The sequence below is a fragment of the Pristiophorus japonicus genome, chromosome 1 (assembly GCF_044704955.1).
Source record: "Pristiophorus japonicus isolate sPriJap1 chromosome 1, sPriJap1.hap1, whole genome shotgun sequence".
In the NCBI taxonomy this organism is placed as follows: Eukaryota; Metazoa; Chordata; class Chondrichthyes; family Pristiophoridae; genus Pristiophorus; species Pristiophorus japonicus.
In genome coordinates, this window is record NC_091977.1 from 157195617 (window position 1) to 157267705 (window position 72089).

A 72089-nucleotide genomic window follows, 5' to 3' on the forward strand; every position below is an offset into this window, starting at 1 on the left:
CAAATTGCTTGTGTTGTATGATCCATGTAAGCGTTTGGTACTCGCATGTGATGCGTCGTCATATGGCGTCGGGTGTGCATTGCAACAAGCTAATGATTTTGGGAAATTGCAACTGGTTGCTTCTGCACCCAAGAGTCTGTCTAAGGCTGAGAGAGCCTTCAGCATGATTGAGAAGGAAGCATTAGCGTGTGTCTATAGGGTAACAAAACTGCATCAATACCTGGTTGGGCTAAAATTCGAATTGGAAACTGACCATAAGCCACTTATATCCCTCTTCTCCGAGAGTAAAGGGATAAATACCAAACGCATCGGCCCGCATCCAGAGATGGGCGCTCATGTTGTCTGCATACAACTACGCTATCCGCCACAGGCCAGGCACAGAAAACTGCGCCGATGCTCTCAGTAGGCTGCCATTGCCCACCACGGGGGTGGGAAGGGCACAGCCCACAGATCTAGCCATGGTAATGGAAGCATTTGAGAGTGAGCAATCACCCGTCACTGCCCAGCAGATCAAAACCTGGACAAGCCAGGACCCCTTATTATCTCTAGTCAAAAGCTGTGTGCTTCACGGGAGCTGGTCCAGTGACCCAGTGGAAATGTAGGAAGAGATAAAGCCGTTCCAGCAGCGCAAAGATGAAATGTCTATACAGGCAGACTGCCTTCTGTGGGGCAATCAAGTAGTGGTCCCCAAGAAGGGCAGAGACACCTTCATCAATGACCTCCACAGTACCCATCCAGGCATCGTAATGATGAAAGCGATAGCCAGATCCCATTTGTAGTAGCCCGGTATCAATGCGGACTTAGAGGCTTGCGTTCACAGATGTAATACATGCTCGCAGTTAAGTAACGCATCCATGAAGGGGCCGCTAAGGTTATGATCTTGGCCCTCCAAACCGTGGTCTAAGGTACACGTCGACTATGCAGTCCCGTTCTTGGGTAAAATGTTCCTTGTGGTTGTAGACACGTACTCCAAGTGGATTGAATATGAGATAATGTTGGCTAGCACGTCCGTTGCCACTACTGGAAGCCTGCGAGCCATGTTTGCCAGACACCTCCTACCCGATGTCCTGGTGAGCAACAACGGGCCATGTTTTACCATGCTGAGTCCAAAAAATTCATGACCCCTAACGGGATCAAACATGTCACATCTGCCCCGTTTAAACCAGCTTCCAATGGTCAGGCAGAGAGAGCAGTGCAAACCATCAAACAAGGCTTGAAGAGGGTAACTGAAGGCTCACTGCAGACTCGCCTATCCCAAGTCCTGTTTAGCTACCGCACGAGACCTCACTCACTCACTGGGATCCCACCTGCTGAACTGCTCATAAAAAGAGCACTTAAGACAAGGCTCTCGTTAGTTCACCCTGATCTACATGAACAGGTAGAGAGCAGGTGGCTTCAACAAAGTGCATACCATGATAGCGCAAATGTGTCACGCGAGATTGAAATCAATGATCCTGTATTTGTATTAAATTATGGACAAGGTCCCAAGTGACTTCCCGGCACTGTCGTGGCCAAAGAGGGAAGCAGGGTGTTTCGGGACAAACTTTCAAATGGACTCATTCACCGGAAACACTTGGACCAAATCAAACTCAGATTCACGGACTATCCTGAGCAACCCACCTTGGACCATACCTTTTTTGATCCCTCAACATACACACCAGTGGCAACCGGCACCACGGTTGACCACGGAGCAGAACCCATCATCCACAGCAGCCCAGCAGGGCCCAACACTCCAGACAGCCCAGCAAGGCCAGCTGCACAGCAGCCCAGCGAGGGCCCAACAAATGATTCAACAACACCAGCTTTCACACCAAGATGATCAACCAGGGCAAGAAGGGCCCCAGATCAACTCACATAGTAAATAGTTACACTATTGACTTTGGGGGGGGGGGGTAGTGTTGTTATATATGTAAACTTGTATTTACTCTGTACAGCCATCAGAAGGCTCATCCCCTGGAGTCCCAAGGGATCCTAGAATCCCTTGGGAGCACAGATATTTAAGGAGGCTTCACAGGTTGGAGGGGCACTCTGGAGACCTGCAATAAAAGACTAAGGTCACATTTTACTTTGAGCTCCCAGTGTTCAGTCTGACTCTTTCTCCATACACTATAACGGAGATATGCCATCTCTTGCAGGCAGACCTGCAGCTTCACATCAGCACCAGGACTGCGCTGCCCGTCGCAGTGAAGCTTATGGTGGCACTAACCTTCTATGCCCAAGGTACCTTCCAGGCTGCATCAGGGAACATATGCAGCATCTCACCATTTGCAGTACATTGCTGCATCCGTGATGTCACACAGGCTCTCTACACACGTAGAATGGACTTCATTGCCTTCCCAATCAGCAGGGAGAAACTGCATGAGCAGGCATGTGGGTTTGCCAGGATAGTAGCCTTCCCAAAGGTGCAAGGAACAATTGACTGCACACACATGGCCTGGCCACCTGGCTAATGACCCCTCTCTGCAACCCTACCACAGAGCCGGAGGAACGGTATAATGATAGCCATCCTGCCACATAAGCAACATCACAGAGCAGCTAATTGGGCTGCTGAAGCAGCGATTCTGATGCCTAGACCGCTTTGGAAGCAACCTTCAATACTCCCCTCAACAGGTCTCACCATTCACCTTGGTGTGCTGTATGCTGCACAACTTGGCCATCATGAGGGCCCAGGCCTTGCCAGAAGGGATCACAGGCCCACTTCAGGAGGGCGAGGATCAGGGGATGGGGGGGGTGGGGGGCGGTGGGGGGGTGTGTGAGGAAGATGACCAGGAGACTGCCGACTTCCTGAATGAACAGCAACACGACGAGGACCAGCAGCATCCACTGAAGAGGCAGTGTGCCAATATTGGCGATAGCAGGGCTATTCAGTGGCGGCTCATAAGGGAACGCTTCACTTAAATGGAGTGAGCTGAGGGATGCAGCTAATATTGTGGCATGATAATATGCATGTAGACCCCACCTCCTCAAATTAAGCAAAATGGAGCACCAACCCCTTCAAATAATATAACGGATGAATAACATTATCACCTTTTCTACATAGGACCCATGGGCACACCTTTCATCAGTGGGTCTTACTTAGGCATTTCCCACCCCTCTGCCTCACCCCCTCCCTTGCGTACTGCTCCTCCATAATGGGTCCTCAGTACCTGCAGCAAGGCTGCTTGAGGGCTGCTGTGTGTCTGAGTGGTGCTAAGTCAACACTTATAAATTGGGTGTAGCTCCGAAAAATATAAAAGTCAACAGTTTTCAGAACACAGAGCAGCCTCTGCACAGAGCGGTCATAAAGGCAGTGGACTTAAGCAGAGTGGTTTATTTGGGAATTTGGAAAGAGTAGAAATTTGGAGAAGAGGGAAAGGTTAAAATCAATTTTTTTAAAAGTAAACATTGAGAAGTGATAGTTCTAATCTAAAAAAACACGTTAATGAAATCAGCTGATTGCTGAGTATCTGCTGGGTGTGTTTTGCTAAGTTTTAGAGTTTATTTCTGCTCGATAGTTCTAAGTCTATTAACTAGAGGCATGGCAGGGCAGCTCAGTCCCGTGGAATGCACATCCTGTGACATGTGGGAAGTCCTGGACGCTTCGCACAGCCATTGGTGACCACGTGTGCAGGAGGTGTCTCCAGCTGCAGTAACTCGAGCTCTGCATTTCGAAGCTTGTGTTATATATGCAGACTATAAATATACTCTCTGTGTAGTCATTGTATAATTGCATAAGATGGAGACTTGTTACCTGATGTACTAACAATAAGGTTTACACTGTGTATATACTATGCTGGCACCACAAGAGGATGCAACTGGTGGAGACCGGGGTTTCCTGCCCCTATGGCAGAGGCTGTCCACCAGAGGGCACTGCGGTGGATGACCTGAGGGTCACCTGCATAGCTGTGGAGGGCCCAGTATAAAAGGCTGCCCACCATGCTTGTGCCTCACTCTGGAGTTACAAATAAAGGACCAAGGTCTCTACAGTTTGAGTACAACACATTGCCTTATGGAATTATTCATAAGTGCATTATAGACATAACAACTGGTGATGAGAATACGGACTTTCAAGCGATTGTTCACAATGTTCAGTCTGACTCTTTCTCCATACATAACAGTGGACACTTCAATGCAAGGAGTATAGGAAATAAGGCAGATGAGCTGAAAGCACAGATTGACACTTGGCGAGTATGATATTATAGCTTTTACTGAGACATGGCTGAAAGAAGGGCAGTTATGGCAGATAAACATTCCTGGTTACAGGGTTTTCAGATGGGATAGAGAGGGGGGTAAAAAAGGAGGTGGGGTCGCAGTATTGATTAAAGAAACAATTACAACTGTGAGAAGGGATGATATGTTAGAGGGATCATCAAATGAGGCCATTTGGGTTGAATTAAAGAACAAAAAAGGGGCAATCAAACCACTGGGAGTGTACTATAAATCCCCAAACTGTCAGAGGGAGATAGGAGAACAAATATGTGGGTAAATTGCAGTGACGTGCAAAAACTATAAAACTGTAATAGTGGTGGATTTCAACTACCCTCATAATAACTGGGAAAAAAGTAGTGTGAATGGTACAGACGGTGCGGAATTCCTAAAATGCATTCAGGAGAATTTCTTTAGCCAGTATGTAACAAGTACAACAAGGGAGGGGGCAGTTCTGGACTTGGTTTTGGGGAATGAAGAGGGACAGGTGGAAGGGGTATCAGTGGGATAGCATTTTGGTGCTCGTGATCATACTTCAGTAAGATATAGGGTAGTTATCGAAAAGGACAAAGGGGGACCAGGAATAAAAGTTCTCAATTGGGGTAAAGCCAATTTTGCCGAACTGAGATGGGATTTGGCCAAAGTGGACTGGAAACGGTTACTTGATGGTAAATCAGTGTCAGAGCAGTGGGAGACATTCAAGGAGGAGATCCTGAGGATACAGAGCAAGTATGTTCCCTTTGGTGGGGCTAACCAATCTAGAGCCTCCTGGATGTCAAGGGACATGCAGGGTAAGATAAAAAAACAAAAGGAAAGCTTAAGACAGATACCGGGAACTCAACACTGCAGATACTTAAAAAAGATATCAGCAAAGCAAAGAGAGAGCATGAAAGAATGTTGGCAAGTAAAGTCAGGGGAAATCCAAAGATGTTTTATAAATACATTAAGAGCAAGAGGATAACTAGAGAAAGAGTGGGGCCTATTAGAGACCACAAAGTAAATCTGTGTGTGGAGGCGGAAGACGTGGGTAGGATTCTTAATGAATACTTTCAGAAAAGAGAAGGGCGATGCAGACTTTGCAATGAGGGAGGAGGAGTGTGAAATAATATACGAGATAAACATAGTGAGAGAGGAAATATTAAGGGGCTTAGCAGCTTTGAAAGTGGATAAATCCCCAGGCCCGGATGAAATGTATCCCAGGCTGTTAAGAGAAGCAAAAGTGGAAATAGCAAAGGCTCTGACCATCATTTTCCAATCCTCTCTGGCTACAGATGTGGTCCCAGAGGACTGGAGGACTGCTGCTGTTGTACCTTTGTTTAAAAATGGAAAAAGGGATAGACCGATTAACTGCAGACCAGTCAACCTAACCTGGGAAAGTTATTGGAAAAAATCCTGAGGGACAGGATAAATCTTAATTTGGAAAAACATGGATTAATCAAGGACAGTCAGCATGGAGTTGTCAAGGGAAGGTCGTATATGACTAACTTGATTGAATTTTTCGAGGAGGTAACCAGGAGGGTCGATGAGGGCAGTGCATATGATGTAGTGTATATGCATTTTAGCTAAGCTTTTGATAAGATCCCACATGGCAGACTGGTCAGAAAAATAATAGCCCATGGGATCCAGGGCAAAGTGGCAAGTTGGATACAAAATTGGCTCAGAGGCAGGAAGCAAAGGATAATGGTTGATGGGTGATTTTGTGAATGGAAGGCTGTATCCATTGGGGTTCCACAGGGCTCAGTGCTGGGTCCCTTGCTTTTTGTGGTATATATCAATGACTTGGACTTAAATGTTGGGGGTATGATTAAGAAGTTTGAAGATGACACTAAAATAGGCTGTGTGGTTGATAATGAAGAAGAAAGCGGACTGCAGGAAGGTATCAATGTATTGGTCAGGTGGGCATAACAGTGGCAAATGGAATTCATCCAGATAAGTGTGAGGTAATGCATTTGGGGAGGTCTAACAAGGCAAGGGAATACACATTAAATGGTACGAAACTGAAAAATGTAGAGGAACAAAGGGACCTTGGAGTGCAGGTCCACAGATCCCTGAAAGTAGCAGGCTAGGTAGATAATGGGTTAAGAAGGCATATGGAACACTTGCCTTTATAATTCAAGGTATGGAATACAAGATCAAGGAGGTTATGCTTGAACTGTATAAAACACTAGTTAGGCCGCAGCTAGAGTACTGCGTGCACTTCTGGTCACCACATTACAGGAAAGATGTGATTGCACTGGAAAGGGTGCAGAGGAAAATGATGCCTGGACTGGAGAATTTTGGCTATGAGGAAAGATTGGAGATGCTGTGTCTGTTTTGTTTGGAACAGAGGAGGCTGAGGGGAGAGACCTGATTGTGGTGTATAAAATTGAGGGGTGTGGATAGAGTGGATAGGAAGGACCTGTTTCCCTTGGCAGAGGGGTCAACAACCAGGGGGCATAGATTTAAAGTAATTGGGAGGAGGTTTAGAGGAGATATGAGGGGAAATATCTTCACCCAGAGGATGGTGGGGGTCTGGAACTCATTGCCTGGAAAGGTGGTAGAGGAAGAAATCCTCATTACTTGAATAAAAATACTTGGATGTGCACTTAATGTGCCGTAACCTACAGGGCTACAGACCAAGAGCTGGAAAGTTGTATTAGGCTGGATAGCTTTTGGTCAGCTGACGTGGACACGATGGGCTGAAATTGCCTCCTTCCATGCTGTAAAATTCTATGATTCTCTGATTCTATGACAGGACAGATGGCCTAGCATGATGCTCTTGGCCTGGAAGGCCTGGCTGCTGACAGCGCTGCCTGAGAATGGGCAGCAGCAGTGTCGGATGGCTAGGGTGCAGACCACGGCAGGTGTAAAGGCAGAATGGCAGTGCTGGGAGACCGAACGATGTTTCTCCTGAGAGAGGACATCAGGATCCATCTCGACCAACGGACTGCCATTCACCCGGGGCAGAGCCTCAGCAGCCGGAGCAATCTGGTACATCACAGATTGCCGGCCTACTTCGGCACCGTTGATTCCCCATTGGACTGATGAGGCCCCAGACATGATGGCAGCAGTCAGTGTTTGCGTGACATCAATTTGAGTCTGCATCAGAGCACACAGCGCATTGATGCCAGCACGCACTGACGAATGGCAGAATGCAGGTGCAGAGTGGTCTCGGCCTGTTGCTCAATGGCTACTGCCATGTCAGCCATGGCCCGCACCTTTATGTCTGGGACCCCATGGTCACTGTGGTCTCCATCATCTATTGGTATCTACCAAGGATGGCTCCCGAAATGCAAATGCCAAGGTTGAGGCAGCCTCTACCACATTCTGCGAAGTGCACCTGCACGATCCTTGCCAATGCACCCATGAGCTCACCTGGACATAGCCTCCAAGTTAAGGTCCTCATCTGCCTGTCTGTGAGCATGACTCATGGGCCGACTTACCATCCAGGGAGCTGGCCTCCGTGCTTCCCCTCGCGCTGGGCCAGGAACATTGGCTTCATCCAACCCCGGGAAGACGGCCTCTTCCACTGAGGTGCTCTTCCCACTCAATGCAAATGTGGACGTCTCACCCTTTCGCGGCACACTGCTCTCTACCTTCTCCTCTTCGTCTTATCCGTCATCTGAAGACGTGGGCTGACAGGCAGGCTGGCACTGTTTTAGCTCATCAGCTGTAACCACAAAGCAACCGCAGTGTGGTTATCAGCTGGGGAGGGGGCAGGAAGGCAAGAAGTAGGGGGCATTGTTATTTTGGTTGCAACATCTTGCGAGGCATGTGGCCTCAAGGCTAAGGGGCTCACACAAAATTCCCATCTCATTCACATACCATCACTGTCAAGCGAGGGCTCTACCTCCCCGCCCTCCACCGCCATGAGGGCAGACACTCGCTCCTCCACATCGGTCAGGTCCTGGAGGTGGGGCTCACCTCCGCCCCAACGATGTAGTTCATGCATATTGTGCGCAAGTTTGATCTGCAATGACAAAAGCAAAAAGTTGTTAGTGACTGTGTAGGTGCTGGTGTGCCACATGTGTCTGCAGTAGGGTACTCGTGAGTAATATGGCGAAGTGTGCATATCTGCATTTCATGCTGCATGACATCACACAGTGGATGTGTGAACGGTGGGTCTCTGGCAAAAACAACTACCAGTACATATGAGGGTCAGGAGTGGGACCGCATATGAAGAGCTGAAGATGCTGGTAGGTGCGCTCGGGCTGAGTAAGGTGGTAGAAGGTGAGAGACGCTTGGATGGGAAACATTGGAAGGTGAATGGAAAGGGTACTCACGCTGACGACCCTAGTAAGGCCATTCAATCTATTGCAACATTGCGTCGCTGTTGTGGGCGCTGTGCTCCAGGCTGCAACATGCTCAGCCGCCTCCCTCCAGAGCCTTGTCAAATTCCGAGGCGCTGGCATTCATACCCATCCAGGGTGGAGGACTCTCCAGCGACGCTCCACTGTCTCCAGCATGGCATCAAGGGCAATGGGCGAGGAGTGGGGAGGTGGCTGGCATTCTCCTAGCTCCTCCATTTTCACGCTCTGTAGACAGTGTGGAACTGGAACTGCGCATGTGCAAACTTGAGTTGCCACGCCTTTAAGACTTAGTTGTTCCCGAGGTCTGACTCGGAGTTACCGGCCAAACTTTTGTTATTTCCACCCCCCGCCCCCCCCCCCCAGCTGTAGTATGCAATGGTTGATTTAGTGCCCCAGTCAGCTCTTCGACCGAATCTGATGAATTTCTTGGTGGAAGGCGCAAACTTTTTCAAGGCGCTAAATTGATTGCTCTGCCTGGGTTGCCACCCCAACTGAGGTGCGACTGGATTTCTCCCCTAGAGTCTATTTGGTTAGAATTAAGGAACAATAGACAAGCTATTATGCTACTGGTTGTGTACAATAGGCCCCCAATTAGTGGGAAGGAGATAGAGGAGCAAATTAAAGAAAGATGCAAAAACTTCAGAGTAGTGTTAATGGATAATTTCAATTATCTTAATATATACTGTAATAGTAACAGTATAAAGGGAAAAGAGGGGGAGGAATTCCTGAAATGTATACAAGAGCACTTTCTTGATCAGTGTTTCAGCCCAACAAGGAAGTATTGGATCTAATTCTTAATAATGAAGTGGAGCATGTTTCAGTGGGAAAGTATTTGAGGAACAGTGATGTTTAGAATAGTTATGGTAAAGGACAAGGAACAATCCAGTGTAATAAAAATTTAACTGGAGGAAGGCTAACTTCAGTGAGTTGAAAAAGGATCTGGACCAGGTAGATCAAAATCAAAAGTTGGCCCAGGTAGATCAAAAACAAAAGTTGGTAGGCAAAACAGTAATTTATCCACAAGAGGTGATGGTTTGGGTACAGAATGGACACATTCCAATGAGAAAGAAAGGAAATGCATCCAAAGCTAGAGCTTCCTGGATGACTAATGATATAGGGCTTAAAAATTGAATAGCTTAGCACCACCAGTTAGAGCTCGCGAGGGGTGCTACAGTGCTGTCACGGAAGCCAACTTGAATGTTTTCACCTGCCTTAGCATCTGCCGCTAATCTTGCCAGAAAAAGCAGGCGTGCAGAGCTGTCCAGGGGTGCTAATTAAAGGGATTAGTCTATCAGGTAAGTTTTAGAGATTTTACTTCAATTTATTTGCAATGATTCAAATTTATTTGGTGTCAAGGGACACTTTTTTTGCCTGTTTAATGCCCACTTAATGCCCATTTTACTGCTGAAATGCTGTATAACACCCACATATCACCCATTTTGGCACAGAATAGAAACTGGCGAGCATTTTTCGGAAACTTATTTTTCCCATGTGGTTAACGCCAAGAAAAAATATTATCGCCCGCCCACTTTTTTGGGGCGGAATCAGCAGAATGAGCGAATTCAACGCCCATCATATCACCCAGTGTTACTTTCTGCGCAGAATTAATGCCGAGATTGAATATTAATGCCTGGCGACTGTTTTTTGTCGTAAAGAGCATATTTACCCAAACTAGCGGCCGTGGAGATCGCCCATCGTCAATTTCACACATATCGCCCAAAAAAACGCCCACAAAAGGTGGAACTAACCAGAATGAATCACAGTGTTATGGACGCCATGTTGTAGATCACATGTCATGGCCTTTAAAAGGCTGCTGTGCTTCAACCTCGGCGGAGTTTGGATGTACTCTGCAGGTCATTGGAGTTGATGTGAACATCTCTAAAAACATCTTGACCACACTGTGATCGATTGGAATTGAAGAGGTGTGCTCGTCAGGACATTCCTTGTTTGTGAGCAATCGGTGGAAAACAGAGAGCTACTGCAATGGGACCTGTCCTTTCTCACCCTCTCTTGGTGACCAAATACATGCAGCAGACTCGACATCGCCGAAGAAACGCTCCACTGCATTATGTGCCCAATGTACGAAATGACAGACAGATGAGGAGGACCAGACGTTATACCCCCGCAAGTACAAGGAGAAGCATTCTTACCTCGACTTGCCAGACACCACCTGTCTTTGGAGACTGCGCTTCCACAAAAAGGTTATCACTGAGATATGCCAGCTGATAAGGGCAGACCTGCAGCCTGCCAGCACCATCCGACCTGCACTGTCCATCGAGGTCAAAGTCACCACAGCACTGTCGTTCTATGCCTCAGGTTCTTTTCAGGCCACAGTTGGCGACATTTGTGGACTTTCTCAGCATGCCACACATCGCTACATTAGACAGGTCACTGAAGCCCTGTACGCATGCAGGGGGATTTGATCAGCTTCCCTATGACCAGATAGGCACAGAGTGAGAGGGCTCTAGGTTTCTCCAGAATTGCAAACTTCCCCAAGGTGCAGGGAGCAATAGACTGTACGATGTGGGCACCTTTTCAGGATGCAGAGATTTTCAGGAACTGCAAGGGATTCCATTCCCTGAATGTCCAGTTGGTTGTCGACCACCAGCAAATTATACTGGCAGTGAATGCTCAATTTCCGGGCAGCATCCATGATGTGCACATCCTGCTTGAGAGCACTGTATCTGGCTTGTTTAACAGTGAACCACAAGGTCAATGCTGGATGCTTGGTGACAAAGGATATGGCCATGCCACTTGGTAATACAACGACCGCCACAGAGCAACTCGCAATATCGTGGAGAAAACCATTGGAGTGCTGAAGCAGCGCTTCAGATGCCTGGACCACTCAGGAGGCAAGCTCCAATACTACCCTGAGCAGGTAGCTCAATTCATGATGGTCTGCTCCATGCTACACAACTTGGCTATCAGGAGGGGACAAGAATTGCCTGATGGGTCTGACAGTCCACCTCAACAGAGAGAGGAAGAGGAGGACGAGGAGTCAGACACTGACATCGGACCAGACAATCAGGCTGATGCTGAAGCCATGCCCCTGCCCCCCCTGTAGACTGCATGAAAGGGCCCATGGTGGCATGATAGCTGCAAGAGCCTTACGTCAGGAGCTCATCAATGATCGCTTTGCCTGAAAGAACGCTGGTGTTATTTACAAGGCTGACACACTGCTGGGAGTGCAGGTCATACATCAATGGTGGGCATCACCTTGGTGACAGTTAAAGTTTAAGTTGATTGAAGTTAAGTGTGATTATATCCTTTGATGTTAAGAAATCACCAGCGTGTAATGGTGCAGCTATCTGAGCCAATGTGCTGCAAGGTTTTGTTAAATAAAAAACATTTAAACTGAACATTAGTCTGAAATCATCAATATTTCTGTACAAACCAACCCTTCCCCCCCTCTCCCCTGCTTCTCCTCCCCACCTCTACCCCTTACCCTTACCCTCCTGACTCCAAGCCGCCTGGCCGAAGAAGTCCTCAGGTGATGCTTCATTGTGGGGGGGGGGGGGGGTGGGTGGCGGTGTCGGCCGAAGCACTGCTTGAACAAATACGGGAGAGGGCGGTCCTGAGGTGGGAACTTGCTCCGAGCCATAAGCAAGATGTTTCTGCTGGCTCTCATGTGTGTTTGGCAATGGGCTGTGTCACCTCGGGGTGTAGTGCGGTGCTCCGGGACCACTGGGAGCCCTCTGCCACCAGTGTTTCTGGCTACCAGTTCTAGGGCCTCCTCCATTCCTTCCATGTTACATTTTATTTGTTGAACAAAAACTCGGTGCCAACTATGTTCTTGGTGCTTAGTAGGCTTTTTGCTGCTGGTGAATCTTTGTCGTTCCTCCCACAACAGCCAGACAAGCACACACCACAGCCACACCGCTTTCAGTGCCTCTGAGCTCTCTCTCTCTCTGTCTCCTCTTCTGCGCATGTCATGATGACCCTTGACCTCCTGATTTGTGGGAATCGAGCGTTGCCATGCCATTGCTAAGGACAGCCACACTTTACGGCAGAAGATCAGAAAGATTTAGCGCTACCGCCCATTTGATATCGTTCGCGGTAACACCCATTTTCAAAAATGTAAACTAGGTGTTTTGAGAATGGGTGAGAAGTCGGCGATCTGAAAACCCTTTTTTAATGCCCATGCCGGAAATAGTGCCCATTTTTGGGCGATAAGCTCAAAAGTGGGAGTTCTAGCCCCATAATGTTTGAATTGGTTGATTTGTAATTTTTTTTCCCAGTTTTTATGTTTTCCAGTGATCCCTCTCTTTGAGTGCTGTGATACCAGTTTTTAGCACCAGAATTTCAGTAGCACTATCGGCTTAGTGCCCTAAGAACACTTCCCTTAACTCTCTACTCCACCCTTAGGGCGCTAAAAATCAATTTTGCTATCGCCAATGCTAAAAATCTCCTCGTGCTAAACTTAGCAACCAGGCGATATTAGCACCTCAAACCTGGCTATAACCAATTTTCCCCATAGAGGTTAAAATGAGAGTAAGAGGCTAGATCTTACAAATGTACAATTCATAATACATTAGAGAACCATGCTGAATATAGAAATTACAGAGGAGATCTAAAAAAGGGAATGAGGGTCAAAGAGAGTATGAGAATAACTTAGCATCGAACATAAAAGGGAAACCAAAGGTCTTTTATAAACATGCGAAAAGTAAAAGGGTAGTCAAAGGAAGGGTCAGCCGATTAAGGACCTTCTTGTGGAGGCAGAGGTACTAAATAAGTACTTTGCATCTGTCTTCACTGGAGAAGAGAATGCTGCTATTGAGCAGCAAAGGAGGAGGCAATAGCAATATTGGATAAGATTAAAAATAGATAGAGGAGGTCATAAGAACATAAGAAATAGGAGCATGATCAGGAGTAGCCCATACAGCCCCTCGAGCCTGCTCTGCCATTCAATGAGATCATGGCTGAACTTCTTACATCCATTTTCTCAGCCAATCCCCATATCCCTTGATTCACTTAATATCCCAAAATTTATCGATCTCAGTCTTGAATATAGTCATCAACTGAGCCTCCAGGTAAAGATTTATAACCCTCTGAGTGAAGAAGTTTCTCCTCATCTCAGTCCTAAATGACCAACTCCCTTATCCTGAGATTATAATCCCTATTCTAGATTCTCCAGCCAGAGGTATTTAAAAGGCTGGCAGTCCTCAAAGTAGAAAAGTCACCCAATCTGGATGGGTTGCATCCTAGGTTACTGAGTGAAGTAAGGGTGAAAATTGCCAAGGCTCTGGCCACAATCTTCCAATCCTCCTTGGATATGGAGGATTGCAAATGTTGCGCTCCTGTTTTCTTTTTTAAATGGATAAACCCAGCAACTACAGGTCAGTCAGCCTAACAGTGCTGTGGAAACTTTTAGAAACAATAATTCGGGACAAAATTAATTGGCGTCTGTAAATGTATGGGCTAATAAATGAAAGTCAGCACAATTTGTTAAAAGCAAATTGTATTTTACTAACTTGATTGAGTTCTTTGAAATAAGGGAGTGGGTTCATGAGGGTAGTGCAATAGATGTTGTACATATATATTTTCAAAAGGCATTTGACAAAGAACCACATAATAAATTTGTTAGCAAAATTAAAGCCCATGGGATTAAAAAGACAGAGGCAGCATGGATGCAAAATTGACTAAGGGAAAAAAGCAGAGAGTAGTGGTGAATGGTTTCAATCTGCAGAGAAGTATACATGGATGTTACACTGGGGTCTGTATTAGGACTACTGTTCTTTTTGATATCAATTGATGACCTGAACTTGGGTATCCTAGGCATAATTTCAAACAACAACAGCAGCAACAACTTGTATTTATATAGCGCCTTTAAAGTAGTGAAACGTCCCAAGATGCTTCACAGGAGTATTATGCGATTAAAAATTTGACACCGAGCCACATAAGTAGGAATTAGCGCAGGTGACCAAAAATTTGGTCAAAGAGGTATGTTTTAAGGAGCGCCTTGAAGGAGGAAAGAGAGGTGGAGAGGTTTAGGCAGGGAGTTCCAGAGCTTGGGGCCTAGGCAACAGCAGGCACCACCACCAATGGTTGAGCGATTATATTCAGGGATTCTCAGGAAGGCAGAATTAGAGGAGCGGAGACATCTAGGGGGGTTGTGGGGCTGGAGGAGATTACAGAGATATTTATAGGGAGGGCCGAGGCCATGGAGGGAATTGAAAATAAAGATGAGAATTTTGAAATCAAGGTGTTGCTTAACCGGAAGCCAATGTAGGTCAGCGAGCCCAGGGGTGATGGGTGAGCAGGACTTGGTGCGAGTTAGGACATGGGCAGCCAAGTTTTGGATCACCTCTAGTTTACGTAGGGTAGAATGTGGGAAGTCAGTCAGGAGTGCGTTGGAAAAGTCAAGTCTAGAGGTAACAAAGGCATGGATGAGGGCTTCAGCAGCAGATGAGCTGAGGCAAGGGCAGAGATGGGTAATGTTGCAGAGGTGGACATAGGCAGTCGTAGTTATACTGTCGATATGTGGTCATAAGTTCATTTTGGGGTCAAATATGACACCAAGATTGCGAACAGTCTGGTTCAGCCTCAGACAGACGTTGGGGAGAGGGATGAAGTCAATGGCTCGGGAACTGAGTTTGTGACGGGGACTGAAAACAATGGCTTTGGTCTTCCCAATATTCAATTGGAGAAAATTTCTGCTCATCCAGAACTGGATGTTGAACAAGCAGTCTGACAATTTAGAGACCATGGAGGGGTTGAGAGAAGTGGTAGTGAGGTAGAGCTGGGTGTACATGTGGAAACTGACGCTGTGTTTCCAGATGATGTCACAAAGGGGCAACATGTAGATGAGAAATAGGAGGGGACCAAGTGTGTAAATGACGCAAAACTTGGAAATGTAGTAAACTATGAGGAGGATAGTAACAGACTGCCGGTGTACATAAACTGACTGGTGAAATGTGCATGTCACATGGCAGATGAAATTTAATGCAGAGAAGTGTGACGTGATATTTTTTGATAGGAAGAATGAGAGCCAATATGAATTAAATGGTTTGATTTTAAAGGAAGTACAGGAGCAGAGAGACCAGTGAATATAGTTACATACATTTTTGAAGGTGACAGGACAATTTGAGAAGGCTGTTAAAAAGCGTATGGAATCCGTGGCTTTATTAATAGAGGAATAGAGTACAAAAGCAAGGAAGTTACACTGAACTGGTTAGGCCTCAGCAGAGTATTGTGTTAAATTCTGGGTATCACACTTTAGGAAGAATGTCAAGGTCTTCGAGAAGGTGCAGAGGAGATTTACTAGAATGGTACCAGGGATGAGGGACTTCAGTTATGTGGAGAGACTGGAGAAGCTGGTGGTGTTCTCCTTAGGCATGAAAATGTTAAGAGGAGAGTTGATAGAGTTGTTCAAAATCATGATTGGTTTTGATCGAGTAAATAATCAGACAATGTTTCCAATGGGAGAAGGGTCTGTAACCAAAGGACACAGATTTAAGATGATTGGCAAAAGAACTAGAGACGACATGAAGAAATATTTTATTACACAGCGAGTTGCTATGACCTGGAATGCACTGCCTGAAAGGGTGATGGAAGCAGATTCAATCGTAACTTACAAAAGAGAATTGGATAAATACTTGAAGAGAAAACATTTACAGGGCTAGGGGAAAGGAATAGGGGAGTGGGTCTAATTGGTTACCACCACCAAAGAGCTGTCACAGGCACAATGGGCCGAATGTCTCCCTTCTGTGCTGTATGATTCTATGAAGCTACCTCCAGTGTCTTTCATTTACTTTCTATAACTTCCTGTCAGGGGTGTACAATTCTCAGTCTATCACACTATAGAAATATGATCATCATCTCTATTTATATTTGATTATTCAAAATGTAGCTGGTAGCCTGTGACCATGAGGACCGATATTTCCGAAGTACAGCAAAAAAATGAAATGTTATACTATGTATGTTGTATGTCTTTTCTTGACTATCTCTTTTTTATCTATAAACCTATTCACATTGCTGTTTGTGGGAGCTTGCTGTGTGCAAATTGGCTGCCACGTTTCCCAGATTACAACAGTGAATACACTTCAAAAGTCCTTAATTGGCTGTAAAGCGCTTTGAGATGTCTGGTGGTCATGAAAGGCACTATATAAATGTAAGTCTTTTTCTTTTTTACTTTTTATCATATATATATTACCTATATTTTTTATTATATCCAGTGAGCTGGACACAATAAAATAAAATGGTCTGGCCTACGTATTGGAGATATTGTAACGTAACTACCGCTATACATTTTGTATGGACTAGGACAATGTCACAAACAACAAGAAGAAAACTCAGCCTATTGGGCTCAAGTTTCGGACTCCCGCTAGAATGGTGCACATTGGAAAGGCCCGTCTAATTTATGGAACAGAAATTGCGCCAAATACTTACCTCGCGATTCTCTGGTATCTATAGGCCCGTTACCAGCTCGGCGTGGCACAGCAGGAGCTGCTGGGGGCGGAGCTACAGCCCTGCACCAAAAAGAGTGCCGGCAGCTGCGCGCATGCGCAGTGGAGGCTGTGCGCATGCACAGTGGCTCCGGGCCCTCTCAGCGCGTCCTGTCTCCGGGCGATGACCCTATCCCTGGCCGAAGGGACGTCAACCCTATCCTGGGCCGAGTGGCCTGACTGCCCTTACCTCTTCCGCTGCTGCATCTCCTGGGGGCGTGCCCCGCCCGAAGTCCTCGTCAGCGGCGGGACCCTCCCAACCGGCATCTCCTCGGGGGTGGGCCCCACCAAAGTCCTCATCGGCGGCGGGACCCTCCCAACCGGCATCTCCTCGGGGGTGGGCCCCACCCGAGCAACTCTTCAACAGGCTGTTGGAAGGCTGCAGTAGGTGAGTAGAAGCTTTAAATTTTTTATTTATTGATTGATTTATTATTTTTATTTTTAATTTTAAATTTTTTTTGAATGATTTATTGGTTGATTTATTGATTTATTGATTTATTTATCATTTATTATTGATGATGGCTCCTTATTGGTAAAAGTGAAGTGTTTAATGCTTTGTAAAATCTCCTAACTTCCCTCTAACTTCCTTTGCCGCCACCCCCCATCTCTCGCTCTCTGCGCCTAATTTATAAAGTGTAGGCAAGGTTTTTCTGAGTGTACAAAAATCTACACTTACTCCATTCTAAGTTAGTTTGGAGTAGGTTTTCGCTGCCTAAACTTGCAAAACAGGTGTAAGTGGCTGGGTAACGCGCCCTTTTGAAAAGAAAACTGTTCTAAAATGAAACTATTCTAACTCACTAGAATTGGAGCAAACTAAATGCTGAGAATTGCAATTTTTAAGATACTCCATTCTAAACAAGTTGCTCCAAAAAAATAGGAGCAACTTGAGCTGAAACTTGAGCCCATTGTATCAATGCTAAACTACCTCATGGAGCTGAGCTTTTCTTTTCCAGCACAGAGAAATGGTATTCTATAATTGTAAATGCAAATCCTCCAGTAGACCCACTGCCACATTTTAATTACTCCAGGCTGCTTCAGTTTTCATTTTGTTCATCCCTCTGGTCATCACGTTTAACCTTTAGATTATTTTTCTCCCCTGATGGAGTGAGCTGTTAAAAAGATGAAAAGAACCAAATAGCTTTGTTTTAAGCAAAGGAACAGTGGTATTGAAACTATTGTTAAGTAAAACAAATTAGCCTCAACACTATGTAGAGAAAGCTACTCATTTGTCAAGCGTGAGAAAGTTCACAGCAAAACACATGAATGTATTGTTCTTCCTCTATTTATGTGTTTGTTTGTACCCTCAATATTACGTGGAAGAGATATGATGGCAAGTGCCTTAATAACAGCTTCCATCCACGTCCAGTGTTGGTGCAGCTGAGATTATTCCATAAAAAATGAGTAATTCAGCCCACTAGTAGAACCCTTGATAAGAAATACCAATAAATCTCTTTCTTCAATGAATCATTTTGACATCTACAATAAAGAAGTTTTTGTTGTGTTATGTCTTGAATAAAGAGTCAGACTAGATACTGCAAGCTCAAAGTAACGTGTGAGCATAGATCTTTATTACAGATCTCAGAGTGTCTCTCCAGCCTGTGAGGCCTCCTTATATACAGGTGCTCCCAAGGGATTGGGATTCCAGCTGATAAGCCCGCTGGTGGTTAGACATGGTTTTACAGGTTTACGTACATAACAACACTCTCCCCCCCCCCCCCCCCCAAGTCAATACTGTAACTATTTACAATGTGAGTCGATCTGGGGTCTTCCTTTTCCTGGTTGATCGTCTTGGGGCAAATGCTGGTTTTGGTGAGTCGTTTGTTGGGCCTTGCTGGGCTGCTGGGGGTGGTGAGTCCTGCTGGGCTGCTGGGGGTGATGGGTTCTGCTTCGTGGTAAACCGCTGGGTCGGTTGCCACTTGTGTGTGTGTTGGAGGGTTGAAAAAGGTGGAGTCTATTGTGGGTTGTTCTGGATAGTCCGTAAATCTGAGTTTGGTTTGGTCCAAGTGTTTCCTGCAGGTGAGTCCATTTGAGAGTCTGACCACAAACACCCTACTCCCCTCTTTGGCCAAAACAGTGCCAGGAAGCCACTTGGGATCTTGTCCATAGTTCAACACAAATACAGGATCATTTATCTCAATTTCGAGTGACACATTTGCGCGATCATGATATGTAATCTGTTGAAGCCGCCTGCTCTCTTCCTGTTCGTGTAGATCAGGGTGTACTAACGAGAGCCTTGTCTTATGAGCAGTTCAGCGGGAGGGACCCCAGTGAGCGAGTGGAGTCTTGTGCGGTAACTAAACAGGACTAGGGATAAGTGAGTCTGCAGTGAGCCTTTAGTTACCCTTTTCAAGCTCTGCTTGATTGTTTGAACTGCTCGTTCTGCCTGACCATTGGATGCTGGTTTCAACAGGGCAGATGTGACATGTTTGATCCCATTGCAGGTCATGAACTCCTTGAACTCGGCACTAGTTAAGCACGGCCCATTGTCACTTCCAAGGACATCAGGCATGCCGTACGTGGCAAACATGGCCCGTAGGCTTTCAATGGTGACAGATGACGTGCTTGCCGACATTATCACAATTTAATCCATTTGGAGTACGCATCTACAACCACTAAGAACATTTTTCCCAAGAATGGGTCTGTGTGGTCGACATGGACCCTGGACCACGGTTTGGAGGGCCAGGACCATAAACTTAGTGGCACTTCCCTGGGTGCATTGCATAACTGTGAACATGTATTACATTTGTGCATGCAGGACTCTAAGTCTGCATCGATACCGGGCCACCACACGTGGGATCTGGCTATCGCTTTCATCATTGTGGGTGCTGTGGAGGTCACTAATGAAACTGTCCCTGCCCTTTTTTGGCACCACTACCCGATTACCCCACAGAAGGCAGTCTGCCTGTATGGACATTTCATCTTTGCGCCGCTGGTACGGCTTTATTTCTTCCTGCATCTCTAACGGGACACTAGACCAACTCCCGTGGAGCACACAGTTTTTTACTAAGGATAGTAAGGGGTCCTGGCTCATCCAAGTTCTGATCTGTTGGGCGGTAACAGGTGATTGCTCACTCTCGAATGCTTCCATTACCATGACTAAATCTGCAGGCTGTGCCATCTCCATCCCTGTGGTGGGCAATGGTAGCCTACTGAGACCATCAGCATAGTTTTCTGTGCCTGGCCTGTGGCGGATGGCGTAGTTGTATGCGGACAACGTGAGCACCCATCTCTGGATGCGGGCCGATGCATTCGTATTTATCCCCTTGCTTTCAGAAAAGAGGGAAATAAGTGACTTATGGTCGGTGTCCAATTCAAATTTGAGCCCGGACAGATATTGATGCATTTTCTTTACCCTGTAAACACACGCTAACGCTTCTTTTTCGATCATGCTGTAGGCCCTCTTGGCCTTAGCAGACTTCTGGATGCATCAGCAACTGATTGCAATTTCCCAAATTATTTAGCTTGTTGCAATACACACCCGATCCCGTACGCTGACGCATCACATGCTAGTACCAAACGCTTACATGGATCATACAACACAAGTAATTTGTTTGAACATAACAGCTTCCTAGCTTTCTCAAAGGCATTTTCTTGGCTTTTACCCCATACCCATTCATCTCCTTTACTCAGTAAAGAATGCAACATTTCTAACAATGTACTAAGACCCAGTAAGAAGTTACCAAAATAGTTCAGGAGTCCCAGAAACGACGGCAGCTCCGTCACATTCTGTGGTCTCGGTGCGTTGTTGATTGCATCCGTCTTCAAATCGGTGGGCCTGATGCTGTCTGCCACGATTCTTCTCCCCAGGAACTCCACTTCAGGCACCAGGAAAACGCACTTCAAGTGTTTTAGCCTGAGCCCCACACGATTAAGCCGACTAAGAACCTCCTCCAGGTTCTGCAGGTACTCGACAGTGTCCAGACCTATAACGAAGATGTCGTCCTGGAAGACCACGGTATGCGGGAGTGACTTCAGCAAGCTTTCCATGTTCCTCTGGAATATCGCTGGGGCTGATCGAATCCCAAACGGGCATCTGTTGTAAATGAAGAGACCTTTGTGCGTGTTGATGCAGGTGAGGCCTTTCGATGATTCCTCCAGCTCCTGCGTCATGTAGGCTGAGGTGAAGTCCAGCCTCGTGAACATTTTCCCTCCCGCCAGTGTCGCAACTAGGTCATCTGCCCTCGGTAGTGGGTATTGATCCTGCAGTGAGAAACGATTGATAGTTACTTTGTAATCACCACAGAATCTGATGGTGGATGTCTCCCTTGAGGACTGGAACAATTGGACTGGCCCACTCATTGAATTCAATTGGCGAAATGATGCCCTCTCGTTGCAGCCTGTCCAGTTCGATATCCACCCTCTCTCTCATCATGTAAGGTACCGCTCTTGCCTTGTGATGGATGGGTTGCGCCCCCGGAATCAAATGGATATGCACTTTTGCTCCTTGGAACTTCCTGATGCCTGATTCGAACAGCGAGGGGAACTTGCTTAAGACCTGGGCACATGAGGTGTCGTCGACGAACGAAAGTGCTCAGACGTCGTCCCAGTTCCAGCCTATCTTTCCCAGTCAGGTCCTGCCGAACAGCATGGGGCCATCGCTCGGTACCACCCAGAGTGGTAACTCGTGCACCACTCCATCGTAGGAGACCTTTATGGTAGCACTGCCGATTACGGGAATCAGTTCCTTTGTGTACGTTCTCAGTTTAGTACAAATGGGAGTCAGGACTGGCCTTGAGGCCTTACTGCACCACAATTTATCGAAAGTCGTTTTGCTCATTATGGACTGGCTTGCACCCGTGTCCAGCTCCATGGACACCGGGAGTCCATTTAATTCAACCTTCAGCATTATTGGGGAACACTTTGTGGTAAATGTGTGCACCCCATATACCTCTGCCTCCTCGGTCTGAGGCTCTGATTCATTGTGATCCACCGTGGATCTGTCGTCCTCTGCAACATGGTGGTTTGCAGGATTAGCAGGATTTGCAGCTCGCCTGCACATGCGTTGGAGGTGTCCCATTGTTCCACAGCCCTTGCAAACGTATCTGTTAAGTCCTGACTCTAATGTACTGACTTACACGAGACACATGCTGAAGTCAAGGTCACTCAGGACCTGCACCTTTAATTCCAGCTCTCCAGTGCTGCACTTGCCTGAGACCTCTCTTTATATACCTCAGTGGGACAGGTATGGAGTGTCTCCTGCAAGTGCACCCCTGGTGGTAAGGTATGCTTATTGTTACAGGTCATATCCAGTTACAGTCATGTATAGCATGGTAAGATACAGTTATATACAGTAATGTGAGATACATGACATCACCCTCCCTCAAGGTCTTATTGCCTTTATAGATTCAGTCTCTCAGGTGGTCTGCACTCTCGCGTGGAGCGTCTTAGTTGTGGTTCAGTTGTTTGCCTTGGTGCTGTTTTTCGTTCGGTGTGATTGCCGGGATCTCGCCTGGGCTGTCTGTTTCGTTCGGTGTGATTGCTGGTATCTCACTTGGGCTGTCTGTTGAGACTGCCCTTTCCTCAGGTTGTTCCACCTGTCTGTCCACCAGGTGTGGTGTGAGTTCCACATTGTAGTCTGCCTCTGGTTCTTCAGTGTTATCAGTGAATCTACTTTTTACTAGGTCTACAAACCCTGGCAGGTTTGGCCATTGTCTATTTGCACAACCAGTAGCCTGTTTCCCTCTTTGTCTGTTACTGTCCCTGCAAGCCATTTGGGACACAGGCCATAGTTTAGCACAAACACTTTGTCCCCTATCTCATTCCACCTCCCCCTCGAATTTCGGTCATGGTACTCAGCTAGCTTTTGACGCTTAGCCTCAACAATTTCATGCATGTCTGGGAGGATTAACGAGAGCCTGGTCTTTAAAGTTCATTTCATCAATAGTTGCGCGGGGGAAACCCCAATCAACGAATGCGGACGAGATCTGTATGCCAGCAGCAGTCGCGACAGGCGGCTCTGCAGCGTGCGATCTTGGATTCTGAGCATGCCTTGTTTAATGACCTGCACTGCTCGCTCTGCCTGGCCATTGGAGGCTGGCTTGAAAGGTGCCATCTTAACGTGATTTATACCGTGGTCAACTGTAAAATCGTGAAATTCTGCGCTGGTGAAGCATGGACCATTATCACTGACCAATATGTCAGGAATGCCATGCGTTGCAAACATGGTTCTAAGGCTCTCCACAGTGGTGGAGGTGGTGCTCGAGATTAAAATAGTGCACTCGATCCATTTTTAAAATGCATCAACGACTACGGGGAACATTTTGCCCATGAATGGGCCCACATAGTCTACATGCACCCGTGACCACGGTTTGGTGGGCCAGGGCCAGGGGCTTAGGAAGGCCTCCCTGGGGGCATTACTGAGTTGGGCACAAATGGTGCACCGACGGACACAGAGCTCCAAGTCTGCGTCAATGCCAGACCACCAGGCATGAGATCTGGCTATGGCCTTCATAAGGGTGCTCGCGATGGAGCTCCAGGACAAACGCCTCCCTGTCTCATAAGGGCATAACTACTCGGCTGCCCCACATCAGGCAGTCTGCCTGTAGTGATAGTTCATGAATGCGCCTATGGAAGGGTTTGACCTCCTCGGGGCAGGCATCGCGAGCCTCTGCCCAGTCACCGGTTGAAAAGCATCTTTTAAATAGAGATAACGTGGGGTCGCTGGTCATCCAGGCTCTGATTTGGCGAGCCGTCATGGGCGAACCTTTGGATTCAAAGGCATTGACTGCCATGACCATCTCACAATCCTGTTCGTCGGACCCTTCTGTGGTCGCCAGGGGTAGCCTGCTAAGCCTGTGCCTGGTCTGTGGTCAATCTCTAACGCAAACTTGGCCCCGAAAAGGTATTGGTGCATCTTTTTGACACCGTACACGCACGCGAGCGCCTGCTTCTCAACCATACCGTACCCGCGCTCCACCGGCGAAAGTGACCTGGAGGCATAAGCAACAGGCTACAATTTACCCGCATCATTGACATGCTGTAAAACGCACCCGACCCCGTACGCTGATGCATCACATGTAAGGACTAACTTTTTACCTGGGTCAAAAAAGGCTAAAACATTGTTGGAACATAGAAGGTTGCATGCCTTATTGAAGGCGCGTTCCTGGGTATCCCCCAAAAACCAATCGCACCCCTTTCTGAGTAGCACATGGAGAGGCTCCAGCAGCGTGCTCAAGTTCTGCATAAAGTTCCCAAAGTAATTGAGTATTCCGAGAAAGGCGCGCAGTTCCGAGACATTCCGGGGCCTGGGTGCCAGGCGAATCGCTTCGGTTTTGGATTCGGTTGGGCGGATTCCATCAGCGGCGATCCTTCTGCCCAAAATTTCAACCTCAGGCGAGAGAAACAGACACTTGGATTTCTTAACTCTTAGGCCTACCCGATCCAATCGACTTAGTGCTTCCTCAAGATTGCGGAGATGAGAGTCGGTGTCCCTGCCTGTGATGAGTATGCCATCTTGAAACACAACCGTCCCCGGGATGGACTTAGCAGACTCTCCATGTTGCGCTGGAATATAGCAGCTGCCAACCTGATGCCGAATGGGCATCGATTGTACATGAAAAGGCCTCGAGGTGTGTTGATGGTGGTGAGTAGCTTAGACTCTTCGGTCAGTTCTTGCATCATATACACAGATGTGAGGTCAAGTTTTGAGTAAAGTTTTCCTCCAGCCAACATGGCAAATAGGTCCTCCGCTCTGGGCAGCGGGTATTGGTCCTGTAGGGAGACTCTGTTTATGATAGGTAGACTTGTAATCCCCACAGATTCGCATGGATCCATCAGGCTTCATGACAGGGACGATGGGGCTTGCCCAGTCGCTGAATTCCACGGGAGAAATTATGCCTTCCCGCAGAAGACGGTCCAGTTCGTTTTCAATCTTTTCCCTCATCACATAAGGCACAGCTCTAGCCTTGTGATGGACTGGTCTGGCATTCTGTGTGATGTAGATTCTAACTTTAGCCCCTTTGAAGGTGCCCACACCTGGCTAAAAGAGATGCTCAAAATGGCTTAGAACTGTTGAACAGGAGGTCCGTTCCTCTGACGACATGGCGTGAACATCATCCCATTTCTAATTAAGTTCTGCTAGCCAGCTTCTTCCCAACAGGGCTGGGAGATTCCCAGGGACAATCCACAGGGAAAGTCGGTTCACCATTCCTTTGTGTGTGACTGAGAGCATGGCGCTGCCAAGGACTGGGATGATTTCTTTGTATAGGTCCTTAGTTTGGTGTCGATCTTTGTGAGTTTTGGTCTATTGCTTTTGTGCGGCCACAGCTGTTCAAATTGTTGAACGCTCATGAGGGATTGACTGGCCCCCATGTCCAGTTCCATGTTGACGGGTCTCCCGTTGAGTCGAACCCTCATCATAATTGGAGGCGTCTTGGTGTAACAACAGTGGACATTGATCGTGTTAACCCGCTGTACCTCAGCATCCCGTGCATTGTTCTAACCGTCTTCTGGTCCGCTTTCCAACCCTTCCGATTCGTATAACCAGCCGAGCTGCTGTTTTTCTGCACATGCGAGCCAGACGCCCTGTGTAGTTGCAGTTTCTGCAAACGGCATGCTGAAATCGACACACCCTGGTTGAGTGTCTTCCCCCAGATCTCCAACACAGACTGTTTCCATTGTTTCCGAAGGATGAGCTGCGTCTGGCTGATCTCCCTTGAACTTCTCTCAATCTGTTGTTGATTGCTCGCATTGTGGGTTGATGAGGTGTGATTGGCCGTTCATGTGGCCCTTGATTTTTATGGCCTCTGGCGCCACTGTCTGCTGTTGAAAGCCTGCTCTCCTGCCTTTGTCTATGTGTGGGGGTAGCAGTTTGTTTCACAATATGAACCCCTTGATCCGATGCCTCGTTGGTTGTCGTACCCGAAGTATAGATCAGCCTCGTTTCTTCTTCGCCTGCCAAGAACATCTGTGCGACCAGTGTTGCTGCCTCGAGAGTCAAGTTCTTAGTCTCTATAAGCTTTTGGAATATGCCTGCGTGGCCTATTCCTTCAATAAAAAAGTCTCTCAGTACTTCTCTCCTTAGTTCATCGGGGAACTCACATGAACTAGCCAGCCTCCGAAGTTCCGCCAGAAAGTCGGGTATGCTTTGGCCCACACAGCATCTGTAGTTGTAGAACCTGTGTCTGGTCATGTGTAGGCTGCTCGCTGGCTTCAGGTGGTCTCTCACCAGTGTGTTCAACTCCTCAAACAACTTGCTTGCTGGTTTCTCGGGTGCCAGCAGGTCTTTCATTAAAGCGTATGTTTTCGAGCCACAGCTGGTCAAGAGATGGGCTCTTCTCTTGTCTGCCTTATCGTCGCCCAGCCAGTCTTTGGTCACAAAGCTTTGCTGGAGCCTTTCTATAAAGTCATCGCATATTGTCTCCAGCATTGTATTTCTCATCTGAGCTGTTGGTAGCCATTCTGTGGATTCTGTGATCCCGTAACTCATTGCCACTGTTAAGTCCTGACTCTAATGTACTGACTTATGCGAGACACATGCCGAACTCAAGGTCACTCAGGACCTGCACCTTTAATTCCAGCTCTCCAGTGCTGCACTTGCCTGATGCCTCTCTTTATATACCTCAGTGGGACAGGTATTGAGTGTCTCCTGCAAGTGCACCCCTGGTGGTAAGGTATGTTTATTGTTACAGGTCATATCCAGTTACAGTCATGTATAGCCTGGTAAGATACAGTTATATACAGTAATGTGAGATACATGACAGTATCCTTTGAAGCAACATGAATGGAAATGATGATCACCCCCGCAGCACCAACAAGGTGTTAATGGCCTTGTATTCACCACCCTTGATGGTAGATTCTGAGACATCTGCGGACGTGCAGCTGCAGGCGTGTAGGTCCTGCCCTGTACATTTCGATTCGAAAACAACATCACTTTGTTCACAGTACTTGCAGCAGCACTCGTGTGCTGAGAGATTTGTTTGGTATTGTCACTGGTGGCGATAAACGCCTGGGCTATCGCTATGGCTTTACTCAAGGTTGGGGTCTCTACGGTCAAAAGTTTGCGAAGTATTACTTCATGGCCAGTGCCAAGTACAAAGAAGTCCCTGAGCTTGTGGTCCAAATGTCCTTCAAATTCGCAATGTCCTGCAAGACGCCTTAGCTTGGCGACGTAGCTCGCCACTTCCTGGCCTTCAGACCTCTTGTACATGTAGAACTGATACATCGCCATCAGAATGCTTTCTTTCGGGTTTTGATGCTCCCGGACCAGTGTGCACAACTCATCGTATGACTTGTCTGTAGGTTTCGCTGGAGCGAGCAGATTTTTCATGAGACCATACATTGGTGCCCCACAAATCGTGAGGAGGATTGCCCTTCATTTGACAATGTTCGCTTCTCCTTCCAGCTCGTTGGCCACGAAGTATTGGTCGACTTGCTCCACAAAGGTTTCCCAATCACCTCCCTCCGAAAATTTCTCCAGGATGCCCACGGTTCTCTGCATTGTTGCAGTGGGGTTCATCATTTGTATCTCATCGCCAGTTGTTATGTTTTGAATAAAGAGTCAGACTAGATACTGCAAGCTCAAAGTAAGGTGTGACCGTAGTCCTTTATTACAGATCTCAGAGTGCCTCTCCAGCTTATGAAGCCTCCTTATATACAGGTGCTCCCAAGAGATTGTGGGATCCCTTGGGACTCCAGGGGATAAGCCCTCTGGTGGTTAGAGATGGTATTTGCAGGTTTACATACATAACAGGTTGGTCGAGTCCATGAGTGAAATTTTGCAGCAAGCAATTGCTGTGTTCACTGGGTATGAATCTGCTTGCAATATTCCTAACAATGAGTTGTTTATCCACTCCTTAACCACTGGCTTTGGCTGTTACTATCTTCCACAAATCTAATGTAAAAGGTCTGTATCGATGCTTTAAAAATAGATAAAATTATGCCTGTTTTCAATGGTAGTGTAATGGTTGTTGCTGGACTAGTAATCCAGAGACCACAATATAGAAATTTCCCAGCCTGTCGTTATTTGATAAATAACGACAAAATAGTGAATAAATAAGAATAAAAATGTTGCCATTTTTTAAGGGGGTAAATTTGGCCACAAAATAAACCTGCTCTTAAAAAAACAGCGTTAGATGACAATTTGCGTTAAAAACCGCTATGTTGCCAACGTTAGCCCGAGGCCTATCAACATGAAAAATACAGGCCCTGGGAGGGGAGAAAATACAACAAAAAAATCAAAAATCACAAAACATTTACAAGATCTTTAACTAAGTAATTGCTGCAAAAGAATTAAAAAATATAAAACTTTAATTTGCATTTTTTGCAAGTCTTCCTACTTACCGGCGTTTCTGAGGCTGCAACACCTGTTTTTCGCTTGCATTTTTTTTCTTCCAAAAACGGGTTCGCTGAATGGCCAAACTTAAGTGGTGCCTTTTTTTTTCGTGTTGCACCAGTGCGATCAGCTTTTTGTCGATATTTTCAAAGTGCCATTCCTAAGGCTTGGGGAATTTTGTGCAATTCATTTTAAGGACAAAAAAGCACTTTTAATGCGAATAAATCAGTGAAGGTGTGGAGTGTACTGGTTGATGCAAATAAATCATGTTAAAACATGTGTTAGGCTGGCGAAATTCTAGCACCTGACTAATAAAAAGCAAAATACTGCAGATGCTGGAAATCTGAAATAAAAACAGAAACTACTGGAAATACTCAGCAGGTCAGGCAGCATCTGTGGTGAGACAGAATTTGGGGGTTATTTGGGGGAAAAGGGTGAAAACAGGTGCTAAGTCACACCTATTAAAAGTCTGGATTTAGTCCACAATTTTGGGGCTAATTGCTGATCACCATGATTTAAACGTGCCTGGAAGTGTTAAACTGGAGACCTGCATGTTTAGCAATCAACCGCTGATTAGGATCAATTTTCCTGAAGCGGTATATATAGCTTGTATGAACGCACTTCCACTGAAGGTGTGGAGTGTACTGCTTGACAGACAACGGCACATATCAGGATGGTTCATGGACCGAGGAACAGGACTCACCAGTTCTCTGAGGCGGCATTGGAGGTCCTGGTGGAGGTGGTATAGCAGAGGAGGGCTGTCTTGTACCCACAGGGGGAAAGGAAGCCACAAAGGCAACCAATGCGGTGGACATGGGAGGGGATTACTGAGGCGGTCACAGCTCAGAGCACTGCCCCCAGGAAATAGCTCCAGTGGTGAAAAAACATTAATGATTTGACATGCATGGTCAAGGTAAGATCCCATCTCACAAACACACTTCTCAATAACTGCACCAGCACTAGCATCACAGCCTCAACACACTAACTATACACAATAATGCATCCTTCACAGGCACTATTCACACCTCGGATCCATCTTACAACTCTTCATGTGAGGCATCAACCACACAAATACACTTGCCAATACATCTCGTTAAAAATTACCACTATTTTTCTTCCAGGAACATAGTACATAACAGGCTCCAGCAGGACCTGACCAGGGGAAGAGAAGCATGGGTCCATGAAATCACTCCCCTTGAGGAGGCAGTGTTGGCGGTAATTGGGAGGGGAGTGGCAAACGCCGTGGCCACAGGCAGAGCTGGGGACATATCGCCCAGAGGTATGTGCTCACTGCAGAACATTTGGAAAAGCAACATTCGGTCAGGCAGAGTCAGCATGGATTTATGAAGGGGAAGTCATGTTTGACAAATTTGCTGGAGTTCTTTAAGGATGTAACGAACAGGGTGGATAAAGGGGAACCAGTGGATGTGGTGTATTTAGACTTCCAGAAGGCATTTGACAAGGTGCCATATAAAAGGTTACTGCACAAGATAAAAGTTCACGGGGTTGGGGGTAATATATTAGCATGATAGAGGATTGGCTAACTAACCGAGAACAGATGGTTCATTCTCTGGTTGGCAATCAGTAACTAGTGGGGTGCCGTAAGGATCAGTACTGGGACCCCAACTATTTACAATCTATATTAACGACTTGGAAGAAGGGACTGAGTGTAACGTAACCAAGTTTGCTGGCTATACAAAGATGGGAGGAAAAGCAATGTGTTAGGCCGACACAAAAAATATGCAAAAGAACATAGACAGGCTAAGTGAGTGGGCAAAAATTTGGCAGATGGAGTATAATGTCGGAAAGTGTGAGGTCTTGTACTTTGGCAAAAAAAATCAAAGAGCAAGTTATTATTTAAATGGAGAAAGATTGCAAAGTGCCACAGTACAGCGGGACCTGGGGGTACTTGTGCAGGAAACACAAAAGGTTAGTATGCAGGTACAGCAAGTGATCAGGAAGGTCAATGGTATCTTGGCCTTTATTGCGAAGGGGATGGAGTATAAAAGCAGGAAGTCTTGCTTCAGCTATACGGGTATTGGTGAGGCCACCTGGAATACTGCGTGCAGTTTTGGTTTCCATATTTACGAAAGGATATACTTGCTTTGGAGGCAGTTCAAAGAAGGTTCACTAGATTGATTCCGGGGATGAGAGGGATGACTTATGAGGAAAGGTTGAGTAGGTTGGGCCTCTACTCATTGGAATTCAGAAGAATGAGAGGTGATCTTGTCAAAACATATAAGATTATGAAGGGGCTTGACAAGGCGGATGCAGAGAGGATGATGGGGGAGACTAGAACTAGAGGGCATGATCTTAGAATTAGGAGCCACCCATTTAAAACAGAGATGAGAAATTTCTTCTCTCAGAGGGTTTTAAATCTGTGGAATTTGCTGCCTCAGAGTGTTGTGAAAGCCGGGACATTGAATAACTTTAAGACAGAAATAGACAGTTTCTTAAACGATAAGGGAATAAGGGGTTATTGAGAGCGGACGGGGAAGTGGAGCTGAGTCCATGATCAGATCAGCCATGATCTTATTGAATGGCGGAGCAGGCTCGAGGGGCCGTATGGCCTACTCCTGTTCTTATTTCTTATGTTTTTATGTTCTTATTACATATCCACAACTATTCCTAATCCCTCAAACCTATCCACCCTCACAAGCTCCTTATGGTTTCATCACAAACATCCTCCAATAGTGGCCACGCATGCTGCACCCTAACACTTCTAACTTTATGGGCCCAAGTTTCCACATGATTCGCGCCTGATTTTTAGGAGCAACTGGTGGAGAACGGACTATTTTAGAAATCGCAATTCTCCACATTTTTTTTTCTGCAGTTCTAGTCAGGTAGAACAGTTCTAGTTTAGAACAGAATTTTTTCTTCAAAAGGGGGCGTGTCCGGCCACTGACGCCTGATTTGAAAGTTTCCACAGTGAAAATGTACTCCAAACTAAAGTAGAATGGGGCCAGTGAAGATTTTTGTAGAACTGAAAAAACCTGTTCCACACATTAAAAAATCAGGCGCAGGTTACAAATTAGGCGTCCAGAACGAGGTGGGGGGGAGGGGGGGGGAAGGGAACTCATTAAATTGGACAATAAATCCTTATTTATACTTCTACAAATATTATACAAATAAATCCAACCTGAATAAACATTTATAAGCCAAGAAAAGATTAAATAAACCATCTTCCTACCTGTGTGAAAGTGCTTCAGCCAGGGAGAATTCTGCAGCCGTTCGTGCCGCTGAGCGAGAGAGGGAGGGAGAGAGAGAGAGGGAAGGAGAGAGGGAGGGAGAGAGAGAAGAGGAGAGGGAGAGAGGGAGAGGGAGAGAGGGAGGGAGAGGAGAGGGAGAGAGGGAGGGAGAGGAGAGGGAGGGGGAGGGAGAGGGAGAGGGAGGGAAGGGAGGGAGGGGGAGGGGGAGGGAGGGAGAGGGAGGGAGGGGGAGAGAGGGGGGGGTCGGGAAAGAGGGTGGGGGTCGGGGAAGAGAGGGGGGGGTCGGGGAAGAGAGGGGGGGGTCGGGGCGGGGGGGGAGCAGGTGTCGGGTAGGGTCGGGAGCGGGGGCGGGGATCAAAATCAAAAATTCGAAAAGCATAGTGAGACTTGATCTCGGGAGTTGCAGAATCACTAAACACACTGAGCATGTCCAGGTCGGGGCGGGGGTGGGGGGGGAGCGGGTGTCGGGTCTTGGTCCGGGCAGGGGGGAGCAGGTCTCGGGTGTCGGGTCGGGGCGGGGGTCGGGTCGGGTCTGGTCGGCGGGGGGGGCGGGAGGGGGGCGGGAGCGAGTGTCGGGTCTGGTCGGGCGGGGAGCAGAAGCTGGCCGTGGGAGGAGCCTCATTCACGCAGCCCCAGTCAGGCCATTGGGCCAGGGCCAGGGGCTGCGTGCTTCGGGCCCCTCCCACACAGTTCGGCGCCTGGAGCTACTGCACTTGCGTGCCGACTGTAGCGCGCATGTGCAGAGGTCCCGGCACTGTTTTCAGCGCAGGGACCTGGCTCCGCCCCCCCCCACAGCTCGTGCTGGCTGCGCCGAGGGCCACAGGACCTGTAAGTCGGTGGAGAATACCGAGGATTTTTTTAGGCGCCGTTTTTTTTCTTGTGGAAACTTGGGCCCTATAATTCCAGGCTCTCAGGAGCAAACTCCACCTCGCCACCCCCTCACCTCCAGACCCCCCCGCCCCTGGAGGAATTGTGGAGGAGAAAGAGCCACCTCACTCCAGGAAGAGGAGGAGGAGTGCGAGGAAGAAAGCACTGCGTCAATCGCTACCACTGTTGCAGACATCAGCTTAGAGACCAGCACTCCACGTAACTTAGAAGCTAGGATAGAACCTGCAGGGGCACTAGTGGGTAGCAGCCATGCCAGGTGGAAGGGATACCACAGGTACCACCTTGCCAAAGGGAAAGGTGGCATACTAGTTCTGCTGCAGAGGAGTCAGATGAGGACCTCACAGGGCCAAGTTTCAGAAGACGGCTGATGGGTTTGACAAAGCAAATACTTGGTGCAATGGGCAGCCTGCTAGGGGGATGGAGGAGGCAATCTTCAGCTTGGCCCGTGGCTTGAGGCAGTGTGGAGGGGGTCACTTCCAGTCAGCGACCTGTAGAGCCCGACATCATGCAAAGTCTGACGACTGAGGTCGCAGCTTCCACTACAGTCAAAGCAGCATCCATGGAATGGCAAATGCTTCCATGGAATGACAAACAGCTTCCGTGGAATGACAAAGTGCTGAAATGGAAGCCCAACCAGCTTCCATTGCATTACTAGCATCTTCCATGGAATGGCAAAATGCCACAATGGAAGTTCAGGCAGCTGCTGTGTTGGCTCAGGGCTGCTTGGTTAAAAGGGGCTTGCAGAGTATCTCAGTTGCCCAGCGATCTGTCCTCCAGCAGATCGCTGGGCTGGATGAACAAATGCTCTGAGATAGTGGCGTGGGAATCATGGAGCAGGAACCCACTGGCCTCTCTCCAGAGGGCAGCATTCCTGCTCCTTCCCCTGCCTCTCTACCATTGTCCCTGCAGTTGCCTGTCAGTCAGGCGGCCCAGACTGCTCAAGCACATGCTGAGATGGTGCAGTGTAAAGCCGGTCTATTATGGATACTAGCCTGTCGAGTGTATCCCGGGAGGACGTCTGAACTGCCCTCTTCAGATTCAGAACAGGCATCTACCTCGCTTGCTGCTGTCACTTGAGTTGTACTTCGTAGAAGGACTAGAGTAGACAAGAGCACCTATAGTAGACAAGGATTGCCACTAAGGGTAAGCACCAGAGTGAATAGTTTAATATTTGTAGGTGCTGTTGGTTATTGTAATCGTTTCATTGTTTTTGGTATCATCATAGGCAATCCCTTGAATCAAGGATGACTTGCTTCCAGGGCAAAAAGTTCACAGGTGTTTCAATGAAGGACCTAATATTCCAGGTTCAGAACTAAATCTTGAAGGGTGGAAGATGCCTGTGCGTGGATTTTTTTAATGTGGGGTGGCCGTTGCACACCAGCCACCACACGGGCTTGACAGAGCTACGTCTTGGTCCAGTGGCTATCATTTTGGTATAGATAAAGAGTGATTATCGCAATCGGCCAGTGATGGAATTGGTGATCTTTTTATTGTGTTCTTTATCGGGAAGGGGTTGAAAGGATTGGACGCAGATGGTGAAACTTCTTGATGGATCCTCACTCATGGAAGGTAAGGCATGTGGCAACAGTGTTCCAAAGTCTGATGGTGGAGGATGTCTCTCAAAAGCAGTCTTCAATCAGTTGATGGCGAATGAACCTCCCACATGCGGGCCATCTACCTGGAACCCTCTGGTACTCCCCCTGGTCCCCTGGTCTCTCTCGTCTTTCTCCTCCTCCTACTCTTATGTCTCCTGAGCTTGATCTTCTGGCACAGTTGCTGGTGGCAATGGCTGATCTCTCATGACTGCCCAGATTGTGGAGCATGCAACAATTTACCCCGAATATGGAGCCCTCCTTGTTCTTCTGCCCCTCCTCTCCCTTTCTCCTCAAGCAGCTGTGCTGCTCTGCCTGGCTTCATCTCCTCCTCCCATTCCTACCAAGGGGGACCCCCCTAGCTAGACAAGGTTTTTGCAAGTTAAGAGTGTGATTAACTTCAACAACTCTCAATCTGCCTTTGTGCTCTGAATCATCTGGATTTACATTAAAGTGGATATGTTCTGTATCTCTCACTAGCCTCACAGCTGGAGAAGAGTCTGTAGTCCCTCTCTTCTGTTCACTCAGTTTATTATAATAGACATAAGACACTATTAAAGGAAACAGTTGAAACTTAGAAAAGAAGAAATAGGAAGTTAAAATTCACACTGAATAAATGGATTGGAAATGTCTCTATATAGCTCGACGTTAGTGTTAAATAGATATAAAAAACTTGTCATTTATCACATTTGCTGTGCACAAATTGATTGCTGCTTTTGCTTACATAACAACAGTGACTGCACTTCAAAAAAAAGTAATTCGTTGGTACAAAGAACTTTAGTACATCCGTGGATGTGAAAAGTGCTATAGAAATGTAAGTTCTTTTTAAAGCACCTTGGATTAGAGGTGCAGATTTGGAATGTAAATGTCTGACATTACATATCACAACATTGGAATATTCAACACTGCCACACACAATTGCAACTACATTATATGCCTGGATGAGTTTATTGTTCTATGCCTTACTTTCACCATCATTTTGCATTTTGAATGAAGTATCTATTTTTCTTATTATGAGTCTTACATCTGGCAGTGCCAGACATGTCTACATTATGCTAACTGGCCTGAATGTAACACTCACTGATCTGTGGTCTTTCAGTAGTGATGCATCCCGGATATTCGTTGAAGCCATCTTCTTCTACTCTGTAATTTAATTGAATTCTCTCTAGTGGTCAGACATCAAGGGACCGAAATTGTCCACCACTGCAAAACAAGGCGCGCCTACAGTTTTCGATGTGTTCTGGCCGCCACAATGCATGGGGCGGCCTAACTGTCGAAATTCAGCACTTTGGGGAGCCACTTTGGGGAGCCACCATGATGAGGTTACCTGACCTCATCATGGGGGCAGAAGTGGGGGCAGGGCGGAATAGCAGAGGCTGCCAGTCATCGGTGCCGTGCTGATGACACTAGTGCGCTGACACTTCACAATGTCTCTCCTCTTCTATTAAAGAGGAAGGCCGCTGCGAACTCAAGAGGGGGTGCCAGGCTGCCTTTTAGCGGCCCGGCCTAATCCGCAGCCATATTTGTTGGCCCGACCTGGCAGTCGGCCAACGAAAATAAAATAACATGGCAGCTGTGGCATTGCGCCCTCCCCTTTAAGTGCGGCCGCACCGCCATGGCACAGAGTGTACCGACAGCAAAAGTGTCATATATGTATACTCTGTGTATATACTATGCTGGTACCGCTAGAGGGTGCAACTGTGGGAGGCCCAGGAAGGAGCTGTATAAAAGGCTGATCACCACGCGGTAAAGGCAGTCGAGTTACAATAAAGAGACTAAGGTCACAGCAGTTCAAGCACAGCACTAGGCCTCGTGGAGTTATTCTACAGATTAGTAGAGACATATTAACTGTCGGCGGGTAAAGATCATGGACTTACATGCAGAGATGGCTGCTGTTGATAGTTTAGAAAAGTTTACAGAGGTTGAAGCCTTTACTCGGGTTTCATTGGACAGGTAGCGCGCTTGTACACACAACGCCGTATCGAGGGCCAGGACTTAACGAAATATGCCGCAGACCTACGAAGGCTCGCGGAACCATGCAAATTTGGCGAACTCCACAACAATGTGTTGCGGGACGTTTTTGAGACGGGACGGGACATGAAGCGGACCATCACCTTAAGCCAGGCGTTCATGACCTCAACGTTGAGATTCTCCCAGAATCAAAACTCACTGGCAAGTATTGTGCAGAAAATAACTGTTGATCAAAGAATTAGTCCAACTCAGAATCCGCCAAGGGGTGTAAATGTGAATCATTTAAATTGCTAGAGTAACCATCGGGCCCGTCTGTGTCGATTCAGACACTATGGGTGCATACGCTGCGGTCAAAAGGGCCACCCACAGTGAATGTGCAGAAGAACTGCGACTCAAAACAAGGCAGAGAAGTCGGCAGGAGGTTTCCGATCCAGCAAAGATCGTAAAGTACAAGCTAGAGAGGCGACTCAGCCTAGGAACAGCTTCACGACCAAAAGTCCCCCCATGATGATGAAAGTCAAGATAAATGGCATTCCTGTTTCCATGGAGTTGGACACGGGGTCGAGTCAGTCACTTATGAGCCACAAGGCATTTGAGAGGCTGTGGGGCAACAAAGAACAAAGACCCAAGCCGAGCCCGATTCAGACAAAGCTGTGCACTTACAGCAAGGAACTGATCCCAGTTATCGGCAGTGCGAACGTAAAAGTATCCTATGATGGGGAGATACACGAATTGCCACTGTGGGTTGTACCAGGCGACGGGCCAACGCTGCTTGGCAGAAGCTGGATGGGGAAGATTCGGTGGAACTGGGAAGACATCAAAGCACAATCTTCAGTGGACGATGCTTCCTGTGCTCAAGTGCTGAGCAAGTTCCCATCCTTATTTGAACCAGGCATCGGCAACTTCACAGGCGCTAAAGTGCAGATCCACTTGGTCCCTGAGGCACGGCCTGTTCATCACAAGGCTCGAGCGGTCCCTTACATGATGAGGGAAAAAGTGGAGATCGAATTGGACAGACTTCAACGCGAGGGAATGATATCACCAGTTGAGTTCAACGAGTGGGCCAGCCCGGTACTAAAGAGCGATGGCACGGTCAGAATCTGTGGCGACTACAAGGTAACGAGTTTCATTACAGGACCAGTACCCGCTACCTAAAGCTGATAATCTCGGGGGAAAGGCGTTCACCAAGCTGGATCTAACCTCTGCTTACATGACCCAGGAGCTGGCTGAGTCGTCGAAAAAATTAACATGCATTAACACACACAAGGGACTGTTTTTGTATCACAGGTGCCCGTTCGGGATCCGCTCGGCTGCAGCCATCTTCCAAAGGAACATGGAGAGTCTGTTGAAATCGGTTCCACGCACCGTTGTATTTCAGGATGGCATCCTAATCACTGGTCGCGATACCACCGAACACCTGCATAAACCTGCAAGAGGTTTTAAGTCGACTAAACAGAGTCTGACTCCGGCTGAAACGATCCAAGTGTGTCTTCCTGGCGCCAGAGGTAGAACTCCTGGGGAGGAAGATTGCGGCAGACAGCATCAGACCCATGGACTCGAAGACAGAGGCCATCAAGAATGCACCCACGAAATGTAACGGAGCTGTGCTCGTTCCTGGGACTCCTCAACTATTTCGGTAACTTTCTTTCAGAGTTGAGCACCTTGCTCGAACCGTTGCACAAGTTGCTACACAAGGGAGACGACTGGGTTTGGGGTCAAAATCAAGAGGCCGCCTTCAAAAAGGCCAGAAACTTGCTGTGTTCGAACAAGTTGCTTGTATTGTATGACCCAGGTAAACGTCTAGTTTTAACATGTGACACGTTGTCGTATGGTATCGGGTGTGTTTTACAGCAAGCAAATGTAGCGGACAAATTCCAACCGGTTGCATATGCATCTAGAAGCCTATCCAAGGCCGAAAGAGCCTACAGTATGGTCGAGAAGGAGGCTCTAACCTGTGTCTATGGGGTAAAAAAAATGCACCAGTATTTGTTCGGACTCAGGTTTGAGTTAGAAACTGAACACAAGCCCCTACTATCACTGTTTTTGGAAGGCAAAGGTATAAACACCAATGCTTCATTGCGAATCCAAAGATGGGCACTAACACTGTCGGCCTACAATTAGATGATCCGCCACAGGCCAGGCACTGAGAACTGCACCGATGCCCTCAGCCGGCTACCGTTGCCCACCATTGGGATGTAAATGGCGCAGCCCGCAGACCTGTGCCTGGTCATGGACGTCTTCGAAAGCAAAGGGTCACCCGTAACGGCCCGCCAGATCAGGACCTGGACCAATCAGGACCCTGTGTTATCTCTTGTAAAAAGTTGCGTCCTCAGCAGTCCCAAGAGAAATGCAAGACGAGATAAAGCCGTTTCACCATCGTAAAGACGAAATGTGCATTCAATCGGATTGCCTCTTATGGGGTAACCACGTCGTCCTGCCAAAAAAAGGCAGGGCAACCTTCATACGCGACCTACACAGTGCCCATCCAGGCATGGTCATGATGAAGGCTATAGCCAGGTCCCACGTGTGGTGGCCTGGCATTGACTCGGACCTGGAGTCATGTGTACACTTGCTCACAATTGAGAAATGCCCCCAGGGAGGCTCCACTTAGTCTGTGGTCCTGGCCCTCAAAACCATGGTCCAGGATCCACGTAGATTATGCGGGCCCCTTTCTAGCAAAAATGTTCTTCATTGTAGTGAACGCCTACTCTAAGTGGATCAAATGTGCAATAATGGCATCCAGCACATCCACGCCACCATTGAAAGCCTCAGGGCCATGTTCACCACCCATGGCTTGCCCGACATTCTGGTCAATGACAATGGTCCGTGTTTCACCAGCTCGGAATTCAATGAATTCATGACCCGCAATGGCATCAAGCATGTCAGGACTGCCCCGTTCAAGCCCGCATCCAACGGCCAAGCAGTGCAAGCAGTCCAAATCACAAAGCAGAGCTTGAAACATGTCATGGAAGGCTCCTTACAAAGCTGCCTATCCCGGGTGCTGATCAATTACAGGACACGACCCCACTCGCTTACCGGGGTCCCCCCCTGTGGAGTTACTAATGAAATGTGCACTCAAAACCAGGCTCTCCTTAGTCCACCCTGACCTCAACAATCAGGTGGAAACCAGGCGTTATCAGCAAAACATGTACCATGATCACGTGGCTGTATCATGCGACATCATTGTAAACGATCCAGTGTTTGTGCTGAATTATGGTAAGGGCCCCAAATGGGTCGCTGGCACTGTTTTAGCCAAGGAGGGGAATAGAATGTTTTTTTATCAAACTGCTTAACGGACAAACGTGCAGAAAGCATTTGGACAACTAAATTGCGATTTACAGGTAACCAGGAACTACCGGGAGAGGACCTTACCTTCAGCGATCCACTTACACACACCCAATCAGCAACTGACCTAGCTGCCAACCACGAGGATGATCCCACTATCTCCAACAGTCCAGTCAGACCAACAGCGCTGCAAGACAGCAGTGGCCCGACCAACTCACCCATGGCGGAAGTGACACTCAGACGATCAACCAGGGAGCGCAGAGTTCCGGATCGCCTCAACCTGTAACTAACTCACATCAAAGATTTTTGGGGGGGAATTTTGTCATATATGTATACTCTGTGATAAACTATGCTGGTACCACTAGAGGGTGCAACTGTGGGAGGTGCTGGCAGGAGCTGTATAAAAGGCTGGTCACCACACGGTGAAGGCACTCAAGTTACAATAAAGAGACTAAGGTCACAGCAGTTCAAGCACAGCACTAGGCCTTGTGGAGTTATTCTACAGATAAATAAAGACATATTAAAAAGCTGTCGGGGGCACCGATATGCGGCAGGGCCGCTCCTGCGGGGTAATTTTCCAAGGGGCAATTTCGCGAGGGAGTCTCCGCCAGTCGGTAAGGGGTCGGCGTGTGCATGCCGCGGCGGGAAACGGGTGGACCGATCCCGGACACCGCTCCAAACTCATGAAGGGCAATTTCCAAAAGGACGGCCCTTCTGTTGAGACTCGGCAGACCATTGCCAAATAAATAAGACATGGCCCAGAGTGCAGCAACACGCTTTGACACACTAAAACCTTGTAGGGAGGCACTCTCACAAGAGAAATGTACAGGAAGGCAGGCATTTCTACACCTTTTACTTTATATCCTTGAACAACACCATGGGAGATTAACTAGTATTATTAAAAGTGTCTCTTGGTCACTGTGTGCTTGTGAGAATCTTGCAGCATAGCATCATTGAATAGTTTGCAAATCACCATTGAATAGTTTATCAAAGACTATGACCTAAGAGCCTTTCTTCCATTCTATGCTTTTCTAATATCCTCTTAGACCTCTCATTACCGATATAATTGATCACCTTTCCTCAAGGACAATACACATCTTTATTGAAAATCTTTCGTCTCTCCTTAAAAGCCTCATAATCCACATGTACTACAGAAGCAGAAATCTTTTTGTCCTGAATATTTTGAACTGGATGAAAGTTACAAAATCAGTTCATTTTGATTTAAATATTAATGGGAATTATGCGATGAGTATCTTTTGAATAGGCTAATCCTTGAAACCAAAAATATTTTCATCTGGAAGTGAATACATAGCATCATTTATAACCTTTTAAAAATGCAACAAAGCAGCACATATGCTGACATTATGATTAAATGCATTTAGAGAATATCCTAAAATATTGATGAAGGTCATCTCAGAGCACCAAAGTACAATAATTAAAACATTCTTCTTTGTAATTGGCTTGTGATTATGTTGTGCTGCCACCTGAATGCCAGTATTCTATGTCAGCAGCTCAAGGGTTAAACAAGTGCAGTGGGATTGAGTAATTACATATATTGATTACCTGTGGAAATCTGCTAGCTGACAGGCTAAGAAAGGCTCACTTTTCTGGTAAGCACGGTCATTTTATTTTGGGTAAGATGGATGAGTTAATAAACACAGAGCAAGCACTCCCATAAATTCAGCATCTGTAATATTTGTCACTTTCAAAATTACTTGCTTGAGAGCAACATCCGTTATGTGATTTCACAGGAGAGGCGCTAGCAGACCTGAAGCAAGGTTTTCACTTTCGCGGTGATTAATATACTGTTGTTGTTTAGAAAGGCAGCATCATTAGGCAGAAGCTTAGCTCCAGTGCACTGAGGAAATGTTGCCGCATTGAGCCATATTGTGCTATTTAGGAGTTCACTGATGTTTCATTAGTGCAGATCACTGAGTTTTTACTGGCAGTTTGGTTGCCTTGGGCTGGATTTATGGAAACTTCAGGATCATTTTTAAAAGACATTTACAGTAGGTGGTTTAATGCCTACATGAACCTAGCCCCCCAGATAACTGGTTTGCCACTAATATGTGATTAAAATGTATTGCAGCATTTCTAAAATGCAGTATTTTTTTCAATATCATTTTTCTACTGGCATTAAAGAAAGTGAATTTGAGGTCATGTAAAATAATGAAAACATTCATATAAGACTAAAGCAAATTTATACATCATTGTCATCTAATTAAATAAACTCAGTTTGTTCTGTATTTTTGAGACAGTCCATTTAGTATTCTTTGCAATAAAAGTGTGCGCTTGTCTGTGTGTATAGTTGCAGTCATCAAAATGAGGGATGATAGAAGTAGGAAATGGAAGTTTTCTATTTCCACCTTGGAACCAGGCACGGCAGCAGACATCAATCCTTCAGAAACAATGCAGACCTCCCTCTCTGTTACCCAGACATTCTTCCTAAATCCAGTGACAGCATCCTTGACTGCACTATTCTGTTTTCCATACTGTCTGTCTGTCTGCTCCTTTTTATAGAGCATGCACAGTTTGTTCTATTATTGATTCTAGTCCGCCTATGTAATATCTAATTTTTATATGTAATCAGTGAGTCCTTGGAAAGAACAGTGACCATTGTGGAACCCGATCCTATGCTCATCTGCCACCCACACCTATTCTTTTCCAGCATGAATTGCTGGATAATGATCAGGAGTAGGAATTGTACGCAATCCTCTCCCAAGATTAGAGACTTTGGCCGGAATCTTTACCTGGGAGTCGGGTTGCGGCGTGTAGCAGGTTGGGAACTCGACGATGTGAACAGTGCATTCTGCACTGTGATTTATACTTAATGGCCCCAATTTTTTATTTCATTCATGGGATGTGGGGTTCGCTGGCAGGGCCAGCTTTTATTGCCCATCCCTAATTGCCCTTGAGAAGCTAGTGGTGAGCCACCATTTCAAAGGGCAGTTAAGAGTCAACCACTTTGCTGTGGGTCTGGAGTCACATATAGGCCAGACCAGATAAGGATTGCAGATTTCCTTCCCTAAAGGACATTAGTGAACCAGATGCTTTTTTACGATAATCCGGTAGTTTCATGGGGCTAGATTTTCCACTTTTGTGTTTATCGCCCAAAAATGGGCATTATTTCCGGCATGGGCGGTATAAAAGGGTTTTCAGATCGCTGGCTTCTCGCCCATTCTCAAAGCACTTAGTCTCCATTTTTGAAAATGGGCGTTACCGCAAGCGATAAGAAATGGCCGGTAGCATTACATTTTTTTGACCTTCTGCCGTAAAGTGTCGCCGTCCTTAGCAACGGCATGGCAATGCTCGATTCCCACGTTTCAGGAGGTCAAGGGTCATCATGACATGCGCAGAAGAGGAGACAGAGAGAGAGAGAGCTCAGAGGGATTGAAGGCGTGTGTGGCTGTGGTGTGTGCTTGTCTGACCATTGTGTGAGGCACGAGGGAGATTCCCTCACTGCCAACCACACATGAGAGCCAGGAACAACATCTTGCTTCTGACTAGGAGCATGCTCCCACCTTGGGACCGTCCTCTCCCGTATCCGTCCAAGCAGCGGTTCGGCCGTCATCCACCCCCCCAACCCCTGCCCCGCAATGAAGCATCACCTGAGGACTCCCCCTGCCAGGCGGCTTGGAGTCAGGAGGGGAAGGGGAAGGGGTAGAGGTGGGGAGGAGAAACGGGGTGGGGAGAAGGGTTGGTTTTTACAGAAAAACTGATGATTTCAGACTAACATTCGATTTAAATGTTTTTTATTTAACAAAACCTTGTTGCGCATTGGCTCAGATACACGCTGGTGATTCCTTAACATCAAAAGCTATAATGACACTTAACTTCAATCAACATAAACTTTAACTGTTTGGATATGGCCCTTACGGCTAAGGGGATCAAGGGGTATGGAGAGAAAGCAGGAAAGGGGTACTGAATGAATGATCAGCCATGATCTTATTGAATGGCGGTTTAGGCTCGAAGGGCTGAATGGCCTACTCCTGCACCTATTTTCTATGTTTCTATGTTTCCATGCTAGGCCGCCAAGGGGTGTAAATGCAAAATCATTAACACAATGCTGGTGTTCCGGGGGTAATCATGGGGCCCATCAATGTCGATTTAAAGACTATGCGTGCAAAAGCAACAGAACAAGGGGCCATCTCCAGCGAATGTTCAAACGTACTGCGACTCACCACGTGGCAGTGGAGTCGGCAGAAGAGTCCCGATCCAGCGTGGATCACAAAAGATAAGCTAGAGAGGCAACTCAGCCCAAGGGAGCAGTGTGCGGGGTGCACACCCTCTCCACAAAAAGTCCTCCCATGATGATAAAAGTCAAATTAAATGGTGTTCCTGTATCCATGGAGCTGGACATGGGGTCGAGTCAGTCAATTATGAGCCAGAAGGCATTTGAAAGGCTATGGGGCAATAACAAAGCACAAAGACCCAAACTGAGCCCGATTCAGATAAAACTGCGCACTTACACCAAAGAACTGATCCCAGTTATTGGCAGTGAGAATGTAAAAGTATTCTATGATGGAGAGGCACACGAGCTGCCGCCGTGGATTGAACCAGGCGATGGTCCAACGCTGCTTGGCAGAAGCTGGATGGGGAAGATTCGGTGGAACTGGGAAGACGTCAAAGTATTATCGTCAGTGGATAATGCTTCCTGTGCTCAAGTGCTGAGCAAGTTCCCATCTTTATTTGAACCAGGCATTGGCAACTTCACAGGCGCCAAAGTACAGATCCACTTGGTTCCCGAGGCATGGCCCATTCATCACAAGGCTCGAGCAGTCCCCTACATGATGAGGGAGAAAGTGGAGATCGAATTGAACAGACTTCAACGCGAGGGAATCATATCACCAATCGAGTTCAACGAGTGGTCCAGCCCGATTATTCCGGTACTAAAAAGCGATGACACGGTCAGAATCTGCGACGACTATAAAGTAATGATCAACCGAGTCTCGTTACGGGACCAGTACCCACTACCGAAAGCCGATGACCTTTTCGCGACATTAGCAGGTGGAAAGGCGTTCACCAAGCTGGATCTAACCTCCGCTTACATGACCCAGGAGCTGGTTGAGTCGTCGAAAAAATTAACATGCATTAACACGCACAAAGGATTGTCGTGCACCACAGGTGCCCATTCGGAATTTGCGCGGCTGCAGCCATATTCCAAAGAAACATGGAGAGCCTGTTGAGATCGATTCCACGCACCGTCGTATTTCAGGACGACATCCTCATCACTGGCCGTGACACCTCCGAACATCTGCACAACCTGGAAGAAGTTTTCAGTCGATTAAACAGAGTTGGACTCAGGTTGAAATGATCCAAATGTGTCTTCCTGGCGCCAGAGGTAGAATTCCTGGGGAGGAAGATTGCGACAGATGGCATCAGACCCACGGACTCGAAGACAGAGGCCATCAAGAATGCACCCACACCACGAAATGTAATGAAGCTGCGCTCGTTCCTGGGACTCCTCAACTATTTCGGTAACTTTCTTCCAGGGTTGAGCACCTTGCTGGAACCGTTGCACAAGCTGTTACGCAAGGGAGACAAGTGGGTTTGGGGTAAATATCAAGAGGCTGCCTTTGAGAAGGCCAGAAACCTGCTGTGTTCGAATAAGTTTATATGACCCATGTAAATGTCTAGTTTTAGCATGTGATGTGTCGTCGTACGGTGTCAGGTATGTTTTGCAGCAAACCATTGCAGTGGGCAAGCTCCAACCGGTTGCATAAGTGTCCAGACAGGGGACGACTGCAGAGAGCAAAATTCACCAGAACCCACCCCCCCCCCCCCCCCCCTGTGTTTGGGCTCATTCAAAAGGAAATTTAATTTGAGACTATCTACCGAAAAGTTTAGAACTCTAAAATGCTTATGGATGAAACTACGAACTTTAATAGAATTATGAACTTTTACAAGACAAATTCAAGCCTATGGGTGGACCTAGGGAACAAAAGAAACCCACTTGATTATTGGAACTGTCTGGGTGTGAGGACTGAATTAACCTGTCTGGAAGAATGAGCATTTGAAAATCCTTCTCCACAAGAGACATTACCATCACAAAATCACCCAGAGGTAGCTCCCCATCAACATAGGTCTGGACAAACCATTTCAGCATATACATCACAAAGAGGCCCAATCCAGCCTGTATGCGAAAGACTAAGCACAAAAGGACATTGCAATTACCAAACTAATATTTCCATCAGGAAACAGTTTTCGAACATCAACCCACCCAAGATATATAAATTTTAACGAGCCCGACAAAATATTACAAAGAAGAACCAAGCCCACCAAAATTAGACAAAGGATTGTGAACAGATTGGGTGACAAGATTGGAACACTGAAATCGTATAACTGGCCCCTGTTTTCAACAGAGGTTAGTGAGGGGGCAGAGAGGTGGATGCTACTACCTCATCAAGACAAGGAGAGAAACCAACGCGACAGTTGTAAACTAACTTCTCCAGCCTCGAATTCTTGAAGTCCTGAAGGAAGGAAGAACATCACTATCTACCATTAACTATCAAAAGGATTTGTAAGCATAAGTCCCTGCCTGCCCTGGAGTCTAACCTAGCTAGAATTAGGTATTGGGAGGGGGGAGGTGTAATTTTACTGCAACCCCCTTTGAATGTGTCGTGTATGGTACTTTATTAGAGTGATTATAAGTTTGACCTTGGACCTTTCCTTGTATTGTTCTTTATTAGAGTGGTTACAAGTTTGACCTTGTACTTTTCCTTGTACTGTCCTTTATTAGAGTGATTGTAAGTTTTGCCGTGTATTTTCTTATTAGAGTAATAAGTCTGTAATACCTTGACTATAATAAAAACAAAGTTCTTTGTATCAAACCAGTGTCCTCTGCACTTTTGTCACACCCCTCAAATAAGTCCAAGAGTACAGAATCCAAGGGAGTGGGAGCGATTCGAACTGCTCAAGTTGGTCAGAAGGGAATCTGACCCCCTCACATATAAACCACACAGCACCCCCCGCTTACAAGAAGCCTATCAAAGGCCGAAAGAGGCTACAGCATGGTTGAAAAGGAGGCTTTAGCTTGTGTTTACGGTGTATAAAAGATGCACCAATATTTGTTCGGAATCAGGTTTGAGTTAGAGATGGACCACAAGTGCCTGATCTCACTGTTTTTGGAAAGCAAAGGCATAAACACCAAAGCTTCGTCTCGAATCCAAAGATGAGCACTAACGCTGTCTGCCTACGACTATGTAAGCCGCCACAGGCCAGGCACTGAAAACTGTGTCGATGCTCTCAGCCAACTACGGTTTCCCACCACCCGGGTGGAAATGGCACAGCCCGCAGACATGCTGCTGGCCATGGATACCTTTGATAGCGAAGGGTCACCCGTAATGGCCTGCCAAATTAAGACCTGGACCAGCCAGGATTCTCTGCTATACCTGGTAAATAGTTGAATCCTCAATGGGAGCTGGTCAGTGGGCCCGAGAGACATGCAAGATGAGATCAAGCCATTTAACCGTCATAAAGAAGAAATGTTGATCCATTCAGATTGCCTCTTATGGGGTAACCGCGTTATAGAAACATAGAAAATAGGTGCAGGAGTAGGCCATTCGGCCCCTCGAGCCTGCACCACCATCCAATAGGTTCATGGCTGATCATTCACCTCAGTACCTCTTTCCGCCTTTCTCTCCATACCACTTGATCCCTTTAGCAGTAAGCCATATCTAACTCCCTCTTGAATATATCTAACAAACTGGCCTCAACAACTTTCTGCGGTAGAGAATTCCATAGGCTAACAACTCTCTGAGTGAAGAAGTTTCACCTCATTTCGGTCCAAAATGGCTTACCCCTTATCCTTAGACTGTGACCCTTGGTTCTGGACTTCCCCAGTATCGGGAAAATTCTTCCTGCCTCTAACCTGTCCAATCCTGTCAGAATTTTGTATGTTTCTGTGAGATCCCCTCTCAATCTTCAAAATTACAGTGAATACAGGCCCAATCGATCCAGTCTCCTCATATGTCAGTCCTGCCATCCTGGGAATCAGTCTGGTGAACCTTCGCTGCACTCCCTCAATAGCAAGAATGTCCTTCCTCAGATTAGGAGACCAAAACAGAACACAATACTTCACCGCCTGCTGCATGCCAACTTTCAATGACTCATGTAGCATGACACCCAGGTCTCGTTGCACCTCCCCTTTTCCTAATCTGTCACCATTCAGATAATATTCTGCATTCCTGTTTTTGCCACCAAAGTGGATAACCCCACATTTATCCACATTATACTGCATCTGCCGTGCACTTGCCCACTCGCCTAACCGGTCCAAGTCTCCCTGCAGCCTCTTAGCATCCTCCTCACAGCTCACACTGCCACCCAGATTAGTGTCATCTGCAAACTTGGAGATATTACACTCAATTCCTTCATCGAAATCATTGATGTATATTGTAAAGAGCTGGGGTCCCAGCACTGAAACCTGCGGCACCCCACTAGTCACTGCCTGCCATTCCGAAAAGGACCCGTTTATCCCGACTCTCTGCTTCCTTCTGCCAAACAGTTCTCTATCCACGTTAATACATTACCCCCAATACCATGCGCTTTAATTTTGCACACTAATCACTTGTGTGGGACCTTGTCAAAAGCCTTTTGTAAGTCCAAATACACCACATCCGCTGGTTCACCATTGTCCACTTTACTAGTTACATCCTCAAAAAATTCTAGAAGATTTGTAAAGCATGACAGGAAAAATAAACGATCTCCTAGTAAAAGATCCTATCGGAATGAGTGATCACAATATGGTTGAATTTGTAATACAGATTGAGGATGAGGAAGTTGCATCAGAAACAAGCATACTACGCTTAAACAAAGGGGACTACAGTGGGATGAGGGCAGAGTTGGCTAAAGTAGACTGGAAACAAGGACTAAACGGTGACACAATTGAGGAACAGTGGAGGACTTTTAAGGAGCTCTATCATAATGCGCAACAAAAATATATTCCAGTGAAAAAGAAGGGCGGCAAGAGAAGAGATAACCAGCCGTGGATAACCAAGGAAATAAAGGAAAGTATCAAATCAAAGACCAATGCTTATAAGGTGGCCAAGGTTAGTGGGAAACTAGAGGATTGGGAAGATTTTAAGCAACAGCAAAGAATGACTAAAAAAGCAATAAAGAAAGGGAAGATAGATTACGAAGGTAAACTTGCGCAAAACATAAAAACAGATAGTAAAAGCTTTTACAGATATATAAAACGGAAAAGAGTGACTAAAGTAAATGTTGATCCCTTAGAAGATGAAAAGGGGGATTTAATAATGGGAAATGTGGAAATGGCTGACACCTTAAACAATTATTTTGCTTCCGTCTTCACAGTGGAAGACACAAAAACCATGCCAAAAATTGCTGGTCATAGGAATGTGGGAAGGGAGGACCTTGAAATGATCACTATCACTAGGGAGGTAGTGCTGGACAGACTAATGGGACTGAAGGTAGACAAGTCCCCTGGTCCTGATAAAATGCATCCCAGGGTATTAAAAGAGATGGCGGAAGATATAGCAGATGCATTTGTTATAATCTACCAAAATTCTCTGGACTCTGGGGAGGTACCAGCGGATTGGAGAGCAGCTAATGTAACGCCTCTGTTTAAAAAAGGGGGCAGGCAAAAGGCAGGTAACTATAGGCCGGTTAGTTTAACATCTGTAGTGGGGAAAATGCTTGAAACTATCATTAAGGAAGAAATAGCGGGACATCTGATGCAATCAAGCAGACGCAGCATGGATTCATGAAGGGGAAATCATGTTTAACTAATTTACTGGAATTCTTTGAGGATATAACGAGCATGGTGGATAGAGGTGTACCGATGGATGTCGTGTATTTAGATTTCCAAAAGGCATTCGATAAGGTGCCACACAAAAGGTTACTGCAGAAGATAAAGGTACGCGGAGTCAGAGGAAATGTATTAGCATGGATAGAGAATTGGCTGGCGAACAGAAAGCAGAGAGTTGGGATAAATGGGTCCTTTTCCGGTTGGAAATCAGTGGTTAGTGTTGTGCCACAGGGATCAGTACTGGGACCACAACTGTTTACAATATACATAGATGACCTAGAAGAGGGGACAGAGTGTAGTGCAACAAAATTTGCAGATGACACTAAGATTAGTGGGAAAGCGGGTTGTGTAGAGGACTCACAGAGACTGCAAGGAGATTTGGATAGGTTAAGCGAATGGGCTAAGGTTTGGCAGATGGAATACAACGTCGGAAAGTGTGAGGTCATCCACCTTGGGAAAAAAAACAGTAAAAGGGAATATTATTTGAATGGGGAGAAATTACAACATGCTATGGTGCAAAGGGACCTGGGGGTCCTTGTGCATGAATCCCAAAAGGTTAGTTTGCAGGTGCAGCAGGTAATCAGGAAGGCAAATGGAATGTTAGCCTTCATTGCGAAAGGGATGGAGTACAAAAGCAGGGAGGTCCTGCTGCAACTGTATAAGGTATTGGTAAGGCTGCACCTGGAGTACTGAGTGCAGTTTTGGTCACCTTACTTAAGGAAGGATATACTAGCTTTGGAAGGGGTACAGAGACGATTCACTCGGCTGATTCGAGAAATGAGGGGGTTACCTTATGATGATAGATTGAGTAGACTGGGTCTTTACTCCTTGGAGTTCAGAAGGATGAGGGGTGATCTTATAGAAACTTTTAAAATCATGAAAGGGATAGACAAGATAGAGGCAGAGAGGTTGTTTCCATTGGTTGGGGAGACTAGAACTAGGGGGCACAGCCTCAAAAAATGGAGGAGCCAATTTAAAACCGAGTTGAGAAAGAATTTCTTCTCCGAGAGGGTTGTGAATCTGTGGAATTCTCTGCCCAAGGAAGCAGTTGAGGCTGGCTCATTGAATGTTTTCAAGTCAAAGATAGATAGATTTTTAAGCAATAAGGGAATTAAGGGTTACGGGGAGATGGCGGGTAAGTGGAGCTGAGTCCACGACCAGATCAGCCATGGTCTTATTGAATGGCGGAGCAGGCTCGAGGGGCTAGATGTCCTACTCCTGTTCCTAATTCTTATGTTCTTATGTTCTTATGATTTCCCTTTCATAAATCCATGCTGACTTGGACCGATCTTGTCACTGCTTTCCAAATGCGCTGCTATTTCATCTTTAATAATTGATTCTAACATTTTCCCCACTACTGAAGTCAGACTAACGGGTCTATAAATACCCACTTTCTCTCTCCCTCCTTTTTTAAAAAGTGGTGTTACATTAGCTACCCTCCAGTCCATAGGAACTGATCCAGAGTCGATAAACTGTTGGAAAATGACCACAAATGCATCCACTATTTCTAAGGCCACTTCATTAAGTACTCTGGGATGCAGGCTATCAGGCCCCAGGGATTTATCGGCCTTCAATCCCATCAATTTCCCTAACACAATTTCCTGACTAATAAGGATTTCCTTCAGTTCCTCCTTCTCGCTAGACCCTCGGTCCCCTAGTATTTCTGGAAGCTTATTTGTGTCTTCCTTTGTGAAGACAGAACCAAAGTATTTGTTCAATTGGTCTGCCATTTCTTTGTTCCCCATTATAAATTCACCTGATTCTGAATGCAAGGGACCTACGTTTGTCTTCACGAATCTTTTTCTCTTCACATATTTATAGAAGCTTTTGCAGTCAGTTTTTGTGTTCCCAGCAAGCTTTCTCTCATGCTTTATTTTCCCCCTCTGAATTAAAGCCTTTGTCCTCCTCGGCTGAATTATAAATTTCTCCCAGTCCTCAGGTTTGCTGCTTTTTCTGGCCAATTTATATGCCTCTTCCTTGGATTTAACACTATCCCTAATTTCCCTTGTTAGCCACGATTGAGCCACCTTCCCCGTTTTATTTTTACTCCAGCGATGTACAATTGTTGAAGTTCATCCATGTGATCTTTAAATGTCTGCCATTGCCTATCCACCGTCAACCCTTTAAGTATCATTCGCCAATCTATTCTAACCAATTCATGTCTCATACCATCAAAGTCATCTTTCCTTATGTTCAGGATCCTAGTCTCTGAATTAATTGTGTCACTCTCCATCTTAATAAAGAATTCTACCATATTATGGTCACTCTTCCCCAAGGGGCCTCGCACAACAAGATTGCTAATTAGTCCTCAGGAAGGCAAATGGAATGTTGGCCTTTATTGCAAGGGGGATGGAGTATAATAGCAGAGAAGTCCTACTACAACTGGACAATGTATTGGTGAGGCCACACCTGGAGTACTGCGTACAGTTTTGGTCTCCGCATTTAAGGAAGGATATACTTGCATTGGAAGCTGTTCAGAAAAGCTTTACTAGGTTGATTCCGGAGATGAGGGAGTTGATTTATGAGGATAGGTTAAGTAGGTTGGGCCTGTACTCACTGGAGTTCAGAAGGGTAAGAAGTGATCTTATCGAAACATATAAGATAATGAGGGGGCTCAACAAGGTGGATGCAGAGAGGATATTTCCACTCATAGTGGAAAATAAAACTAGGGGGTATAGTCTCAGAATAAGGGGCCACCCATTTAAAAATGAGATGAGGTGGAATTTCTTCTCTCAGAGGGTTGTTAATCTATGGAATTCTCTGCCCTAGAGACCTGTGGAAGCTGGGTCATTGAATATATTTAAGGTGGTGATAGGCAGATTTTTGAGCGATAAGGGAGTAAAAGGTTATGGGGAGCGGGCAGGGAAGTGGAGCTGAGTCCCTGATCAGATCAGACATGTCCTTATTGAATGGCGGAGCAAGGCTTGAGGGGCCAAATGGCTTACTCCTGCTCCTATTTCTTATGCTCTTATGTATGTTCATTGCGGATGGTCGAAAAAGAGCAGCAAAAGACACAAAGGGCATGGCTTGACAGGGATATGGTTAGGAGTGGATCCAATGGCGCAAGAGATTCAATGATCTCATGAGCTGAGGAAAGGTGAGTGCAATGCCACACTCATTTTCATCCTGATGTGCATGTCACCCAACCCCATCACGCTGCCTTCCCAAGCCTACTCCAACACATCATTCCTCACACCAATTTATCTTGCAGGCTCACCCATACCTCTGTATATTTTCCGACTCACATCTCCATCTGACTATCCACTGCTGACACTACCCCTCATCCTAATGCAATCATAGCAAGTAACAACACAGAAGGAGGCATTTGGCAAAGGCACGCCACTTCCTCATCGTCACCTTTAACAGATGTAGGCCATCCATTGCTTACACTTATTTCACAGGATGGCAGATTATTATCTGAATGGTGACAGTTTAGGAAAAGGGGAGGTGCAACAGACCTGGGTGTCATGGTACATCAGTCATTGAAAGTTGGCATGCAGGTACAGCAGGCAGTAAAGAAAGCAAATGGCATGCTGGCCTTCATTGCGAGAGGATTTGAGTATAGGAGCAGGGAGGTCTTACTGCAGTTGTACAGGGCCTTGGTGAGACCACATCTTGAGTACTGTGTTCAGTTTTGGTCTCCTAATCTGAGGAAGAACATTCTTGCTATTGAGGGAGTGCAGCGAAGGTTCATCAGACTGATTCCCGGGATGGCAGGACTGACATATGAAGAAAGACTGGATCGACTAGGCTTATATTCACTGGAATTTAGAAGAATGAGAGGGGATCTCATAGAAGCATATAAAATTATGAAGGGATTGTACAGGTTAGAAGCAGGAAGAATGTTCCCAATGTTGGAGAAGTCCAGAACTCGGGGTCACAGTCTAAGGATAAGGGGTAAGCCATCTAGGACCGAGATGAGGAGAAACTATTTCACCCAGAGAATTGTGAACCTGTGGAATTCTCTACCACAGAAAGTTGTTGAGTCCAGTTCGTTGGATATATTCAAAAGGGAGTTAGATGTGGCCCTTACAGCTAAAGGGATCAAGGGGTATGGAGAGAAGGCAGGAATGGGGTACTGAAGTTGCATGATCAAGCACGATCATATTGAATGGTGGTGCAGGCTCGAAGGGCCAAATGGCCTACTCCTGCACCTATTTTCTATGTTTCTATGTTTCATCCCTCTCACTCAAAATTCTCTTTCCCTCCTTGCAGGAGAAGAGAGCCCATAACAATAGGGAGCGGCAGTGAACCAGAGGTAGCCCTTCAGTCTTCAGCCAATTGGCAGAGGAGGAGGCCCTGGAGATCTCTGGTGTTGCAGTCGGAGATGGAGAGAGGGGGACATCCCAGCAACCTGGTGACAGAATTACATCTCATACAGCCACATTGCATACAGCAGTCACTCATCTGGAGACTGATATCAGCAGTCAGTGAAATGTCATCATGTGCATAATGGTAACATTACCCATTCTTATTATAACATTTCTAATTCATCTCTTTACTCTCCCACAGGTCCATCAAGTGCCTCCCCCTCCCATTGTCCAGCCACAAGTGAAAGACGACTACTCAGAGGAAGCTCCAGCCTATGAGTGTGCACCATCAGAAGACCCAAGCGCGCTCAGTGGGTCTTGTGTCAGATAGAGTAAAGTTGTCTCCTGGTGTCCCTCACATCACAAGTGAGCAAGAGCAGATGGTGTTGACAGGGACATCAGTGGAGAGTCCTTGTCGGAGGATGCAGGATACTTCAAGCTCTGATGAGCTGCATGCAGAGGCTGAGCCTCGGGGGCCATCGAGAAAGATAAAGAGAAAATCTTGGAGGGGCAGCAACAATTGCATGAGGCTCTGGCAGCTTTTGCAGCCACGATGTTTGCAAATATGGTGAGAATGGAAGAGTCCATCTTCAACATGAGTACCACCATCTCGCAGGTGATGAGGACGATATGCTCTTCCATGGAAAGGATGGCCACCTGCATGGAGCAGCAAATGCACCAGTACACGAGAACATGCTTGCTGTGGACAACAGATGGTAGGCGCTCATAGACCTGATTTCAAGGCGGGATATAAATGTAGACGTAGGTATTCATTGCCCCACTGCTATGCAGCAAGGTGCTCTCTCGTTCCTTGCTAGCAGGGAACTGCGGGTGGCCTATGAGTGCGATGATGGTCACAGGGGTTCTTCTCAAACTGCTCCCAATTATCCCCCATTGCCTCCACTCAGCTGTGTCTGGTAGTTCATCAATGTATGAAAAATAGAACACTTCTTCCTATTGGGTGTAACTTGTGATGGGGATAGGAGAGATGCCATATGCTAGCTTGATTTCCTTAGATACATCTTAGTGAACTAATATGGTACTTTCTACCAACTGGTTTTTACACTCTTTGAATGTTGCATCGCATTCTTCTGACCCCTTCCAATGTACCTGTTTTTTCAACAGCTCATTCAGTGGATGTAACACTGTTGCCAAATTTGGTAGGAACTTCACATTATAATCCAAAAGACCCAAAAATGATCGATGTTCAGTGACATTCTTGGGAGCAGGTGCATTTCTGATTGCATCCAGCTTTCCCTTGGTTGCATGCAAACCATCTTTGTCTACTCTGTGCCCTAAATACTCTATTGAGCTTAGAAATAACTCATACTTGCGAGCAGTCACTCGTACTCTCTGCTTCTCTAGCCGTTTGAGCACATCATTCAACACATTATTATGGATTTGTCTATTTGGTGCTGAAATGGGTATGTCATCTAAATAACATACTACCCCTTCAATACCTTGCAAAATCTGGTTCATCACCCCTTGGAATATGATGGGGGTGGAAGACACTCCAAATGGTAGCCTATTAAATTGATATAGGCCGAGATGAGTATTTATAGTCAAGCATGACTTGGACTCCTTATCTAGCTCAAGTTGTAAGTAGGCATTTGTAAGATCTAACTTTGAGAAGATCTGACCACCTGTCAGCATTGTAAACAAGTCTTCTACATTTGTATTGGGTAGATTACCCTCAAGAACCTGGTTTACGGTTACTTTATAATCACCACACAACCTTACCTTACCATCTGACTTAGGTACAACAACAATGGATGTAGCTCAACTTCTTAGATCTACCTTAGAGATAATGTTCTCAGTCTCTAGTCTTTTGAATTCTTGCTCAACTTTCTCCTTGAGTGCATATGGTACAGGATGTGGCTTGCAGTAAACTGGTCTAGCGTCCTTCTGTACCCTGACACTTGCCTTGAAGCCTTGGATCGGATTGCCGGTTTCGCGGAACACCTTCGGATATTGCTTGATGACATCATCCTTCGATGCAAATCTTGTTTCAACACGAAAAATCTCTTTCCAATCAGCTTTAGTGATCCCAACCAATTTCTAACTAGTAAGGCAGAATTGTCTCCTGACACTACTAAGAGAGGTAAGCTCTGAAACTGATTCTTGTATTCTACCAGTACGGTGAAATGTCCTACCACAGGGATTTGCTCTCCTGAGTAGCCTCGCAACTCTATCTTCGACTTTTCCAGTGGAAAATCACTCAACTTGTTGGAATTCCATGGATATCCTGGTTCCTGCAACATCTACTTGGGTGATGATGTTTCGCAAATCGCTTCGTGCTGCTGATGATGTGTATCTCCAGAACCTCCTCGTCCTGTTGTTTCTCTTCAATGCTATGTAGTGTCTGCCGATTTCTACTTCTAGCATTGAACATCGGTTTACTCTTCAGTCGGCATGCCTTTGCAAGATGCCCAGTTTTCTTGCAGACGAAACACTCTGCCTTCACATATGGACAACTTTGAACAGTGTGTTGTCCCAGGCACCGATAGCATGATTTCAATTTGCTGTTGCCTTGGCCAGTTGCTGAGGCCTTGGGGCCCAACTACCTTTTACTTTAACCTGCAGACGATTCACCTCGATTGGCTGACGACTGGAAATGATGCAAAATTCTCGGGAGTATTGGTCGGCCATATCCATCGACCTAGCTGTCTGGCAAACTAAATCAAAAGTCAAGTTAGGAGTTGTCAACAACTTTCTGCTGGTTGCTTCATTTTTCATCCCACAAACAAAGCTGTCATGCAATGCTCGGTCCTGAAAGTTTCTGAAATGACAGTGAATGGATAGCTTGTTTAAAGCTACAATGTACTCACTGATACTCTCATCAATGAATTGATCTCGTTTTCCAAAATGATAACTTTTAGCAAATTCCAGGGGCTCAGGACTGTAATGCTGTTAGAATTTCTGTCAGTAGCATGTCCTTTGGCTTGACGGGAACAAGCACATTTTTCATTGTTTCATACACCTCGGTGCCTCCTTCAGTCAGGAAAATAATCCGTTTTCTTTCTAACACCACCCAATTAAGGTTTTCATCATCGGAGATTTTGACGAAACTATTTGTGGTGAAAAATATTTCCAGCCACTCCACATAAGCTCCAAAAGTCTCTCATTCACGATGGAACTCATCCAAGCACCCTGTTATTCCCATAAGTGTGGCCGTCTGGACTCTTCAGTTCAGCCAAGTGTGCTTGTAATTTACCTTGGATTTTTTAGCTGTTCTGCAAAACAAAAACCTCTCAAACTCTCTCTGTTGTTTGGTAGGAACATCCACCAACAAAAATTTCAGCTAGGAAATCCAATTATCCTATCCTCGTTCGCCAATATGATATCTTCTTTACGACATCATAAACACACAGACGACAAGATAGCTCTACAGGAACTTGTCATCATGGCCCTTTTATTATATTTGCAGCAGCAGTTGCATTACCACAGTAGTCCACGAGGTGGAGCTATATTACAGCACTTGAGTTAGATGTGGACGTTGGCGGGATGACAACAGGTTCCCGATGCACTTACAATTTTGGGGATTTTTACTGTTGATCCACCCCCAAACCCACATGCTCGGAACTGGGAAAATTCAGGCCTTTTACCCTATAAAGCATCATGGAAGCAGCACAGACCAGAAATTGGTGCCTCTACCTATTGAACCATGAGGTAATCAGGACAGACTTGGGATTGGTGCCTTTACCTAGTAAACCATTGAGGAATCAGCATAGATTAGTGTCTTTACCCAGTAAATCAGCAGCGAATCAGGTCAGAGCTGGGATCAGTGCTTTTGCCCACTAAACCTGCAGAGTGATTCATTATATCGAACCGAATTGAAATCTTTCTTTCTGACTCTAAGGCCTAGAAATTGGCTATCGTCCCATTTGGGGGTAGTAACATCCGGATAGCACGAGACTTAGCACCTTGCGCAGAAGTCTCGCCCCTCTCGATAAATTCGGTTTACTGCCCCCAGAAGCGCTCCACTTTCTTCCTGGGGTGGTAGTGGGACGGAAGCCTCAGCAGCGGTACGCACTTAACCATGTAGCGCATCCGAGGGGCTCTTCCCTAAATTAAAGGGAAAGGCACATACTGCCAACTCTGCAAAAGAAAAAGGCACCTGATCCATCGAGGAGCGGAGGTGCTCCGCCCGGCAATCAAGCAGAGAGCCGGGCTGAGCGTTCATGGCTATGACCCCGCGAAGAAACAGCATCTGGAGTGGCAACAAAATGGCACTGTTTTTTTCCTGTACTCGGCCGTTCATTTTTGCCCCGGAAGTTGCTGGCCGCCCGATACGCATCCCCTGAAGCTGCCGGTATCATCGCCTGGGGCCGCTGCAGGGTGTGAAAGCCAATTTTGGGACCGGGGCACTAATGGGGCGATGCACACAGTGATGACATCATGATCTTCAGGCGCAGTAGACCAGGGCATAACATCATAGCGCCGCCGCTAAATCCCGCCCAATATGGCAGGAGTTGTTAACAGTGCTGCACCTGGTCTCAAACTGATTTGTGCCCCGTTAGTGCCCCCATGGGAGGCGCAAAGGAGCCCAATTTCTCCCATTCATGACAGTATTTTCAAATTTCCAAATTCCTATCTTTTGGCCTTCCATTCACCATGATACTTCTGCGACTGTTGCGTTGCTCAAGCATTCTCGCATCTCCACCTTTGATGATCTTGTCCCCAGTGAAACATTTACTCCCTATCTCCGATCCTGGTCATTCCCTCCCTGGTATGGCCTCCATCTTTGCTTCCTCAAGTTCAAGGGGTACAGACTTGAGCATATCTTGTACACGTCTGTTTTAACTATTTCTCACCAAATCTGACTGTACCATATCAAGCTCTATTGGGCTTCACTCTCCTTTGCTAAAACCACCCACTACTCTAGGATCATACTGGAGAGCAAAAGTAGCCCACGGCTTCTTTTCTTTATTATCTCCTTACCCCTCTCTCCAACCACCTCCACCATCACCAACAATAAGAGCGAGGAGCACATGGACACTAGAGTTTCCCTAACCTGTTTTTCTGGTGCCCTCACCCGAGGTGCGCCATTTTTGTCCGCCTCCAAGCATGCCGAAAAAAAATGGCGGTATTCTGGCAGCTCCCCAGCCTCTCTTCGGTCGTGGCACAGCGTGGCCCAATGGATTGGGGGTGGAGCCAGGTCCCGGCGCTAGAGTCTGCGCGCATGTACAGTCACTCCTGGCAGGCCGAATCTGTGAGTATGCGCTGCAGGCTGTGTGGGGGGGCCCGAAGCACGCCGTCCCTAGCCCCGGCCGAATGGGCTCCCTCATCGGCGGCCCGCTGCGTTCCCGAAGGTAGGACTTCTAATTTTTATTTGTTATTTACTGATTGATTTTGGTGCTTTAGGTGCAGGGTTCCTTCGATTTTTTTATTTGTTATTTATTGATTACTTATTACTTTGGTCTTGGTGCTTTAATTGCAGGGTTCCTTCTATTTTATTTGTTCATTAATTGCTTATTGCTTTTTGTGCTTTGTTTGATGCTTGGTGGTGCTTCAAATGTAGTTACTTGCACCAATTCCTTAACTCTAGGTAAGGTTTTTCTGTGCGGACAGAATTGGTAACATACGCTGCCCTAAGTTAGTTTGGAGCAACTATTTGCTGGCCAAACACCTAAAACAGGAGTAAGTGGCTGGGAACACCCCCTTTTGAAAAAGAAACTGAACTGAAACAAAATCTAACTAACTCACTTACACTGGCGCAAATTAAATGGTCTGAATTGCAACTAAAAAGATAGTCCTGAAAAATCAAGTTGCTCCAAAAAAAAGGAGCAACTCCTGAGGAAATTGGACCTGTACGATTATCACTAGTGACTTTGTCATTAAGATTGATGTAAAGTCCTTACTCTACAGTATGAAACCACATGAGGTACATTCTGGAGACAAGGTCATTCTGTGACCTTAACTCTTTATTTACAGGACTCCAAAGACGATGACCATGCGTGGGACCTCCCTTTTTATACCTGTGTGATCAGGTAAGGAGTGTCTCCCACAAGTTCACCCCTTGTGGTCAAGGTGTGCATCTAGGTTGAGTGTATACAGTAATACAGTGGTGTTACATTGTGGTTACATACATGACATCACCTTCCCCCCACCGCCACCACCCCCCCCCCCAAAGTCTTATTGGAATCATAGGTTTAGTCTTTCAGGTGGTCTACGCTCCCTCGTGGAGCGCCGCAGTTGGGGCTCTGGTTGTTGGACACTGACCTGAGTGTCTGTCACCTGTGGTGATTCCGGCCTATCTGGGCTGACCGCAGGGACTGTGCATTCTTCTGATTGCTCTTGTTGCTCATTCACTGGTGGTGTTGTGAGCTCCATCTCATGGTCTTCTTCAGGGTCCTCCGTGTCGATGCTGAACCTTTTTTTTTACTTGGTCCAGATGCTTACGGCATATCTGACCATTGGCGAGTTTTACCACGATGACCTTATTTCCCTCTTTGTCAATTACAATGCCCTCAAGCCATTTGGGCCCCATGGCGTGACTGAGGACGAATACAGGATCATTTATTTCTATACATCTCCCTCTCGAATTACGGTCATGGTACTCGTTTTGTGATTTGCGCTTGCCCTCAACTATGTCGGTCAGGACTGGATGGATGAGGGACAACCGAGTTTTGAGTGTCCGTTTCATGAGTAGCTCTGCAGGCGAGACCCCCGTGAACGAGTGCGGTCGGGATCTATAGGCCAGCAGGAGACGCGATAGGCGGCATTGTAGGGAGGGTCCTTGAATCCTGAGCATACCTTGCTTAATGATTTGGACCGCACGTTCCACCTGGCCATTGGAGGCTGGCTTGAACGCTGCAGCCCTGATGTGTTTGATGCCATTGCCCGACATAAACTCTCGGAATTCGTAGCTTGCGAAACATGGGCCATTATCACTAACCAGGATGTCCGGCAAGCCGTGGGTTGCAAAGATCGCACGTAGGCTTTCCACGCTGGTGGATGACGTGCATGAATTCAGAATGATGCACTCGATCCATTTTAAGTACGTATCTACCACAATAAAGAGCATCTTTCCCATGAACGGGCCCGCGTAGTCAACATGAATGCGTGACCATGGCCTGGTGGGCCAGGGCCACGGGCTGAGCGGGGCCTCCCTGGGGGCATTACCCAGCTGGGCACACGTCGTGCACCTGTGAACACAGTGTTCCAGGTCTGAATCAATTCCAGGCCACCAAAAGTGTGACCGGGCAATGGCTTTCATCAGCACAATGCCTGAGTGCTCGCTGTGGAGTTCCCTGATGAATGCCTCCCTGCCCTTCTGGGGCATAACTACCTGGCTGCCCCATAGTAGGCAGTCGGCTTGGATGGAGAGCTCATCCATCCGTCTGTGGAACGGTCTGACCTCCTCAGGGAATGCTCCATCTGCGGGCGCCCAATCCCCAGTCAGTACACATTTCTTAATAAGGGATAGGAGGGGATCTCTGTTTGTCCAGATTTTGATCTGGCGGGTTGTGATGGGGGAGCCTGCGCTGTCAAAGGCATCGACAGCCATGACCATCTCAGTGCTTTGCTCAGCTGCCCCCTCGGTGGTGGCCAGTGGAAGCCTTCTGAGCGCGCCAGCGCAATTTTCAGTGCCGGGCCAGTGCCGGATGGAGTAGTCATAAGCAGCCAGCGTGAGAACCCATCGCTGTATGTGAGCTGATGTGTTGGCATTGACAGCCTTGCTGTCTGACAGCAGGGATGTTAATGGCTTGTGGTCCATCTCTAATTCTTACCAAAGAGATGCTGATGCATTTTTTTTACACCATAGACATATGCAAGCGCATCCTTCTCGACCATCTCATATCCCCGTTCTGCTTGAGAGAGCGACCTGGAGGCATAAGCCACAGGTTGTAGTTGACCCTCAGCATTACCCTGCTGCAACATGCACCCAATCCCATAGGACGATGCATCACATGTCAGAACCAATTTTTTACAGGGGTCGTACAGGGTCAACAACTTGTTTGAACAAAGTAGGTTTCGCGCCCGATCAAAAGCCCGTTCCTGACAGTCCCCCCAAAACCAATCGCAACCCTTACGCAGGCGCATGTGTAGCTGCTCTAATAATGTGCTCAAGTGCGGCAGAAAGTTCCCGAAATAGTTCAACAGTCCCAGGAATGAACACAATTCCAATGTGTTGCAGGGCCTGGGTGCTCATCGAATCGCCTCTGTTTTGGATTCGGTGGGCCGAATCCCATCTGCACCAACCCTCCTGCCCAGAAACTCAACCTCAGCAGCTAAGAACACACATTTAGACTTCTTGAGTCGCAGGCCTACCCGGTCCAGTCGGCGTAGCACCTCCTCCATGTTGTGGAGGTGTTCCTCGGTGCCTCGACCCGTGATGAGGATGTCGTCCTGGAATACAATCGTTCCAGGAATGGATTTAAGCAGCCTTTCCATGTTTCGTTGAAAAATCGCGGCCGCTGATTGAATGCCAAACGGGCACCTGTTATAAACGAGCAGTCCCTTGTGCGTGGTGATGGTGGTCAGTAGTTTGGATTCACGGCCAGTTCCTGGGTCATATAGGCTGAAGTGAGGTCCAACTTGGTGATCAGCTTGCCGCCTGCCAGCGTGGGAGCGGGTATTGATCTTGTAGGGACAGCCGATTGATGGTGGCCTTATAGTCGCCACAGATCCTGACAGGGCCATCCGCTTTTAGGACGGAAACGATGGGGCTCGCCCAGTCGCTGAATTCAACAGGTAAGATGATGCCCTCTCTCAACAGCCGGTCCAATTCGCTCTCGATCTTTTCCTGCATCACATACAGCACCGCTCTGGCTTTGTGCAGCACTGGCCTGGCGTCCGGCGTGATGTGTATCACGACTTTGGTGCCTTTGAAAGTCCCGATGCCAGGTTGGAATAGTGAATCGAATTGTTGTAGGACTTGTGAGCACGAACTTCGCTCCACAGATGACATTGCGTGCACATCTCCCCATTTCCAGTTCATCTCGGCTAACCAGCTCCTCCCCAACAGTGCGGGACCATTGCCCGGGACAATCCAGAGCGGCAGCCGATTCACTACCCAATTATGTGTGACAGCCAACATTGCACTGCCTAGCACCGGAATGATTTCTTTAGTGTCAGTCCGTAATTGTGTCTCAGTACGTGCTAATTTGGGTCTACTGGCTTTAAGTGGCCATAGCTTCTCAAATTGCTGAATGCCCATGAGTGACTTACTGGCCCCAGTGTCCAGCTCCATGCATACTGGGATACCGTTTAATAAAACCCTCATCATCATTGGTGGCGTTTTGGTGTATGAACTGTGAATATTCGCCACATGGACCCGCTGAACCTCGGCGTCCATCGATTTGCCCCAAAAGTCATCCTGCCTCAAAGAACCCTCTTTTGGTCCATCCACGTCATATATTAGTCTGGTTGCAGGCTTCCTGCACATTCGAGCTAAGTGGCCACTGAGATTGCATTTCCTGCAGACAAACTGTTGAAATCTGCAAGATCTAGCTGAGTGTTTTCCCCCACACCTTCAGCATGAGTTAAAGTTTCCATTGTTGGGAACAAAGGGACTATGGCCAGGCATTCCGCGCTGACTGTCCCTTTGACTGCTCTTAAGTATCCTATTTATGGGTGTCAATGGCCCCATCCTGGGCTGCATTGTCCACTGTGATGGCGTGAATGTCCGTTCAGCCTGCCTTTGTCTCTGTTGAAGTCCTACTCTGGGGTCTATTGCTGCCTGGGGAGTGTCGGACTGCCCCTGCCTGCCTGCGGGGCTCTGAGTCGCATTGATGATGTTGACTCCCTGATCCATCGCCGCATTAGAGGCAGAATTGCGCGCATATATTATTTTTGTCTCTTCCTCCCGTGCCATGAAAGTTTGAGCTATCAACGCCGCCGCTTCCAAGGTCAAATCCTTGTTCTCAATTAATTTGAGGAAAATTCCCACATGACCGATGCCCTCGATAAAGAAATCCCTTAGCATCTCCCTACTGCAGGTGTCTGTGAACTTACAGAGGCTGGCCAAACGCCGGAGGTCCGCTATGAAGTCCGGTATGCTCTGTCCTTCACGACGTCGGTGGGTGTAGAATCTGTGTCGGGCCATATGTATGCTACTCGCCGGTTTGAGGTGCTCCCTGATCAATTTGCTAAGTTCTTCAAAGATTTTGTCCGCCGGCTTTTCGGGTGCTAATAGGTCCTTAATGAGCATGTAAGTCTTTGGCCCGCAGCTGGTCAAAAGATGAGCCCTTTGCTTGTTGGCCTCTGCATCCCCCAGCCATTCTTTGTTAACGAAGCTTTGCTGAAGCCTCTCGACAAAATCATCCCAGTCTTCCCCAACACAGTACCGTTCCTCTGTGCTACCAGTGGCCATTCACGTGGGTCGTGAATTCCCGTTTCTCGTCGCCAATGTAAAGTCCTTACTCTACAGTATGAAACCACACGAGGCACATTATGGGGACAAGGTCACTCTGTGCCCTTAACTCTTTATTTACAGGACTCCAAAGACGATGACCCTGCGTGGGACCTCCCTTTTTATACCTGTGTGATCAGGTAAAGAGTGTCTCCCACAAGTTCACCCCTTGTGGTCAAGGTGTGCATCTAGGTTGAATGTATACAGTAATACAGTGGTGTTGCATTGTGGTTACATACTTAACAATTGAGACGATCGTTCAGCTGCCTCTGCTGCGTCCTTGTCATGAGATCCATCTCCTGCTCCCTTGGTTAACCCCCATCTTTCCTTCTTCCTTGTAGATGGTTCCCTGTCCTTAAATCATTAGGGATCTGCAAATTGATACAATTTTACTCCCGAACGATCAAGTCGAAAAAATTTAAAACAGACCCATAAATAAAATGAACCAAAATGAAGGCAGGTTGTGTAGAGGACTACATTGATCAAAAATAATATACACTGGCAATTATGAGAAAGCACAGCTACTATATATCAATTTAATCCAGATTTATTTTAGCCATTCAAACAGTTTAGTGGCACTGTCAAATATGGTACAACAGTTACATTTAAAACTATGCCCTGCTTGCCTAGATTTTATTTGCTAGTCTGCTTAAAAAAATTCATGACAACAGTGCTGATTACTCAGAAGTTGTTGAAGTCCGTCAAAGCACAATTCCTTCTTTAGAAGGTGACCAACCGTGTGTTGATCTCACATGCTATCTATTGGTCAGATCAAGATTATCACTGGCAGACATGTAGCATACTACAGGCTGAAGGAACATGGTGCGAAGAGCACAAAAATGCCACAAATACCTGTGTATAGGCCGTGAAAGTTATACCTGTTCATTTTCATGCTGATCATCTTGCAAAATCTTAAATTGAACCAATGCATAAATTGCATCCAGGTTTTAAAAAGCATTTATATTGCACCTTTCATAACCTCAGGTCGTCCTAAAGTGCTTTATAGCCAATGAAGTATTTTTGAAGTGCAGTCACTGTTCAAATATAGGAAACGCGGCAGCCAATTTGCGCTCAGCAAGGTCCCACAAACAGCAATGTATTAATGACCAAATATTCTGTTTTTCATGATGCTGATTGAGGGATAAATATTGGCCAGGACACCGGATAATTCCCTGCTCTTCTTTGAAATAGAGAGCAGACTGGGCTTCGATTTAACATCTCAACCAAAAGATGACACCTCCGACAGTGCAGCACTCCCTCAGCACGGCACTGGAGTGTCAGCCTAGACTTTTGTGTGCAACTCTCTGGAGTGGGACTTAAACCCACAACCTCCTGACTCAGATGCAAGAATAGTACCCACTGAACCACAGCTGGTACACATCATAAGGGCCAAGATTCCAGTAGCTGAGAAGAGAGCAGAGTCACAAATTAGGCCAAGACTTAGATACACCAAATCCTAGCCTATCACAAATTTATAGAGAAACTTTTAAATTCCATAGGGCTAGAAATTCCGTTGCACCCCTTTTGGGGCGATAACATTTGAGAAGTGAGAAAAGTATCGCCAGGTGATAATCCTTTCTTCATCCTGGGAATTTCAGCTTTAGCACTGCAAGAGGGAAGTGGAGTGCTAAATCAGGCACTACCACTTCTCTTGGAGCGCTAAAGTGTGTGAGAGGGGCGGTAGTGGCAGAGCACTGAAATATGTTCAGTGCAGTGCTGTCGGCATCACAGGCTCCTTCGCTCGCTTAAATGGAAGAGCCAGTGCTGGGTTGCAAGGTTCTTCCTCTTATTTCTGTGGGGCCATGGGACCTGTGCGACTTCCATTACAGCCCCAAGCACTGTAAGAGAATGGAGGGCTGAGGAATCGTGCAGCAATGCACCATCAGAAACAATCCGTAGGCACCAGACTGGTGCGAAGAATAAAGTTTTCCCTACCTGACCACCACTGCCATTAAATATTGCTCTCCAAGCAGCCAGCCGAGACACCAGGCGACAACACCTCTTGTTGCTGCATTGTTGATGGGCGGCGATGCAGCAGGGGGCGGGAGTGAATATCACATCCGGGGCGGTAACGGGGCGCTGAGCAGCGGATGACGACACGATCTACGGGGCGCAAGAGAGCGAGGCGGTAAGTGTTGGCGCCAGCGCAAACCACCAGGGACGTTTGCGGGCATCGGTGAATTTGCCGTGCCTGGTCGGTAACCCCTTTATCATCCCGTTACCCCCCACTCCGGAAGCGCTAACGGGAGGCGCAAACCAGCCGAATTTCTTCCTCATAGCTTTTATGATCTGATAATATCCTCAATCAATACGTCACCCTTGGGAGATTAAAAAAGGGACTTTAAAGGAAAAAGCACAGACTTTTAGCTTAAGACAAATCAAAATATAGATTGCAATATTTGTAGGCAATTAAAAAAAAATGAAATCCAGCATTCAACTAATTTGATCATTTGTAAATCTTTGGGGAAGCTCCCAGGACATTCAGAAAAGCCACATATGTGATTTCTGGTTCTGTGTCCTGTTCATTTCATTCCTGGGGTCTAAAGCTGCAGGTGCAGCGGCATGTTCCCTTTAAGAAACCTCTTTAATTAAGAAAAATAAATGAGGAGACTGGAAACAAAGAGGAGCAGGGATGAAGGGCAGCACTTGGTTGTGAAATGCGGCTTTGAGTGAACAGTGGACAGTTGACTTGAAGCTGCAGAACATAAGTTGTTGCGATTGATGCATTTGACCTTTGCACTTGGCCGCAGAAAGGTTTTCTGAGGTGCATCCTGGAGTGATCTCACGCAGTCACTGTGGGGCGATTAAATCCTATGCTGATTTTTGTCAGCAAATGTTGACAAGTGAACACTCTCTTGAAAACACTACCTGTCAACGGGAAACACTGACAGTTGACATTTCTGAGTAACAGCCACACGCACCTTGTTAATCCGCCAGTTTTGTCAGAAACAAAACTGCTGAATTAGCATAGTTGCTGGATGCAGAGGAACCAGCCCAACTTGACTGAGTACCGTGAACAAAACTTCAAAGCAGTCAAAAGTAATATAAGGCCTGAATAATATTGGTGCATAATGCAGTGGATGAGAATTTGTACTGTTGATTGCTAGTTCATAATTTACCATAGAGTAGTTAGTTACATGTTTTACTACTCAAATGGGATTAGATGTTGTTGCAGGCTTTTACTTGGATGTCTGCCAAATATTATAACAGAGAGCCATGATGTCCAGAAAATAGAGCATGACATGACATCAACCTAATTCCTCTTGAGAATTGGAGGCACAAACAGATTATAAAACCTGAAGTCAGACTAGTTTATTTTCCATGCAGGTGTGTTTTCAAAATACCAACATTCCCTAGTTACATATTTCGTGTATAACACATCATAGTATGCTTTTTTGTATTGACATTTTTGTTGAGACTTAAGAATATTCAGGTCTGGTCTCACATCAAAATATGACAAGATTCGTGTACCACACATATTATGCAGGATAACTTATAAAAACAGGCGAACAAATTGTTTGATGTTATGCGAGTGTTTAACCTGATCAATTCTTGCATTTCACTGCAGCAAGGATGCGAGAGCTGGCTTCAGTGTCCTTTGGTTAGGGAAAACACAATGGGAGGAAAATTGGGGTTGGAGGCTTCCTTCGTACGAATGCCTATGACTCTAAAAAAATCTACGAAAGTACCTGGTGGTCCCGGAGTGAACGTAGGATCCCGGTCGGAGGCCTTGATTCGCTACGCAGCGCATGGGAAGATGTCTTTCAGGTACGTCTCAAAGCGCATTACAGCCAATGAAGTACTTTTGGAGTGTAGTCACTGTTGTAATCTGGGAATTGCAGCAGCCAATTTCCGCCAGCAAACTCCCACAAACAGCAATGTGAATATGTTTATACACAAGAAAGAGATAGCTACTGTTGTAATGTGGACAATGCGGCAGCCAATCAGTGCACAAGCAAGCTCCCACAAACAGCAATGTGATAGTGACCAGCTAATATGCTTTTGTTATGTTGATTGAGGGATAAATATTGGCCAGGACACCGGTGACAACTCCCCTGCTGACACTCCAGTGCAGTGCTGAGAGAGAGCTGCACTGTCGGAGGAGCTATCTTTCGGATGAGATGTTAAACCGAGGCCTCATTAGCTCTCGCAAGTAAAAGATCCCTTGGCAATATGTCAAACAAGAGCTGGGGATTTATCCTCGTTGTCCTGGCATTGAGTTCTTACTGACATCCAGATCGCTGGTCGGGGTCAGCATGGGAAAAGTCCTTACTCTGACTCTGCCTACTCTAACATCATGATGTGGAATCTATATGGGTAGAGCTGCAGAACACCAAAGGGCAAAAAACGTTAGTGGGAGTTGTGTACAGACCTCCAAACAGTAGTAGTGATGTTGGGGAGGGCATCAAACAGGAAATTAGGGGTGCATGCAATAAAGGTGCAGCAGTTATCATGGGTGACTTTAATATGCATATAGATTGGGCTAACCAAACTGGAAGCAATGCGATGGAGGAGGATTTCCTGGAGTGCATAAGGGATGGTTTTCTAGACCAATTTGTCGAGGAACCAACTAGTGGGGAAGCCATCTTAGACTGGGTGTTGTGTAATGAGAGAGGATTAATTAGCAATCTCATTGTGCGATGCCCCTTGGGGAAGAGTGACCATAATATGGTGGAATTCTACATTTGGATGGAGAATGAAACAGTTAATTCAGAGACCATGGTCCAGAACTTAAAGAAGGGTAACTTTGAAGGTATGAGGCGCGAATTGGCTAGGATAGATTGGCGAATGATACTTAAGGGGTTGACTGTGGATGGGCAATGGCAGACATTTAGAGACCGCATGGATGAACTACAACAATTGTACATCCCTGTCTGGTGTAAAAATAAAAAAGGGAAGGTGGCTCAACCGTGGCTATCAAGGGAAATCAGGGATAGTATTAAAGCCAAGGAAGTGGCATACAAATTGGCCAGAAATAGCAGCGAACCCGGGGACTGGGAGAAATTTAGAACTCAGCAGAGGAGGACAAAGGGTTTGATTAGGGCAGGGAAAATAGAGTATGAGAGGAAGCTTGCAGGGAACATTAAGACAGACTGCAAAAGCTTCTATAGATATGTAAAGAGAAAAAGGTTAGTAAAGACAAATGTAGGCCCGCTGCAGTCGGAATCAGAGGAAGTCATAACGGGGAACAAAGAAATGGCAGATCAATTGAACAAGTACTAAAAGGGGTCAGAGGTTCGAGAAAGAAGGAGGAACTGAGGGAAATCCTTATTAGTCGGGAAATTGTGTTGGGGAAATTGATGGGATTGAAGGCCGATAAATCCCCAGGGCCTGATGGACTGCATCCCAGAGTACTTAAGGAGGTGGCCTTGGAAATAGCGGATGCATTGACAGTCATTTTCCAACATTCCATTGACTCTGGATCAGTTCCTATCGAGTGGAGGGTAGCCAATGTAACCCCACTTTTTAAAAAAGGAGGGAGAGAGAAAACAGAGAATTATAGATCGGTCAGCCTGACATCGGTAGTGGGTAAAATGATGGAATCAATTATTAAGGATGTCATAGCAGTGCATTTGGAAAGAGGTGACATGATAGGTCCAAGTCAGCATGCATTTGTGAAATGGAAATCATGCTTGACAAATCTTCTGGAATTTTGTGAGGATGTTTCCAGTAGAGTGGACAAGGGAGAACCAGTTGATGTGGTGTATTTGGACTTTCAGAAGGCTTTCGACAAGGTCCCACACAAGAAATTAATGTGAAAAGTTAAAGCATATGGGATTGGGGGGTAGTGTGCTGACGTGGATTGAGAACTGGTTGGCAGACAGGAAGCAAAGAGTAGGAGTAAATGGGTACTTTTCAGAATGGCAGGCAGTGACTAGTGGGATACCGCAAGGTTCTGTGCTGGGGCCCCAGCTGTTTACATTGTACATTAAAGATTTAGACGAAGGGATTAAATGTAGTATCTTCAAATTTGTGGATGACACTAAGTTGGGTGGCAGTGTGAGCTGCGAGGAGGATGCTATGAGGCTGCAGAGCGACTTGGATAGGTTAGGTGAGTGGGCAAATGCATGGCAGATGAAGTATAATGTGGATAAATGTGAGGTTATCCACTTTGGTGGTAAAAACAGAGAGACAGACTATTATCTGAATGGTGACAGATTAGGAAAAGGGGAGGTGCAACGAGACCTGGGTGTCATGGTACATCAGTTATTGAAGGTTGACATGCAGGTACAGCAGACGGTTAAGAAAGCAAATGGCATGTTGGCCTTCATAGCGAGGGGATTTGAGTACAGGGGCAGGGAGGTGTTACTACAGTTGTACGGGGCCTTGGTGAGGCCACACCTGGAGTATTGTGTACAGTTTTGGTCTCCTAACTTGAGGAAGGACATTCTTGCTATTGAGGGGGCGCAGCAAAGGTTCACCAGACTGATTCCCGGGGTGGCAGAACTGACATATCAAGAAAGACTGGATCAACTGGGCTTGTATTCACTGGAGTTCAGAAGAATGAGAGGGGATCTCATAGAAACGTTTAAAATTCTGATGGGTTTAGACAGGTTAGATGCAGGGAGAATGTTCCCAATGTTGGGGAAGTCCAGAACCAGGGGTCACAGTCTAAGGATAACGGGTAAGCCATTTAGGACGGAGATAAGGGGAAACCTCTTCACCCAGAGAGTGGTGAACCTGTGGAATTCTCTACCACAGAAAGTTGTTGAGGCCAATTCACTAAATATATTCAAAAAGGAGTTAGGTGTAGTCCTTACTACTAGGGGGAGCAAGGGGTATGGTGAGAAAGCAGGAATGGGGTACTGAAGTTGCATGTTCAGCCATGAACTCAATGAATGGCGGTGCCGGCTCGAAGTGCCGAATGGCCTACTCCTGCACCTATATTCTATATTTCTATGTTTCTATGACTCAGGCTTGCAGAAGACAGAAATTTCACCTGCATTGAGCCCATACAGAAATTCCCTGGCAACAGTCTTCCGGGTTGCGACTTGGCATTTCCAGGTCCCATCTGAAATGTTGTTCTCGTTGGGCCTTTAACACTCAACTTGCGCTGTCATTTGGATAGCAGACAACCCAAGAATTCTTTGGTCTTTTACGCACAAATAATGGGAACTTAGGTGAGGCACTAGGGTACAGATTGTCCAGTGGAGCTGTACAATTACATAATCCACCAACTTTAGGAGAAAAGAGAGAGAAAATTGGACAAAAAGATCCTTAATAAATGCCTATGACACATTTCTCTGTAAAGTTGCATATTTTTATTGCATATTTTATAATTTATTGTAGACAATAGACTGGTAAATGTAGTCTGCAGAAACAAATCGGAAAAATTGACATATAGTCCAACTTGTGTGAGTGTACACATTGACTTCTTTTGTTTAATTCCTTTCCCGGAATTGAGATCTGTACTCAAATTATATATCACGCACATAAGAAAAGCATCATCAACTGAAATCACGTCTGCAGAACATAAACAGCCCACAGCTCAACTGAGGCAATCAGTCTTTTGGCTTGGAAACAATAGGCCTCAACAGCTGATACTGCACCCCTGAAAATTAGGAAAATGGTTAATGGCCTATATGATGTGTTTTTTGTTTCCATCCACAGAATATCATGGTGGTTGCCAGACTGTTTCTGACCCATTGGCTTTACTTTGTATGTCAGCTTCAGACCTACTGGAAAAGCAAGATATGGAATACACCTTTGTAACATCTAAACACTGACTCATTCTCAGCAGACTTCCTGAAACATTGCCGTGTTTTCCATGGATGTTGAATCTGTGGATTTTGGAACTTTAGCACTGAATAAAATCATCAACGACATTAATAAATTTGTGACTTCTATGCAACATTGCAAATTGTGTGGCTCCAAATTAATTAATGGTCTTGTTTGCATCAATATTGGGTATGATTAATCTGTTGGTAACAAGTTATTTTAACATATTGATAGTTTCTGAAAATGAGGTGACATCACATTAAAAAAACCCAGGCTTTAAACTCTGCAAGGGGATTAGTCACCATAAAGTAGATGTTCATGGAAATGTCGCATTACTTAATGATGATGGAATACATTCATCTAAGTACAGTATTGTGATCAGTGGCCATACATTTGATTTCAGACAACAATGCTTTTCTTTATTCTGTGGAGCTCTTTGAAGTTTTAACAGCCGGAAGAAACAGGCTGTGAGTAATTGGTTTGGTGCTTCATGGTTGTCACAGAACTCCATAATGAACAAAGATCTATGGAGCAGATTCATTTTTAATACATTAATTCTCGCGATGTGAGCATCACTGGCAAAGCTGACATTTATTGCCCATTCCTAGTTGCCCTTGAGAAAATGTTGGTGGGCTGTCTTCTTGTACGCTGCAGTCCGTGTGATAAAGGTACTCTCGCAGTGCTGTTCAGGTAATGTGTGATATACTAAGAATAATTTCCTTGGTGTTTCCCCGGCTCCGCTGCCATTTACGTATGTACACGGGGTTGCCGGTGCATTTCCACTGGCAGCGGAGTGGGAGAA